A 72089-nucleotide genomic window follows, 5' to 3' on the forward strand; every position below is an offset into this window, starting at 1 on the left:
AACTCCACTGATCTAGCCGTGTCTGAGAGAAAAACCAAACTCATATTGATAAATTTATGTACAATTAGAGTTAATATATTTGTTTAGGAGCTTCCCAGATGCAGAGCAGGAAAATTAAAGCATCTCCCAAAGACTGGCTAATGTAAAATTGTGATGTAGAAGTGTGTCCAGTTCTCTATCCATTCAAACTCATTAAGTACCAGCAACACCTGTTCACACTGGTATGCTGCTGAAATTCCCAGGAGTTTGAAGGAATCTGTGCTTCATATACTCTTTAGGTAGAATTCACCACTCTCTACGTTGAATGGTGTTTTATGTTCTTAATTTTCCATGATGGTCTTGTCTCTGACTTTTACATCATAAGGATGTAATACGAAAGTTTCAAGAAGTATCATCTCAGCAGCCCTCAAAAGCTTTAAACTCAGGCATGCAAAATAATTACCATCTGAACATAAACTGCTAAAATGGCTAACAAATACTAATCATTGACTACAAGCTATCTGTAGGAGGAACATGGGGTTTTCTACTGCTATTACTGAATATGATCACCAATATGATAGAACATCAAGTGTCTCCTTTTCAAGAGGAGCTCTCATAAGAGCATCAGTATATTTTTAATTAACAAGGCCAAATATGTTACCAGAAATTTCCTCACAAGTACTAAGCTGACTATATTGGGAGTTTAATATGCCTTTCAAAGTCACTCAAGGGCTTTTGACCACCTTAACGGCATCCAGATATAAGCAAAAACCTGAACAAAACTGTTGAGCCACTACCTGTCGGTTAATCTTATTAAGTAAAGCCAATAAAATACATATTGCTTTGATATAGTCGCACTTGTCATTCAGCTGCAGGCCTGAAATGGTTGTAACAGACTACAGATTCCCAAATAATGCCAGTGCACCTGATTTCATATTACTTTATTGCTATACAAACCACAAAATAGTCATATCTCTAAAGATATACAATAAACCCATTTCATAATCTAGATTCATAACTTCCTTCCTCATTTAGCCTTCTCTGTTAATGACATACTTGTATTTTAGAAAAGCATCTTCAAAAACCCATGCCTTATGTTTTTTCCATTTTGTTTCCTTTTGTCAGGACACCACGAGGGCTAGGAGACGAGGGGAATCTCAGAGATAGCAGCCCTGAGCCCAGGGCATCAGACACCTCCAGAGTCATGCCAAGACAAGGAAGTCAGCTTGTGTGTTGTGGGTCTGGATGAGACCCACTGAGGGCAACCAGGGTCAAACACAGCTCTATGATGGCAAGGCCAGGCTCTGACATCAGCCCACATGTCAGGGAAGTCACGATGGTCAAGACCCATGACCGGGCATAGAGACCAGACTGACAGACCCAGGCTAAGCTTAAGTAGGGTCAAGCTTAAATAGAGTTCTTGAGCTCATGGCTGTGGCTGAAGGCCCCAGGAGATGCTGATCAGAGGCATTAAGGCCTATTGGTACCCTCAGGGTTCTCACAGCTTTACACATTAATTATTCTAAATTGTCCCTAAACCATATTTTCTTCTGTATCTTGCCCATGACTTAGAGTATTTTATTCAATGTTACCTGACCAAAACCCTTTCAGACTGCCACCTAGCATCTGTTCTAATATTGAGATGGCAGTATTTATTTACAGCTGAATCTTCCATTTGCTTATCAACTTATCCAAAGGCAGAAGAGTTGCAGCAGACAACCAAACACTTCTGCTAAGCATAGTTTTGCTTTTCTACTTCCAGTTAGCTCTCAGCCATTGTAAGCTGCAGGTGAAATATCATAGGTAAAATATCTCAATAAAACTTTATCAACACACCCAGTTAAGCCTAGGTTTAGCTAAAACTTTACTACTGCTATGCTCTTAATCTATCAACCTCTTTACATGCACTTTCAGCAAAGTCGGTTGAAGTTAATAAGGCAAATTCCACAGGCATAGAAAACCTCTGAATCATGCTGTAAATTATTTATTACTGAATTATTACTGGCCTGAGTGTGGCTTAGTCTTTCTAAGGTAGTTTGGAGGAGTAAATAATATTCCTGATTAAGTTAACTATACTGTGGACCAATACCAGGAGAAATAAACAGCCAGTGCAAGAATTACTCAAGAATCCCAAGGCTTCTTCAAGTCTCTGAAACCTGATTTATCTGAATAAAATTAGATATCTATGTCTATAACCATTTTTAGTCACAATTCATCATCTGCTCCAAAGCAGATATCTTAGAAGCCAATTTGCACAGTGACAAGCACTAGGGACACGCAGAACTCAGTTTCAGGACTACAGCTGTCAGCACATTATTGGGCCATACGCTCAAAGTATAAGCCATACACAAAAGCCTTCCATGTTTTTCCACCCATTTTCATTCTTTATCTCATTCATCACAAACACTTCTGCAGAGAGAACTTGTTTTCAAGCACAGATGAGACCCTTTATATAATAAAATGCATGGGGAACAAGATGCACAGAGGAAAAAAAAATAAAAGCATAGTAATCTCTGTCAGACAGCTCTGAAAGCACCAGGGTGATTTTCTGTGTCAAAAAATAAATCAGCAGTAAGAACACTCAGCAAATAACCTGGTATCTCCAACAACTGACTCAGTGCATGGTAATCACCAGGGGAGTCAGGTCGCTCTGCCCACACACATTCCTGCAACTGGACAGCACTCTTCCAGTATAGTGCACTACACTCTCACAGCATCTTGCTGCAGTGTCTACTGCCACTTTCATCTCATGGGGGATGACATAGAATGGCATAGGAGCCAAGGGAAGAAAATAGAGGGAAAGGCTGCCACAGAAGCAAATGCAGCCAGCTTTCCACACACTCTTAGATCCATTTTACATGGACTATAGAGAGTAGGGGTACAGGACTAGGAAATTGCCTGAAGAATTCCTGAAAAAGATTCATAAACATATCAAGAATTACCTGTTCTGCTCTCCATTATGCTATGATTTATTTACTTCTGTCCAGCAATAATTTTTCTCCTCAAAATTTAGGTAACTTTTACACTTCCCCTCTCCCCCCCCCCACCCCCTTGCTCTTTGGCCCTTTGACTCTTTTACCCTTCTAAAAGTATCTTACTCTTCTCTGAGTGTTTTACATTAGGAACTAACCACACCCCTTAAATGCAGAGAATGGGCAAATTAAAAATCTGATATGGTAAATAATTGATACCTTCCAAAATATGCATGCAATATACCGTATATCTAAATATTTATTAATATAAACTACATGAAACCATATTTTATCATATTATTTTTCTGCAATCTATCAGGATTAGTAATAATAAAAATTATAAAAGCTTTTTATGCAAAAGATTAGAAGTTTCATGAGGAAGTATCATGTTTTTCTAGCCACCAAGAAGGAGTTTTTTGTGTAGCAGAAACAGGACTCACTGTGACTTCTCCTAGGTACTGTATACTCAGCTACAAAAACATAAAAACAACTAGTGAGTGATAGCAAGTATTTACACCTCTGTTCTATGAGTGGCAGATGAGATAGAGCATGAAATCTCATTTAAGCTATAGACAAAATTCCACTACAGTTTTACAGAACCAGAATTTCAGCTGTGGGTGTATAAGTGTCAGAAGCCACATACCGTATGACAACAGAAAAGAGAGCTAAATTCAGAGCCCCTGTCCTGGTTGAGGCTGGGATAGAGTTAATTTTCTTATTAGTAGCTGGTACAGTGCTGTGTTTTGGATTTTATATTAAAATAATATTGATAACATACTGGTGGTTTAATTGTTGCTAAGTAGGGCTTACTCTAAATCAAGCACTTTTCAGTTTCCCATGCTCTGCCAATGAGCAGGTGCACAAGAAGCCGGGAGGGAGCAGAGCCAGGACAGCTGACCTGAAGTAGCCAAAAGGATATTCCACACCTGAGGGCATCATCCTCAGTATATAAACAGGGGGTACATGGCTGGGGCCTGCCGGTCACTGCTCAGGGACTGGCTGGGCATTGTTCAGTGGGTGGTGAGCAACTGTATTGTGCATTGCTTGTTTGTTTCTTTTCCCTTGGGTTTTATTCTTTTCTCTTTCTTTCTCATTTTCATTACAAGTATTATTGTTGGGTTTATATTTCAAATATTATTTTTTTCTTACATCACCCCATTAGTTATACTTTTTCCAGTTCTCCTCCCCACCCCACTGAGGAGCATGGACCGAGCGAGTAGCTACATGGTAATTGGTTGCCAACTTGGAGTTAAACCACAACAGCACCTAAATTTTGAACTGTTTAATTAACCATAATTCTATCTGCAGAGTGCTGATATATGTGAAATAATTGTTTTGTTATATGCTTTGTTATGAGCTATATAGAACACATATTCCTGTAGGGAACAGAAGAATCAATAAATACCATCATTGCTTATCCAGATCTGGCTGGTGCTAGGTTCAAAAAAGCAGCCAAAAACTTTATATCTTAATGTCAAAAGCTGAGAGAAACAGTCCCCTAAGTTCTTTCAGAGACAATGTATTCTTTGGAATTAAACAGATATGAGATGCTGTTGTTAAGCATACTGAAACTGAACAATCGATGTTAATGCTTGTGAACTTATATGACAATTTGCAGCTTAAAGACAGTATTTTATAAAAATCCTTAAGAAAAGAGTAACATGGGTAATAGCGGTAGAAGGTTCATTGGAACTGTGCTAGTGGGTACAGATTTCTAATTTTTCTTATTATTTCTGTTTGATGTTTTGAGACCACAGAGTGATTAATTTTCTGGATAATAATTCAAGTATTTTATATTTAAGTGTCTCTGCCCATATGCAGTCACATCTGTGAAAAAGAAATAGCAGGTGTTTAATTTTTATGATTTCCTTCTGTTTATTCTTGACAAGTCCATTTGTTATTCTAAAAGAAAATGAGAGCCCATTTGATTCAGAATAGTGCCCTGTCTGTTTACTATCATTAGTATTCCCATTGCAATAGTCTGTCCATTACATAACTAGATACAGTTAGCTAGCAAGAATAAAAATGTTCCGTGCACCATTTGACCTGATCCATAAAAGAACAAACCTATTAGACTAATATTGCTCCATTTTATTAGTTTTCATATAACCAATTTTAAATCATTGTTCAAACTTGTCACATGCTAACACCTGTATGCTTACATACTGTAGCTAATACAACTTTACAGATGCAAGCAATAGACTGTTTCCTTTAAGGTTATAGTGATGTGACAAGAACAAGAAGGAAAAACTTCACTATCTACCACTGTGATCTTGAATCATCCACAGACGTGTGATTTCATTATGCTGAGTTTATTATGTAAGAAGCGTTATTGTATATAATGGAAAACAACAGTAGAAATAAAGTAAGCAACAGATGGGTCACCTCCGAAGCACCTTCTCTGTTCTGTCAAGGAAGTAACAGTTGCTTATGATTAGCATATAAATGAGAGATCTCCCAAGAAAAATCATAAAGAGAAGATCCTGCTTCAGGAAGTGATCAGTGAATCACACGACTTAGCATTGTCAATGACCCAGTGTCATTTACCTAATATTAAGAATCATGGTTTGGATGAGATATAAATGTTTGGGAAAGAGGAAATATCTTACCAGCTTTCTAAGATTTAGGTATAAGGATGTACCATTACATACAATTTTAGATAATTACCTACAGATAGATGAAACAAAAAAGTTGCAGAGGGTCATGCCCAGCCATAGCGACATCTGCCTCATCCGCAAAGGTTTAGTTATTAAAATTCCTCCTGCAGTGCCAAAAGGAGATTCAGTTATTTTCTATCTCTGTTACACAGTGGCCTAGTAAATTCTACTGTCTCACATGTGCTTATTTGCAGAGGTGGGTGAAGTTAATTTTGTATGCACTACCAGTCTTGAACACCTGACTAAACATCTAACTCAGAATAGAAAGTGGTTGTTTAAAATACAAAGCTAAGCACAGAAATGTTAGGGATAAGTTATTAAATGGGAAAGACTTGTTTTCAGACCAAAGAAGGGTGTTAGAATCTCAGCAAAGACAGGTAACAGCTGGATGTTTCTTTTCATTCCTTTAATAAAAGAAAAAGCTTGTAAACTCCACAGTGCTCTGGACAAAGCTTGAACTTCAACATTCAGCTCCACCAAAGGTCCAGACAAAGACCAGGCTTTACTGAAGGTGACAAATAACAACAGACCATAATATCCAGTCTCTTCTCTATACATGACGGGGTGTTAGAGAATGGCTGTGTGGGTGCTCGGCTGCCAGCCAAAGCCAACCCATGCCATAGACTGGTGATAGAAAGTACACACATGATTTCATCCTCTGCCACTGGAAGCCACTTAGAAACACCTAAAGACCCTGCTTTTAGAGGGAGCGTTGGTCATAGAGTTTCTCTATGCCCTTAAACATGCCTCTATGGAGGTTCTTGGCTTTAGTTATCAGTACTGTGATCTTCTGGTTGGCTCAGGGCCTTTGAAGTGGTATCATTTGCATCATCAGGTCTTGAATATGCAGCTGTCAATACAGCAAATTTGTCATTGGTTTGGACCTTACTAAGTGAAAATTCTTGTTTTATTTTTGAAGCTACAGTCTTGGTTCTTCTTTTTGGTGCCATTTCCTGTGACATCCTTTTAGATCAATCAGGGTTAAAAATAGGATGTGAAATTATGTTTCAAAATAGCTCATACTCCAATTTTATTAAAGTCTTTTGCTCTATAAATAGTCTTTTAAAACCGAAATATCTGTTAAAGTCTTTAAAATAAGTGTGTGTGTGTGTGTGTAAATGTCATCATTTACACATGAATGAACACTTCAAAGAAACAAGTTTTTTTTCTTATCAACCACTGGCGAAGTAAAGTCTGTCATCTTTTTGGTAAGATGTTGCCTTAGCATTGCCAGATAATTAGCAATTTTCCAGCTAAACTCCATATTTTTAAACTTCAATTAGTTTGTTATTTCAGAAAACAGTTAAGGATTGTCTATAAACCTGCTGCATTTTAACTGTTACATCTCAGTATTCATAATATTGGGCAATTACTGGTAATAAAGTATCCAGAAAATTTTCATATAGAAAGTTTCCAGAGGTAGAGAATGCTTTCTAAGTAAACATTTTTTGCAAATGATTCCACAAGTTACATATTCAAACGGCAAGATGTTCACCTTCAACATGGAAAACTTGGTTAGTAGTAATAAATACCTTCTGCGAAACATTTCTCAATTAAGTGATGTCCTCAGATTTTAAAGCACTGTTTCCACAAGAAATCGGTTTTATTAAAGGTTTGCCTATTGGTTTTTGTTTAGGTTTAAACTACAGGCTTTCCCTTTTACAACAGAGAAAAAGGATCTTCTTTTATGGCATATTTTACAGGTCTAATAAGACATATCGCTATTTTGCTTGTTAGGGGACAAGCTAAAATTCCTTCATACAAAATCTTAGTCCCTTCCCTTCCTTCCCCTTCTCTTTTTTCCTGATAGAGATCATGTCTTTACCAGATGAGAGCCTTATATAAGGAAGCGAACACATGGTACTGTGCTTGTTGGCTACTTTCCACAGGAATTGTGTGACACTTCATGATTTTGTGCAGAGGAAGATTGCAACATTGCAAGACAAAACCTTGGCCAGATATTCCTAGGCACTGTTCTTGTATCTATTTTGTACTGAACCAAGTAAGTCTCACTGTAAGGTATAGTGACCTCGAGAGAGACTGGGGCCTGTGGATGGGACAGACTCATTTGTGAGGTTCAAAATCACACTAACTGTAGACAGTGAGCAGCCTGACAAAGCCTCCGTCACCAAGCTTTCTCTTCAATGTTTGTTATTTTACCTGTTGATATATTAAACTACCAGTTTTACATTCAAAATCCAAGATTTCATTAATCACTAACCAGAAATATTTTAAGGGGAACAGAAGTTAACAGCTTATAAGCAGAGCAAAAGTAAGTACAGAACATGCATCTAAAACCTGCAGATAAATTTAATATTCCAGAAATCCAGCAGATCACCAGAGGAGCTCCAAAAAAGAATGTTGCCCTTCTGTCCAAGGAAATGTTGCTGCCAAATATGGACAAACCTGTACCTTGTGCTCAGCTGGGTTAGAGGCACTGAAACTATGAGTTGGTTGAGGAAGCAAAAGTCACTTACCAGTCTGCACTGAAAGATTTCAAAGAACCCTGCATGCCAAGAAAGAATGGAACTTTTTGAAAGACATCAGAACTCAAAAAAGCAGAGAAACTTCTGGGACAGCTCTGAGGATTTTCAATTCAAACATACCACTTTGAAAAGGTAGTAGAATGTATAGTGAGAAGTCAGATATCCAAAATTAAGGAAGAGTGAGTTACATACTTAAGTTTGATGTGGGTAGAAATCAGAATTAACGGCAAAACAGCCTTCAAATTAATTTCCCCAGATTTACTCTCTACTTCTGTAACACCTTTTCTACATATGAAATAATGTGATTCATAACTAATTCACAAAATACCTCCATAGCATTGCAAATCATATTTATTTTTTCTTTCAATATATAGTGATCAACAAAGAATAGAAATTTAAATAGTTAAAAACAGACCAAACATGGCTGCAGATAGTAGCATATCCTTTGCCATAAAATCACGTGTTTTCTTAATCAACCACTGGCCATCCCTGTGACAGAAAGAGAAATATCTTCACTTAGAGTATAAGTTTTCAACAGAACAACCAGGACAGAAGCATAGAAGCAACATGCATGGAAATACTGTTTATTTTCTAGTCAGTAAAGATGAAAACAAGCTTGTAATAACTTGTCAATTACTGAAATATTGTACTGTTTTATCTCAGTACATGGAAATGCATAGTTATGCAAGTAGCTACCATCAAACAGTGTTGATGACTCATTCATCACTCAAAAGACATGGTAATACAACATATCTATAATTTTGTTCTTGCCTTATATATATATGCTTATGTACAACTTTGATCCTCAAGAAGATAAACACTCTCCATAACCATTCCATCTATCTACGCATAGGGTCCAGTATAAATTTCCTGGGTGATTGGAAGGATTTCTGCTTAGTATAAAGTTAGCTTTCAGTTGGGAATGATGACTGGGAAAATATCTTTTACCTTCCTAGAGATGTCAGCCAAGGCCAGTGTACCTGACTGTTACGGGGTCAGAAAAACCACTAAATAGAACAAGCTGAGAGAAGAGATGAGATATTCAAAATAACAAGAAGGAAAACAGCCCAACTGAGAATGCAGCTTCTGAAACATGACCAGGAGTCTAACTTGACAAACACTGATGATCTGGGACCTGGAACTGCAGCTGATCAGACAACTGGGAGAAAGAGCTCCATGAAGAGTTGTATCATGGGACTGTTTGGGCAAGCATCTTCAGTTAATATTTTCCTGGTTAATATTTTCCTCTATACAGAGGCTACTGTCTGGTGCATGAAGTTTTGAGCACAACTACTAGAAAGTAATGATAAGTTTGACAATTTTCAGTTGAATTTTTGAGCACTGATGGCAACATTAAGGTTTCTTGGTTTGGGTTTGTATTTTGTTTGCCAATGCCATTTTAACAACTTATCAGTACTGAGCCAGAAATACAAAATCTTGGGTTTCTGCAGTGAACACTGAGACAGCAAAGTTTGTAATAAACTATTCAGAAAGAAACACTCAAAAAATTTAAATGTGATTTTTTCCCCCACACATTAGTTTGCTTTGCAGACAATCTTTTTGTGTGGGACATTTTTATGTGTCTGAACACATTTCTTAGATACAGAACACTAGTGCACTACAACTTTCTGAACAAGCCAGACACTTTTCCTTTTATCCATAAAAACTTGGTATAAGTTCTACAGATAATACAACTGACCCTAGTTAACAGTTTGTCCAGTTAAGATGTTACCATAGCAGGCATATAATGCAATGAAGCCAATGTCGCTAATTTCTACAGAAACATGTGTGGTAATGGCACTGAAAATTTGCCTCAGGCTCATGCTGTATTAGGCAGAATACATTGAAAAGGAAAAAAACAATACCCTTTATGACCCACACACTAATGAAAACTTAAAAAAAGAGGTAAAAGGTTTTGATCAAGCTTTAACAGTTTGTCACAATCCCTTGGAAAAACAACCACACTTGTTAATTTTATTACCATTCATACTCTTGTCCAATATTTTGAGACAGCATGAACAGTTTTTCATAAAACATACTTGCTCTTTTAAAAAATTTGCTCATGTCCTATTAATAGCAGACTGCGGACAATGGAATATAATATACACTTTGACTTACCGCTTTATATTACATATTTATAGAATGAAATTATTAAATTAGCTTAAAGTTTACATTAAGTAGTATGTTTTCCAATATTCTTATCTCTTTAATGCACGTGTACATGTTTCTGTATTTCCATCAGAAATACAGATATTGATATTTTTTATTTTTTTTAAATTCAGTAACCTTTAAAATGTACCATGGTTTACTTTATGTGAATAGACATTTCTATCTTACAAATGCTGTGGCTTTCCTTACGTAGCCTTATAACCATTACAGGGAATGGCTTGTGTGCTTCAAAACCCAAACTTTTGAAGCAGTTAGAAAGGGTCTGTGGGCACAAAGAGATTAGTTTTTAAAGATTTTAGAGTATGCATGTGAGCCCAGTTGTATTTAAGAAAATCGGATCATAATCCCAAGAACAAAAAGGAATGTTGCTCTGTTCATTGGTCCTGCAGAAGACTACCATCACATTCGCTTATCTTAGCTGTTTTATAGTGGTGGGTTTGAGATAGATGCAGCTATAGATTTAAGCCATTCAGCAGCTTCTTTACAGAATCCTGCAAAATGAGTCAAATGCAGCAAGTATTTGGAAGAGTTAAAAAACCTGAAATGTCTCTGGGCTTGTAGAACTTGCCCTAATTTAGCAGATGGAACTTCATGCAAACTTGCTGCAGTGTATTTATAACCAGGCTCCTCAATATTGCCATTCTCCTCTGTAGATATTGTGTTTAAATTAAATAGGGACCATGTCCCACATTAACATCCACTGCACACCTGACTTCTTTTATGCTCCACTTCACCAGCCTGTTTCTCAGTAGTGCTGGCCTCCACAAAGTTTCATGCTGACTTGCTGTCTTTCTTCTTCTTGATTTTGTGATCTGCTGTTCCAAGCTTGTCAGTCACTCCTTCAGCAGCAGCCCAGATCAATGTGAATGTAGACTGGAGGGAAATTTTCAATAATGGTAACTCAGGCAAAACAGGGAGCTGCAAAAGCTAGCCAGGAGGATTCTTTGAAGTCTTAAAAGTTTTGTTCTGCTATGACTTTCAGCAGGGAAGGTAGAGTTGGGAGCAGTGTAAGGTTTGTTATAATTGCCCAGCAAAAATGTTCCCTTAAAATGCCTGACACAGTGCATTAGGCATTGAATCCAAGTCCAATAATGTCAATGAGAAATCTTTAGTTGACTTCCAGTGGTGCTTGGATTGTTCTTTTTTCAAACACTATGTTTACTTGCTTGGTTTGCAGAGACCCACTTAAACAACCAAAGTCTGAAAAGTGTCTGGACATGGCAAATAAATACATTTTACTGCCCTTCTTACGCTAAAGAATATTCACTGATGATAGCAGCTTCTGTTCAGTTGTGTTTAATGAAGCTGGTAAGTATAAGTTGATTTTGAAGTACTACTACATGTCATTCATCGGCACACAGTGTATAAAAGAGTGAGAAGCTGGGACATTTTACTTATCTTACTACATACCATTGAAGTATCATTGACAGAACTGGAAACTCTTTTTTAGTATAGAATGTCCTTAGCGATACAAACCAAATGGTTTAGCAGATGTGTGCAGAATTCACAATTTTTGTGATCATCTCGTCTTTCTTTTTTTTCCCTTGGATTTATTGTATGCAGGAGGAATAAGTAACCAGAAATAGACCACACCCTTTGAGGCATTTTGTTAATTCAGTTTTCAAGCACAGACCATCAGTCTGTGTTGTCGTTATTTTGGTATGGAGTTTATTTCACCAATACTTATCTCAGACTGTCCTGAGCTATTTCTAACTGACCACACAATACTCTGCAAAAGAAGGCACTCCTACAAAATGAGAACTGCAGAAAATGTATGAAAATTGCATAATTGAACATTTTCTAACACTGTTTCTCACCCACTGCTTGTAGTAATTAGACTACACTTTTGCCTAAGGGAAGAAGAAAAGATATGTTGAGAAAAAGATACTCAGCTAACAATATTCTCTCTACAGCCTTCCCTTTACCAAGGATTAAAAAGATTGCAAGGATTTGAGGTTTTCCTCCTCTAAAATAGATGACAGTTGAATTCCTGTTATAAGAACTCTGTACTCTTATTAACTAAGGGTGCCATTGGCAAACAGATAGTAAATCTATGCTGCATCATCATCTTTTTCTGTAATATAATTGCTCCACTGAAACCACCTCATCATAGACGTCTAGGTGTACTAAAGATCATATTTAGAAAAACCAAAACATGCCACTAATGAGGATCCTTGACAGGTGAATGCAGTTGTGACTTTTTGATAGGATAACCATAAAGTTATGCAACTTAGAGAAAAGAGTAATAAGGCACCTGTAGAATGCCATCCAACTGAGTTATTGGCAGAGTTGCACAGATGCAAGAGTTCAAAAATTCATTTACTTTTCAGCAGGGTGCTTTGCTTACAACAGGTTTTTCCACAAAGCATACCATATCCAAAGCTTAGTAAGACTGAGCAGAACAGAAATATCTGTAAACTATGGCAAAATTAGGCATAAGAAAAGGCAACACTGAGAACACTCACACGGTGTCATGCAGTGTAAGAGCTCATTGCTGATTCTGGGCCCGATTACTCACTACATTACTGCAGGTTTATATTTCAAACCATGTCGATAGAAAACAAAAACAACGCAGTGGAGAATCAGGCTGGCAGTGTTTATGCAGGCTGGAAAAAGAGAGGACGCTGCAAGGCTGACCAGAAAGCAGCCATCCTACAGTTCTAGAGCTAGAGTTCCCACTATTTTGCTGTGTTGCATCTTGTCAATGTCTTTTGGTCATATCAAGAGCTGAGATGAATTTTGCCTGTTCCAGATCTCTTGTTTTTCCACTACATTTAACACAAGCACAGCAATTTTCCATTTTGCTGACAAACAAAAAGACAGAGCAAATTGACCAGTTTATTCTTTGAGTAGTGGATGACATTCAATACAACGTTTGACTGACATCACTGGCCAGTCCATCAACAACTAAGCCATAGCTTTCAGCAAGAAAATCATCATCAATAACTATTCTCTTTAAAGCACTAGGCACATGTTTGTATATTGTCAGTGTTTCCATACTTCCTTAGCCATGAGAAAAGTATTAACTGTTAACAGGAGTTGTAGGGCTTAAGCCCTGCGCAAGTCAGTGGAAATTTAACTTCTTTAGACCCCTTGAATGCTACTGGAATTTCAGACTGTTGGTAAGGGAACGAACCTCAGATGGTTTAAAAACAGCAGGGCTCCACTCACCCCAAGAGAGTTTCACTTACACAGGCTGAAATTCTTGCTCATAAGGTTTTGATAAACTCTCTAAACTACTCCGTTCTCTTTCCAGCTACTCACAAGCCCTTCCCCAGAAAAAAATAAAGATATTGATATTTTCTGTGCTTACATGACCACTACTAGACTGAGTGTGTCACCAGTAATGAATTTAGTCTGGTTTACAAAGTGAAGTTCTTACTTTATATTAATCCTGAATTGAAAGAAAAACAGTCGGCCTAAGAAGGTTAAAACAGTTGCAGTCTCAATTTCATCTAGCTAGAATCGCTTCCTTGAAAACCCAACTTTACTTTTGTGATTTGTGAAGTCTATGGATAACTTCTCTCATAAAAAATGCCATTGTTTTCCTCCTAAAGTATAAAATTTCAATCAGCATCAAGTGCTCATATAATTTCCTTCTTGTGTTCTTTAAGTGAAAAGTCATGTACATTCTCTTGTGTTTTGGAACAGAGAGGTAAGACAAGCACAACTAAGATGTAGTCCAGCATTACTCCTGTAAATTTCAGGTAATTTCCCAAATAAGCCTTAAGGGCAAAGCCACCTTTTAAGTGCTCTATACAGTAGTATTGTTTGCAAGTCACATCTCTATAGATACTGAATTCTGTGGGCTAGTAGTTCTCAAGTACGCATACGTAAACCAATGTCAGGATATCTTCTAGGGAATGGATTTTACACTTCTGTGAGAAAATCAATACTTTTTCTTTTTTAACCATAGAAGGATCAATTTACAAAAAGGCAGAAATGTCAGAGTATGTTTCTTAAAGTAATTTTAATTAGATTCAGGCAAGAAAGCAGGAAATTTCTCCTGAAAATTTTAATAAAGCTAAAAAAATTCCTTCAGAAACTGTTCTTGCAAGAAATATTTCTTTTGGCAACTGAAGTTTGTGTCTTTCATTCTGACATTCTAGGTACATTCTTTTTTCATCCAGCATTCTCTCAAGATACATTCTGCCCCTCATTTCCAGTAAATTGCAAAATGAGGGCTTTGCAATTGTACACTTCCATTTTGCCGAATAGTTCAAATGATCAAACAGCAATAAGTGGACAAAAGAATAGGGCACAGCAGGGGATAAAACCAAAAATATTATTGAGCTGTCACTTTAAATCCTAAGAGTATTTACAGGCTTCAATCTGGATGAATATGATTCTTACAATGAATACCTCAGAATTTATGTTAGACTACACACACTGATGTTACTAAATAATACAATCATGACCAAATCCTCTGTGATCAAAGACTGTTATGAAAATGAAAAATTTAACAGTTGAAGGAGAAGACATAACCATTAGCAGTCTGCGGTGATTCTGAAATTGCCAATAGATAAATAAAAGCCTCTTTTATATTTATTCTGTTATGGAAAGTTGTATTTGCAAGATGTTAGCGAGGTCTAGAAACTCAGAAGCAATGGTTAAAACTTGCATAGAAATCACTTGACTCCATAAGCTGGAACCTGAATAAAAGTAACTGTTCAAACCTTTATTACAAAACTTATGATAGCTGGCAACAATGAATGCAGCGAAACAAGCAACACAGCAAATTGGAAGCAAGTGGTAGGTTTGAGGTTACAAAGATACTTGCATCAAGAGAACTGGTCAGAGCTACTGTTAAGACTACTGTAGTCAAAACGAGAGGGGTGAATTTTAGAGAGAAATGTCCTGAGTATTGCTTTCTATCCCAATATGACTTCAGACATTTCTCTGGATTTTTATAACATACATAGAAACAAAAATAGTGTTTTGAATATTATCTGCTAGAGATTGTCAGAAGATTTTTATGCAGGTATTCTGATATTTTTGAAAGTTTTTTTGGTATATCTTTACAATTTTAAAAAAAATATATACACATTCAAGCACAAATTTATTTAAATTTATTGTTTGTTTGCTTTTAAGTTGGGAAAAATACTTGATTCTGTTTTTCAAGTTTGGATATCTAATAGAAACCTCAATTGGGATTTTATGAAGCTGTTGTGGTTTAACCCCAGCTGGCAACCAAGTACCACACACCTGCTCACTCAGTCCCCCCACAGGGGGATGGGGGAGAGGATCAGAAGAATAAAAATGAGAAAACTCAGGAGTTGAGATAAAGACAGTTTAACAGGTAAAGCAAAAGCCACGTGTGCAAACAACGCAAAATAATGAATTCTTTCAGCTATCCCCAGGAAAGCAGGGCTCCATCATGCATAAGAGTTACTTGGGAAGAGAAATGCCATAATGCCAGATGTCCTCCCTTCCTCCTTCTTCCCCCAGCTTATATATACTGAGCATGATGTCGTATGGTATGGAATACCCTTTTGGCTAGTTCAGGTCAGCCGTCCTGCTCTGTCCCCTCCCAATTTCCCGTGCCCCTCCAGCCCTCTCGCTGGCAGGGCCTGACAAACTGGGAGGTCCTTGACTTAGTATAACACTTACCCAGCAACAACTAAAACCATCAGTGAGCTTTCAACACTGTTCTCACACCAAATCCAACACACAGCACTGCACCAGCTACTAAGAAGAAAATTAACTCTGTCCCAGCTGAAACCAGGACAACAGCTTTCCAAAAAAGGATATCACCTCTGGGTAAAAAATAAGTGCGAGAAACCTGAGCCCAGAGGGCAACTAATTTACAGTTTTAAGTGCCTGAAACTGGGTCTTGTTTCAACTATAACAATTGTGAGGTTGCCACAATCAGGAGGAAAGCAATGTGTGTTCATAATGAAGATGGCTTTTATCATGGAGACTGAAAGTGATTCCTCAATAGCTAAGAATAAAAACTAATTTGATTGGCTCAGAACAGGACTGGATTTATTCTAAAACAAAAAGCAGGACCAATAAAAAAAAGGATAAAAACAGGGGGAAATTTTTGATGTGCAATACAGATTATTCGCTATTCTTCTGGTCTTCCTGTCCACTTTTTCTTTTAACACCACAACAGCTAAATAATTTTTGGTCCCAGATGATCACGAAAACTCCTTCACTGTAGCAATGAATTCGCTATAGATTCCTTAAAGCTAGGTTGTTAGTTTTCAGTGGAGGTTTTCTTTATTTTAGGAGTTGAAACTGCTTTAATTTTTTTTAATGTGATAGATACTTTAATTTCCTCTCTCTTTTTAATTTAAATTTAATTAAAATCTGGCCTCACTGACTTTCACTTTCAGGTCCTGAGCTGTCTCTGTGTTTACCCTCCAAGTGTTTCCAGTACCTTGAGCACATTAGGAATATTAAGCAGTTAATCAAGTGTAAAAAACATTAATTTGTTCTCTAGTGTCTTTCATCAATCTTTTTTTTTTTTTTAATCAGAAGAATATCCAACAACTAAGCCCACAGATTCCACAGCAAGCATTTCATCAACAGGCACTGATACTTTGCTTCACCCAGGATTGTGAAATAAATCTCTGCTGACGTGACTGAACGGTCTTCTGTACAGGAACCATCCCAGCCCCAGTGTAATCACTAAGATTCTCCCCCACAGGTTTTAAGATAATCTAAATAAACCCAGTCAGGGAGAAAGAGAGAGAATACACAGAACAAGCTGATTTCTTGAAGCCACAATAAATTCTCTATCCCGCTCCTAAAAGCTGAACGCAATTCAGCATGCCATAAACCCTATCACTCCCTGTGTAATCTTCTCTAGCTTCTGAAGTCTGTGTCAGAACCACCATCCATCTTGTTTGTGCCAGCAAACCAAGGCTCACCCTTTTGTGGCCTAGGTTTCTAGAATTTGTTCAACTAAACGGCAGGTGTGAAATCCATTTTACATAGAGGATCTGATCTAATATACTGGCACAAAAAAAGTCACTAAAAGAGGCAGAGACCTTTCAAAGATTGAACTGTGCTAATACCTTTATTTTTATTGTAGTCGTCGATGCCTCTGGACCAAAATACACAGCACCTGGTTCAGAAACAGAACAACTTTGAATTTGGAAGATCTGTTCATGTCAGTGCAGGTATACTAATTCCTGGCATAAGGATGGTTTGCCCTCAGGTATCAGCAATACTAACCAGCTCTGGGTAATATCAGTTTATGTATCTTTGCATTAGACTTCATTTTGACTCCAGTATAATACAAATCCTCATTTGGGAAGAAAAATCTTTTTTATGAGCTACAGTGGAGCTATGCTTTTTGAAATCCCCAATCTAAGCATATATAATTTTGTGCAAAATTTATAAAACTAATACAATAATTATTTAGATTATAAATATGAGGCTTCAGTCATTATGCAGTGATTGTTTTCCATACAATCAAAAAACCCTAAGAAATATTTTTTTTTACATTTCCAGATACCCAACTGAATGGAATACAAATGTTTTAAGCTCTTCTTTTGATCACAAATCTTCAGTCTGGGGCAAGGTGGAAATGCAATTGCCACGCAAACTATACAAGCTTCTGAGGTGCCTTAAACAAAACCTCAGGTCCTGAATTAACAAAGACATAAAGCAAGGTACTGGAACTAAAAAAGTGTATCAAACTATTTGTGCTGAAGTCTTTTAACACTTTGTAAACAACGACTACAAGCTTCTTCCAGTTCACAGATACAAACAAAATACTTTTAGAACTGATTGGAAATGTTTGTTGCTGTTGTTTCCAAGTGTAAATAGTTTTTGTCTTTTTTGGAAAACTTGTAACTCTTAGTTTGTGATTCTGATGAAAGTATGAAAAACTAGTTGTCATTTTTGTTTTTCTCCCCTATCTTGGATACCTGGGATAAAACCCACGTAGAAAATTCCCATCAGGAAGCTTACACTTACTAGTAGATCTGAGGATAGAATTTATTGAGAAATTCAATCTATGTCAAGTTTTATACTTGGAAGTAGCACCCCACTATGTAATTCTGATGAGCAGATGGTTTTGTAAAGATTCATTGGGTAGTTATTTACAGGTGAATTCAGAGTGATTGCAGTGATAACACAGCTAATTTTTTTTTTCTTTGTGTAACTAATAATGCAGCATCCCATATGAGCAAACACTAATGTATACTCATAGCTTTAAATTTTGCTTTTGAAAGTAGGAACTATTAGCCTTGATCCCCATAGAAAAATTATGATGTAGTAAATGAGCCTTGCAGTGCACAAAGTCATTCTGAAAATCTATGGAGCTTATTAATTCAAGGTAAAGTAATCCTACTCCAGTCCCACCTCAAAGACGAGCACCATGCAAACCAGTTCATGAATCACATAACTACCCAGTCTGTTGGTCCAAGGCATGCTGGTTGGTCTTAAAGCACTGGGCTGTAAACTGCAGGAGAGCAGGAATTTCTTCCTGAGCAGCTTACCTGACTGCAGAAGCAGTAGGTCAAACAGTTAAGTGGAACAATCTCATCAGATCTGCCAATATAAATTGCCCTTCTTCATGAATCAGAGCCTGAGGTATGTGTATGGAGGAAGATAGAACAAAAGACTAACACACTATAAATTCCTGCCTATGCATACTGCACAATGACATCTATATGCAGACAAGCCCTTAAGGATAAGGAAAAAACCAATAGCAAAGAAATATAGAAAATCTGAAATAAGTCTGTACCTTTGTGAAAAACAGAATTTCATCTTTCATTTGTCAATTTACTTAGTATATTTTCTTATGCATACTGCATTTTTTATGTAGTGTTATATGCACTATGTTATAAGAAGTGCACACAGATCAAATATCTTCAGACTTCCCTGTTTGTGGTCATAGAATAACGTAAGCTGAAAGAGCACTCTGGAACTTGTCTGATCCAATCCCCTGTTCAAAGCAGAGTTAACCAAAGAGTAAGACTGGGTCGTGTAGGCTTTCCCAGACAAGTTTCAGATTCTCCGAGGATGAAAATTCCACATTTCTCTGGATCTTTGTTACATGCATGACTGTCTTTGTGGTTATTATTTTTTCCTGTTAATTAATCAGGATTTCCCTTCCATTGCCTCTTGTACTTTCATTTTATACCTCCAAAAGTCTGGCTCTGTCTCCTCTGCTACTCACTTCAGGACTCCAACTCTTAGCTTCCTCTTCTCCAGCTTAACATCCAGCTCCTCCTCCCTGTACGTATTAAGGCCCTTAGAGCATCTTAGTGGTGCTATGATCTCACTCTACTCAAAATCATGTTTTTTAAAGGTAGTGAGGTAGCATTGTGAAATGTTTCTGAGGTGCTGAGACTGCGCAACATTCCAAAAGAAGTGCTTTGTCATGGTACACAGCTGAAAGTAGAAAAAAGATTTAAATTTGAAAAGTTCATAGTTTATGCCATCTATCCAAAACTTTTCCTTAACTGGAATACTTTTCAGTGTCTTCGCTTTAGCTAAAAAAATATACTGTGCTAGGAAACATTCTCACTGCAGTATACCTGAAACCCCAAAGAAACACTGAAAAGAACGTTTGCATTACTTTGTATTCATGATAGTAAAACTATAGAAAATAAAATTTGGTGACTTAACTCAGGTCACACACACAAAACCCTGACACAGGAAAGTGGGATTTTAGCAATATACCTTACTATCTGGTGTACTACTAAATTTCTGGATTAGATAAATGTCTTCTCTGTATTCACTCCTGTTCTCCAGCAACATAATGGAAAATAATTCCTTACACATGAGTTATGAAAAAGAATTACGTTCCGTGGCTTTTAAACACAGTGTTGCTGTATTATTTTTTTTTTAAATAATATGGTACTTTACCGTCAAAACAGGACACATCAGTTCATCTCTGCCTATAGGGATACAGTCTGATTAAGAGCTTCTAATGGAGGCTAACGCTGCCTTGATTTACTGTGAAACAAACACTTATTTGTTGTACTCTTTCAAGTGTTTATATGATGACGAGGAAATGAAAATACTTGTGAAGCTGCCAGGTTAATTTCATGATGGATCAGTCAGGAATGGCACACAAGAACCTGATTTTGGGCATAGCTATTAATGTCTAACAACTCATTTGGGGGGGGAAAAATTAGCATTGAAAAGAAGTAATCAAAAGATCCTCCAACAGTGAAGATATCAGTGCCAGGTATTTATCACTAGGAGTATAACAAGTTTACTAATCTTAGTAAATTGGAACAAGAGATACATTAATTCCGTTCATTAGGTACCTCCTGCTGTTATGGTTTGATTATTATTCATAGTACTTGGACATTTCACATAAGATTGGATTATTAAGACTTCTAAGTACTGCACACAAGTATAATAAAAGTCCAGCCCCAGCTCTGCTTTACAGTCTTACAGAAAAAAGGACTTGATTTGCAGTTTGGAAATGGGTACAGAGTAAGGTTATGCAACCTGTGCTCTTGCTAAGAACTGCATAAAGACATTATTCATCACATACTTGTATCTTAATGCCCTCGTATCAGGTCTTGCCTGTGGACTTCTCCCACAGCCATGATATATTCTTTTGCTTTTACTTGTCTATAACCATCCAGATAATACACCTCAGCAGCAACAGCCATCAGACACAGTGGTATGTCAACAGAGAAAAACACTGACAGATTTGCATTGCTGTCAGTACCAAAATATTCCAAACGACTCCAGAAATCTCCACATCTCAAAGTAGGTCTCTCATAATCACAGTCTTTAATAAAGCAGATCTCTTTAACCAACAGAGCTTTAAATTAGATTCAAAGTGGGAAGAGAATAAAACAAAGTTGTTAGAGATGAGGCTGTGGGCAGTAGCACACCAGTGTTTGAGGTGAGACTGATAGCGCAGAAGAAGTGCATCTATGCTAACGCCTGAAGCATGGGACATGAACAGGAGGAGCTAGAAACCATCCTGCAGCAGGAAGACTGTGACGTTGTTACCATCACAAAAGCACGGTGAGATGACTCACATGACTGAACTGCTGCAATGAATGGCTACAAACACTTCAGAAAGGATAGGCTAGGAAGGAGAGGCAGTGGGGTAGCCCTGTATGTTAGGGAGTGTTTTGACTGCCTAGAGCTTAATGAGGTTAACAACAAGGTTGAATGTTTATGGGTAAGGATCATGGGAAGGCCAACAAGGCAGATATCCTGGTGGGAGTCTGTTATAGACCACCCAACCAGGATGAAGAGACAGATGAAACATTCTACAAGCAGCTGGGAGAAGTCTTACAATCGCTAGCCATTGTGCTTGTGGGGGATATCAACTTACCAGGTGTCTGCTGGCAATACAACACAGCAGAGAAGAAAAAAAATATCTAAGAGGTTCCTGAAGTCCTGATGCAGCTGGTGCGTGAACCAGCCAGGGCAGATGCCCCGCTGGACCTGCTGTTTACAAACAAGGAAGACTGGTGGGTAATGTGGTGGCTGGAGGACATCTTGGGCATAGTAATCACAAGATAAGAATTTTCAATTATTGGAGAAGAAAGGAGGGGCAAAAAATATTAACTTGGACCTCCAGAGGGCTGAGTTTGGCCTGTTTAAGAGCCTGGTTAACAGAGTGCCCTTGGGAGGCAACCCTGAAGGCCCAAGCGGTCCAGGGAGGCTGACATTGTTCAAGAAGGCAGTTTTAAAGTTGCGGGGCCAGGCTGTCCCAGTGTGCTGAAAGATGAGCTAGTGGGAGAGAAGACCAGTCTGACTGAACAGGGAGCTTTGGCTGGAACTCAGGGAGAGAAGTGGTTTACCACCTTTGGAAGAAGGGGCAAGCAACTCTGGAAGACTGTAAGGAATCTGTAAGGTTAGGCAGGGAGAAGAAGATTAGAGATGCAAAATCCCAGCTAAAACTCAAGCTGGCCATAGCCGTAAAAGATAAAAAATGTTTTTCACAAATACTTTAGAAACCAAAGGAGGGCCAAGGATAATCTTCATCCTTTATCGGGTGTGGCGGAGAACACGGCCACAAAGGATGAGGAAAAAGACTGAGGTACTTAATGCTTTCTTTGCCTCAGTCTTTAATAGCAAGACCAGCTTCGCTTTGGGTACTCAGCTCCTAAGCTGGAAGCCAGGGAGAAGGAGCAGAATGAAGTCCCTACAGTACAGGAGGAAATTGTCAGTGACCTGCTGCTCCACTTAGGCACACACAAGACTATGGGGCTGGATGGATCCACTTGAGGGAACTGATGGAAGAGCTCACCAAGCTGTTCTCCATTATTTATCAGGAGTCCTGACTCACTGGAGAGGTCCCAGCAGACTGGAGGTTAGCCAACATGACACCCACCTACAAGAACGGCAGGAAGGTAGATCCAGGGAACTACAAGGCCTGTCAGTCTGACCTTGGTCCCAGGGAAGATTATGGAGCAGATCATCCTGTGCACCACCAACGCAGCATGTGCAGGACAACCAGGGGAGCAGGCCCAGCCAGCGTGGGTTTATGAAAGGCAGGTCCTGCTTGACAGACCTGATCTCCTTTTATGACAAGGCGACCTGCCTAGTGGATGAAGGAAAGGCTGTGGATGTTGCCTACCTGGACCTTAGTAAAGCCTGTGACACCATCTCCCACAGCATTCACCTGGGGAAACTGGCTGCTCCTGGCTTGGGCGGGGGTGCTCTGTGCTGGGTTAAAGCTGGCCGGGCGGCCGAGCCCAGGGTGGTGGGGAATGGAGTCACATCCCGCTGGTGGCCGGGCACACGTGGTGCTGCCCAGGGCTCAGTGGTGGGGCCGGTCCTGGTTAATACTTGTATTGATGATCTGGAGAGCATACTCAGTCAGTTTGGAGATGACACAAAGTTGAGGGGGAGCGTTGATCTGCTTGAGAATAGGAAGGCTCTGCAGAGGGGTTGGGACAAGATGGACCAATAGGCCAAGCCAATCTTTCTTACAGTTCTTGCTGCTAGAAAAGTGATTCTCATAGAGGGCAGAAATTAAAAAAAAACAAATAAAACACCCCCCCCCCTCCATGACTATTAAAGTGAAATGTGAGTACAAAAAACAAAACAGTGAATAAAAATGCCTTATGAGTCTCCTAAAGGGAAATTTAATGTTATTTAACTAGGGTAGTACTGTGGAGGAGTGCTGGCTCATTATCTTACTGAGCACTGAGATTTTCCTTATGCTTTCGACACAGAAGACCTGAGCCTAGACAACAGCATCTGAGTCTGTCCTGCCCTTGGCACCTGCCCATAGGACTCTGCTGCTGTACGGTTTAATTGTGTAAATCCAAAGCAGCTAATGTGAGAGATGATTCACAAGAATATTTAGGTTGTGAAAATTATTCCTTTCACTTACTGTGTTTCTTGGACTTTGTTTTTTGAGAAGATATACTTACCCACTAGAATCCCTGAATACTTTTATCTGAACTGATAAAAATATTTTTCATGAGGTTTCAAACACAAGTCCAGAGGTGCAGCAAATTTTCAAGGATATTCTGACAATATACATGGCACGAGGAACTGTGACCGGTTACCCCAGCTATGAATCAGCTCCAACCAGAGTGGAGCACCAGACATAGCTGGTCAGCACAGTGCCACTCAGACCTTGTTTTTTATTGTTACAGGAGCATCAGATACAAGAAAACAAACAAACAAAAAAAATCATTTTGTGCTTCTCTCATTAAAAATAAAAAAAATTTGAAAATAAAAGAAAGCAGAGGACGAAAGAGACTATTTAATGAGCATAAACCTAATAAGCATTTCTGCTGGGAAGGGTACACTGATGTCTTTAGAGGCACTACTCATGTGGAAGAAGTTAAAAGGCATGTTCTAATTTCATGTAAGTCTTTACGTAGGAGGGGGAGAAAAACCTAATACTTCAATTTAGATTAAATTTTACAGCTATTGCTAGTATAGATAAAAATTTATAGTTTCGCAGTTGTAAAGGTTTTAGATTTAATTAGGTGAACTTCTTTCCCTCTACATGGCAACTTTTGCAATGAGGTATGGTCTGACAATTTGCATTAATGTGCTTTATATAATATTTACTGAGTTTCCTGCTGTGAGTTGCTATGCAGTATCATATTTTAGAATACAAATGAGAAAGGAAGTCTTCATTCTTTCTTTCTTGCATTTGGAATTTGGGTGTTTTTATTTATTTTAAGAATGATGGCAATAGACAAGGTATTTCCAAGAGCAAATCTACTCATTAGGTCTTAGTACGTTTGCAATAGAAAGTTTGGTATTAATGAAGTTCATGAAAAATTGTCAGAAAGTCTTCCTAAAGGGTTCATTAGCATGTTCACATGATAGAAAGATCTTACTCTGACACACTTCTTGTTCACTTTTTGGTATATACAAAGTGAGGATTTAAGATTTTTTTTTTTTTTTTGAGGATGTATGAGTTTATAAGCCTTCAAGGCTGCCATGGTTTAACCCCAACTGGCACCTAAACACCACACAAGCTGCTCACTCACTCCCCCTTGGTGGGATGGGAGAGAATCAGAAAGGTAAAAGAAAATTTATGGGTTGATATAAAAACAGTTTAATAATTGAAAAAAAAGTAATGAAAACAACAAAACCAGAGATAAATAAAACCCAAGAAAAACAAGTGATGCAAATGAAAACCAATTGCTCACCACCACCAGACTGATGCCCAGCCTGTTCCCAAGCAGTGCACCCTGGCCAGCTTTTCCCCTAGTTTACATGCTGAGGATGATGCCATATAGTATGGAACATTGCTTTGGCCAGTTTGGGTCAACTGTCCTGGCTGTGTTCTCCTCCAGCTTCTTGTGCCCACCAGCCTCCTCGCTGGCAGGGCAGCATTAGAAGCTCAAAAGTCCTTGATTTAGTGTAAGCACTGCTGAGCCATAACAAAAACATCAGTGTGTTATCAACGTTATTGTCATCCTAAATCCAACAGTACTATACCAGCTACTAGGAAGAAAATTGACTCTATCGCAGCAGAAACCATGACAAAAGGCAGACAAGAGTTTTTTTAAACTTATTTTGACAAGACATGCTTTCCACAAAATCCTGTGGACAGGCTCTAGTAACTGATCTACCATTTTCACTACAGTTGATGTTAATTCATTTTCCAGTGCTTATTTGGGTCTATGTACCTGTCACTTTTAGAAGTGTCCTAACATTGGCCTACCACATTCACTTTTCATACATCGTATAACACAAAACAAATTTCAGATCTGAGCAGAACATGCCTGTTTAATAATTTGGATTCTAAAGTGTTAAGGATTATTGATTTTAAATTGAGAATCCTTAGCAACTGCTGTTGCTAACATCATACTTAGTTAAAAATAGCCCAGAAAAGATTAAACCACTGCCATATTATATCATGCTGGTTTGTAGATATACATATGCTATGTAAGTATGGGTAACTACAAAACATACCTGCATTTTTCTGCATTGCTAACAAACTGCAAAGCTCCACAAAGAATTTGTTATCCCCAATATATTTTTCTGCTTGTTATCAACTCTGCTAGATACCAATGTTTCTGTGACACATTTTAGCTTCCCTTATCAATTCTCTTTTTAAGTTAAAAATTATATTAACACATTCTTCCTCTCTTTTCATTTACTGTTGCATTTTGTTTATAGTTTCTGCCTTTAACATTGAACAGTGGTGGGCTTGCAGTCAGTTGTCTTCTTCCCAGACTGCAGAATCATTTTTTTTTGCCCATCAAGACTTCTATTGTGCGTCCTGTTTTCATTCACTTTCTTCCTCCTAATTCCTCCCCACTCTCTTTCAGAAATCAACCCTCCTGAAACACACTGTGTGTAAAAATAATACTGGTTGGTACTGTCTTTTTTGTCTTTTTTTTTTTTTTTTTTTTTTTTACTAGATTTCATGTATCAACAGCACTCCCAAAGCAACCATAAACTTCCACTGTGGTGATTAAATCATCTTTGTCAAAATGACTTCATTATTTTACTTTTCTTTCTTTTATTAAGTACAAAAAATCTATAGTTTGTAGAAACTAATGGTGTTTTATTTGGGCTGCATAAAGCTTCCAAACTGAATTTTCTATTGATAATATTTTTTCCTGTCCACACACTACTATCAGTTAGGAGTCCCTTCATTGGAATTTGGTGGCCCATGTCAAACCTCTTCATGGGCACCACAGCAAATACATGTACCCAAATGTATTTGTTAAGCAGAAGTTAGAACTTATCAGGAACATGTGAACAACTGGACAAGAAAAAAAAGAAGCACCAAGAAGGCAGAGAGAGAGACAAGACACTGCGCTTGGCAGTGCCTCCTGGAAAATTCTAGTTTGAAAATATGCTCACATCAGTATCACCTTCCTGGCAGAAGACACTTTTCTGCTACCTGGGGATAATAATTTTAATCTTCCCAAAGGCATTTATGAGGATTTTTGCTCTTAGAAAACTGGAAGTTGTCAATTTATCTCCTCTAAAGTTCCATCTTTTTCTCCAGAAACTTCAACATTTTCCATGAAACATAACTTCTTTCTTTTGACAACTTCACCCCAGCAGCGTTCACAATTATGTAAATGAGGGAAAGAAAAATTCATCTCCAAAACCAGAAATGTTCAGAAAGGAAAAGGGCCCAAAGAAAAGCAATGAAACCATAACACTAGCTTAACAGTAGACTGTGAGGGTAACTACTGGCACCACAAGAACGGGCAACTCTTGTCCATGTTCCATACTCTTATGGACTTGATTTGCCCTTTTTTTTTTTTTTTTTTAAGATAAAGGGAAACATTAATAATTCAGTTTCCTGTATTTGGCAGTATTTCTATCTAGTGGCAGGAGGAAAAAATCCTGATATTCTATATGCATAACTGGAAAAAGTTTTTACAATGCAGATACTGAAGCTGGGTTTGCTTTTTTCTTGTTCCTTAAGAAACTAAACAGAACAAGAAGTTATCATCTGTCACCTGAATCACTGTAGGCTCTATTCAGGCTAGTTTAAGAATAGGAAATAGTTCACACAAATTGTATTTCAGCTGGTCAACTTCTTCCTTGATAAGACTTACATATATTGTTTAACTTCCTAAACTATAAAAGTATGCAACTTCACATTACAGTAATACTGAAGAAGCATCTAGACATTGCTGGAAGAAGCCTTTAGATATGTACTTCAAATACCACAAACAGTTGCTGAAGATCATGATCAGGTTGAGCCACTGCTTATTTTAGTGTTTCAGTGGTACCTCTGGCTTATAACTGAGAGGGTACCACATACCTTAGGATTTAAACTCTAAATCTGAGGTAATGTAGCTAAATTCAAGGTCCTTGATACTCTGTTCAATCTCCATACTGGCTGTCATTTTGGCTTCAGCCTTGAGTGACTGATGTTTCAGGCAAGGAAACCCATGCACTGGGGTGGAAGGAGACAAACAAGGAAGTGCTAGCTTACACTAAGGCTTCCTTGCAGGGACTTTGTCCTGAACTTCATTGACAAGTGGCAGAACCCCCCCCCCATGTTCAACCAGAGCCAGTCTGGCAATAGCTTCACTAGAGCTCCTCTTTGTAAGGTTGTATTGCACCTCCTCAGCAAACCTTCAGGCTATTGTAGCTTGAACATACGGTTTCCACATTTTCTTTCTCAGTTCTATTGCAAGCTGCACATACTATACATTTTATTATATTTAGCCAAGGGTGATCTAGTTCTTGAACAGGGTTTTTTTTTGCCTCTATAAGATATATAAGTAGGATTTATGGGAACAATGCAAATAAGTGCTATTAGTTATCCTGTCAGCATTCCAATTGCCACACTGGAAAGGCACTGGTGTCTTTGCAAACAAACAGGCTTACAACATCCTGTTGCTTACAATCAAATCAGAGCTAGTGTCAAGCTACACACTTGCCCTAAATCTTCGGGCCACGATGAGACTGATCAGCTGATTCCCACACAGTGCATGGCTGCATCTGCTTTGCATTGCAGAAACCTTCATGTTAATACTCCCCAGAATGTACTGTACAGTCCCATAACACTATACCCTTAGTTAAAAGGCTTTATTGATTTTATTAAGCACCTCTTGCAAGACTGTTACTCCCTTTTCTCTTTCCCAACGCATTTACCTAACTCTGGACCTCTGGGCCTCCACCCATCCTTCATGAATTCTCTAACATTTCACAGATTGCTTTGAATTCCTCAAGTACTTCAGGGTAAATTTTACCAGCTTCCACCAACTTAAACAAATCCAACTACTTCTTTGTCCATAAAAGTGTTAGAAGTTACAGATGTTGTTCACTCTTAGCCAACGCAGACACTATAAAAGCAGAACTAAGCTGACTCTGTGGATGTTTGGATATGCTGAGATGGATAACACTGCAAGATGGGGGGGTTGTTCAGATTTTGTTATTGTGTTATGAAAGGATAGATAAGTCTGTCATATGGATATTTAAACTCTGTCTCCAGAAGTTTCTCTAGAATATTGTGGTGTTCTTTTATAAATCAATAAAAAGCCAGACTGTGTTTAATGAGTTCTAAAAGTCTTCACGATAACCAAGCGATGTCTTCCCAGCAGTATTCCAGTAAGAATGAAGTCATACATTCATTATACATGAACGCTTGCATTTCATAAAACAATTTTTGGCAGTATCCCAGCCACTTTCACAGAATTAATCTTGTCCCTTTTATATCAGTGATCACTCCTTTAAGATCAGCTTCCCAGCATTCTCTGTAATCCCTTGTTCTCACATTCTGTTGCTGAAAGTTGAAAGCTTTTTTCCTCCTCTTCTCACCTCACTTGACTACTCCACCTCAATGTTTACTCTAGTTTAAAACTCAAATGATGGAATGAATGATCCACAGGATTGCATAAAAACCCCTAGCTGAATTATAACTAAATACAGTATGTCTTTTGACAGAGTTTAATCTGGAACTCTTGTAATTACTCCAAGGAAATATAGTCCTTAGTCAATTCTTTCTCTGTCATGTCTTCTCAGTCATCAAATTCTGTTCATATTTCCTCAGGCACAGGGAAGGATTACAAATCAGTCTCCTTTTGTGCAAAGTCTGGCACAATAGGTCCTTTAGGTTCTACTGGAGTGCAAATAATCACCACGTTCCTTGGGTGTTTCAATGTCAGAGATGTACTTAATCTAACCAGGTGCACAGACAGATGAAAGGAAGACTTAATTGGAGAACATCAGCTTCCAAATAACTGATGAGATTTTTCACCTCAGTTAGAATTATTAGCAAGATCTAATGCGCTTCTCACTTTGATCAGAGAATATATACTGACACACTAGTGTACCTACTCTTATCTAGATAAAATAGGACTTCTCTTAACTGCTTACAAATGACTAAAGGTTGGATTTACTGCACAAAGAGTGGGTTCCTCTGACAGGAATTCCAGGGATCTGCCTAGAGCTCAGAGAGTAATAGGATTCAGCAACCCAATGCAGTACTTCCAGTCCAGCAAACTACATAATCCACTTTACAGTTCAGGTGACTCCAGCCCAATGAACAAAATAATCCACTCCAGACTTTGTGATTTCAGACCAATGAACAACATAATCCCAATTTTAATCAGAAACTATGGGCAAAGAGAAAAGGTTTTATGAGTAATCAGCATGTAAATGTGCTCTATATAGCCAGAAAGAGAATTTGTACTAGAAGACTATTAATAAACTAGTGTTTTAACACTCAGAACCTCTATGGAATTCCATTAGCTCCAAAATAAGAATGTAATGGTTTCATTAACCATAGCATGTAAATTTGTCTGTTCCATCTGACCATGGGCGATTACCAGGCAGGGATGATATGTTTGTCACTTCAGAGTATGCTCATTCTACATTTTTCCTATCACCCAAACACTCCAGATTGGATTAGAAGCGTCTATTATTTTTGCAAAAAAAAGCCCCAACACAGATAAAGACATTTTCAGTTCAGTCTGATTTCTTTCTTACTTTGTCTCTCTACATTTTTATTTTAAATGTTTTCATGCATTCTGTAGTTGTCTTCTGCTTTCTTCTTTAGTATTAACTTACCAAAACCACCCAAGAGATGTGGAATTAAAGAACACAAAAGCAGTTCTCTGAAACCTCCACTTTTAAATACCCGGGTCAAGTGATAAGAAGGCTTACTTATGAAAAAAAGAATGCTACAGAGGTCGTGTCTGGAGAAAGGAACAATGAACACTATGAATTTGACAATAAGGATTATCTCTTTCAGAATGGATGGAACTTCTAAAAGGTCACCCACCACAGAAATAATAACTGGAGAATCATGGACATGTCAGGGTTTTTAAGGGTTGGTAAAACAAACTTGCATAAAATAATTGCAGTTTTAATCTCTAAAATTAAGGTGGTTCTTATTGGCTATGATCACTGTCTATAACTGTTCACTACTGCCTTGCTTTCACCTATTGCCCTTCTATATGTCTGACCATGATGTGCTACCTATAGCTTCCATCAGGTCTATCTGAATGGAGGGAAATTAAGACCCCTGCCAAAAAGGATTAATATCCTACAGCATGCTGTATCTGTACAAGTTCACTATGGATCTCGTTCATTACTTAATATCTTTGATCCTTCCACAACAGTAACCACAGGAAAAGAGAACACTGATGTAAATTCTAATTTGTCCCTGTGTTAGCAGGAGATTGACACAGATTACCTCCAGAGATCTCACACTTACATTAAGCTAAAAGAATAATTTTCCATAAATGTTCACTCGTGTTTAAGTGAAAGATGCACTGAACAATTGAAGAGTTAACATTTGCAAGCAGATTTCTCCTGCAGTCACTGAAGCTAAAAATAAACTCAGTGTGGAAGGTCTGTGTTTCTACTATTACTTTTCTGTATTTCATTTTACCATTTCCAGTGCCTGACTTTGTTAAGGATGAGTCTTCCATTTCTTCTAAATATACCACTGGAATCTCTCTGACATTTTCCTAATTACATCATTATCATTTACATCAGTGGTTAAGTCTTAAATATGCTTATATTGAAATCAGGATTTTTCAAAACAATATTTAAAACTTAAAAAATACATTTCCAAATGAAACTGTTCATTAATAAGGAAAATAAATAATTAAATATGTTAAAATAAAATATTTGATCACTAATTGACACTTATGTTGGAAAAAAATGGCACACTTTGTCCAAACTTCCACTTCAATATTGAAACATTTCACTTTGGCTTAGGCAGCTTCCAAAGGAATGGGTGCCATCATGTGTTTCAGTTTTCTGCTTATTCCTCAAAACTTTGATAATTAACAATTTCCTATGTTAAAAAAACCCACAACAAAATTTGCATGAAAACTATATCAAGATACCAGGTTTTCTCCTAAGGTGCAAATTATTTTCTGATCAGTTTGATTTGAGAGTTATTACTTAAAGCGTGCTTTTATCCTAAAAAGAAGTGTTTGTCTTTATCAAATATATTAATTGTTAGCACACTTGGACTATGAGGTTTTTTCATGTTTTGCAGAGCTCCAGCTGTGACAGGGACCATTTTCAATGTGGATGTTAGTATAATGTGAATAAGAATGTATTCCTGCCTGTTCAACTGTACTAACAGTATACTCTTGGAAATGACCTCTGGATTACCTCTCGATTATTTTAAGATTCTGAAATGAAAAATGCCAAGGAAGTACAAAATCTGCCATAGTGCCGTCCAGATTACTTTATGCAGTTCTAGCTATGTGACTTCCAGTCACTTTAACTGGCACCGAGACATGTACTTGACAGTTAGTAAATGGAGAGTGAAAACAGCTACCCAGCATCTTCAAAACAAGGGTGTTTGGTGGACAGATTGTCTGGCCACTGCAGTATGATCCCCATCCAACTCTGAAAAGGTTTGCAAGGAACAACATGAATGCCAAAGGTGTTCAAGAGCAGTCAGCTAGTTTAAAATGCTATAGAATTCAGTTTCCTGGCAAATGCTCTAACAAGCTTTGCTAAAAAATGTCAACATTTGGATTCATAGCATCCCAAGATACCTGTTAGTTGCAGCTCTACTGAAGCTCTGAAGGTTTAACTATCTGAACAATGAAAAATTAGTTAAAGCTGGAAATATAACAGCACTGAAGTCTAACTTCTCCTGAAAACAATGTGCCAAGAATAAGCAAAAATTCTTCTGAGCTGAAACAAACATGCTAGAACTAAACTGATTTTGGTTCTTTGGTAATGTTCTCTTCTCCCAAAACATGTATTATTGGATGAGTTATAAAATGTAAACTTTATCCCATGAACTGCTCATCATTTCATGGTGTTCAAATAATAAACCTCCAGCTTCTTCTGCTTTGGTTATAAGAGAATGCAATGTAGAGGTATGTTAGAAGTAAAGGGATACAGGTGGTCAGGCCCTTATAAATTTGCTAAATGATAGGCTAGTGATACTTTCCAAAGTCTCTACTTCATGTGGAAGCTTGCAAACCATTTTCATACATTGCAAATGAATAGAATTTCCAAAATTCTGTTGATGCCTTTATAAACTTAGCCTTTGGCCTAAGCCATAGCACTAGACCTATTTTAATAAGCAATTGTGAAATTTTCCACTTGCAGTGACAAAGCTTAAATTACATTCTTAAGTTCTTGATTTCTAAGTCACCTGATCTTCAAAGATATTTAGGTGTGTCAGTATCCTGACTGTCTTATGTTTAAAGATCAATACTCTTTAAAATAGAAATTCTGCAAAAAATTATGGGTACTACGGTGTTAGGATAACCTGAACCAGGCATATATTCCTATTGTGTTACGCATTGCGCAGACAAAGCAATTAGACCATTCAGCTGTGGTGGAATATTCCACCAGACAGATGTTTATGGACACTACAGTAGGAAACCAAAAATGGCCTAGGCCATTACTAGCACACAATATTGGGAAATTCAGGTCTTGGGCTTGTCATGGTCTGATCTGCCCACCTAAAGTGCAGTGTAGGGTGGCAGATCTTGCTTAAAGACGTATTATAAAATGGGGTTTCATAACATGACAGAACACACAAACATTAGATAGAAAATATTTGGTTGGTTGGGGTTTTTCTTGCCTTGGCATTCCTTCCCTGCCTCCCCCGGGCCTTGCTGCAAGCCATTTGCTCTCAGTGCACAGAGCCTCTGGCTGAGCCACAAAATGCAACAGCACAGTTAGGGATTTGATGGCAGCATGCAGACAAGTTGGGAAAATACAGAAGATGAGTATCTCAGAAACCTTCTGATCTAATTTACTGAAACTGTAAAGTTTTATCTTCAGTACTGAAGCATACTGTAACTACAAATTGGTAGAAGTTTCCTCCTTTTCCTTTTTTTTTTTCTTTTGACTATGATGATTAAAGCTTGTCTGTGTCATTTGGCACCTAAACACCTTCCATTTTTGAAAATCTCAATCTGGACATGAATTAGCATTGCTTAAACTACCCATTTATTCTTATGTTCCTGGCTTCAAAATTATTTCATGTGATTTTTTAAGAGCTACATATATAGTTTAAAATTAAATTGAAAAATGTCTCAGTCAAGTTTCTTATTTTGTCTGATTTCAATATAACTCAACTATGGCAGAAGTTTCTTTTCAGTAAGCCTTCCCAGCTAAGAAATATTTTTTAAAAGTCAGGACTAAATAGAATTCCAAGGAACATAAAAAAGAATTTCTACTACATATTGAAATTAATAGCTACATATATAAAAAAATATGCATTGGCTCCATCAATATAATAATAATAATAATTTAATAAATAAAAAGTCTCTGAACTGGCCAAATATCTTATTGTCCTGAAGTGCAATGAAAAGTACATTCTCAGTACTTATGCAATAAAAAAAGGCATAATCTAAAATCATAATGTCTTTTGTTCCCAAGGATCATTTTCAAAATTGATGCTGGTACTTCTCCTTCTGCAGTGTATGCCAAGTACTAGAAGTCCATCATCACAGTATTTGCAAAGTATTTTTAAGTACTTTTAAGCATTTTGATTTCCCATCACTAAGTCAAGACATAGCTGCCGAAGGTGTTTCCTGAAACTGTGTAGCTATGTTATTACAATCTTCCATACCTGTACTAAGGAGTTTAAGCCTACTCAGCAAACACCTAGACTCTCTTCTGGAGCTTTAATACCATTCATTGCCCCACAATCAGCAACAGATACTTAATAAGGAGAAAGTATAAAGGAACCACACAAGGACACTACAACCTTGTGGTGTTATGTGCACCTATATATAAAACCTCATATATATATTAGGCCAAGTCATTCAAGCACAGAAAAAAGTTTTCAGTGGACAGGATGCTGCTGATAATATTTTAATTATTTGGATCCCCTGAAACTTCAGCAGTCTTCAGTGTATTTTTGGACCTCTTTGGGAAACGGTTTTCATATAATATGCCCTTCATGCAATATATTTAATTGTGTACTTTATGAACATGTCATTAAGTCATGCAGTAGAAAATAAGATAGCTTTGGCTTGAATTATTAATAGGATAGTATATAAGACTACTCATGCAACATAAAAACAAAAAACCCACCAACATTCCTAAGGGCCCCACATAACATTAGTTTAGAAATAGTATTTTTATCCTAGTCTATGGCTTTAGAATGTTTGATCCTGCCTACAAGCTTAGTTGCAAAGCATATGTAATAATAACCAACTTGTAAAAAATAATGAGAAAAAGCAGCAAGATCTTTTTCATATAGATAGATTACAGCCTGTATAATTACTTTGACTGTCAAATATCTATGATATTTGAACTACTCAATTCCGAAAGAAAAGTGAAACAAAATAGTAGAAGTACTTGGACATTTTCTAATGGAGCAGTGTTCCATTGGTATATGTTAATAAGATAATAGCTTTTTCTACAGTGTTTTAATATACATTTATAGAAAATTTCTAGGGAATTTGAGCAACACATTTAAAGTGGTAGAGCCAGGGGTATAAAGAGTAATAGTATGTATTTTTTAATTTTCATAACAAGATACTTTGAAAATGACAATGCAACTTTTCTCAGGTGGTGTTCATTTTTCTAATGAAAAATCAGATTCATTTTTCATTTATTCTCCATTAGTTTTGGTGCTAAGGCACAACAAAATTAAAATTTCAAGAACCAGAGGATCTCTTGCAGATCAGGAATTCTGATGGCTACTTTAATAAAAACTGATGGATGTGATATTTTCTATCTGCTTCTAATAGAGTCAACTTAAAGTGTTGTGGACTGACCGGCTCCAAGCCTGAAAGTATCTGCAATGTGTTAGAGCTCAGGATTGACTTTATTCATTTATCTGTAGAAACAGACTAAAGCAAGAAAGTACAGTATTACAAGTAAAGATTTTTTCTTGCTTTCTATTTTGTATGGTAACACCAGCTGGCTGGTAACAGGCAACAGAAAAAAAGAAATTGTTTCAACTGTTCAGGTAATTATTTCCTCTCAACCTAAAACAGGACTATTATTTTGGTGGGACTGCAGAGTGCTACTATTAGCCATAAATCTTTTAAAGTAGTTATAATCAGTCCTCTTACCCAACACTATGTCTCTAAAAGGTTAGTATAGAGCTATTATTTTTGTTAGGTAGAGCCACCAAATATTTTGGATATGAGCAGCATTTTGAGAATCTGAGGATGTAAAGCTCTGTTTCTAGATGACTCAATTAACTACCCCATAAAGATGTGTGAGATTACCAACATTGACAGACAAGTCTTAAATGAGGGCAAACCCCCCATTTTCCAATTTCATTTTCTAAAACAGTTCCAACAAAAAAAGAGAATTTTCTAAATTGTTTGGCATATTTAGATCAGAAAAACCTTTATATTTTTCTAAATATAGATTTTACTCACAGGAATGACATTCCCAAATCTCATCATTTTATCAAGATGTCTTTTATTCACTGCATTCATTTGTATCTACAAACCAGCGTAATCCACATGTGACCTCTTCTGTCACGCTGAAAAGCTTGCTGCTCTTAGCATCTCTAAACCACCACACTAACCTCTGAACAATGTCAAAAAGGTTGACAAGTGGACCTTGTCAGGATAACAGAGATGATGTACTACAAAGCAGATTAGTAGAACTAGAGCCTAGACTGACAAAACCACAATGATCCATTTCCTACTGGTCCAAGAGCAGATTTATTATTTAAGATCTAGATCTTCATATGCTCAGTATATTTTATGAGTAGGAACATTGCCTGTAGAGTCCACAGAGTGTACACCATGTGCTAGACAACCAGGTACTGTAAATGGGTCTAATTCCATTGATTTCCTCAGAAGTATGATGATTTGCATGAGTGGAGCCCTGGCCACCTGTCTCAGCTGAAGTGCATAAGCATCCTTTTTTCTAGAGTACTTTTGTCATTTCTGCAAAGGGAGCCCACTTGAGCATAAAAGATCCCCATGGCAGCACTGAATTACACCTTAGTTTTTTATAAATCATCTTGGAAGATGGCTATAGGTATACTGAAAAAATGGTTCATAAAGAATTAGTTTTGCATAGTGTTTATTTTGTGCTGCTCTCTAAATTAATAAATCTACCTCCTTGTTATTAAAAATAATGCTTATCTACATCTTGCATTCTTTTTCTCAGCTCATCCATTTCTAGAAAACATACCATCATTAGTCTAGTTTTCTGTGTATATAGTTCATTTATAGTTTCCTTATATTACCTGCTGTAATGCTACAGACTCAGGGATTACTACACATTCCTCAAGAAATCAGACCAGCAGGAAAACAGCCTTATTTTTCCAACCTATTTCATACACACAACAACACTCTTCAAGGAAAAAAACAGATAAATAAGAGTAAGGAGACTTGAGGTCTGCTCTCAGCCATCCTATACATTTCCCTTCTCACATTAGGCAAGTCACTTGACCTCTTTGTAAATCCCTTACTGGTTTGAAGATGTAAGCTATAATGCTAAGCTGCTGAATTGGTCAAACATTGTGAAAAGGAGTAATCTATAAATACAGCTCAAATACCACAAATTTATGTTGATTGCATAAAAAATATTTTAAAGCAGTCAAAATCATCTGTATTAGCAAGTGCTTCACAAAATATTTAAAGGACTCACAGTAGGTTTTTTTCTTTATGATCTTACTTAGAAATGCAGAGTTATATTGCTGACTCACTTGGCAGGCAGAACAAATGGGCCCTGTTAGCTCCAACTCAGGAATATAAAAGGAATATATAAAAATTCTTGTCACAAGAAAACAAAACAAAAAAAAAGGAATAACAACAGCAGATGTTCCAGGCTTTTTTTTCTGCTAGGCACTGTATTTGAGAGTGAGTAGGGAGGGAAACAGAAAGAGATATCCAGCTACCCTAACCCAATTACAACTAAAATCACTAAAAGACTGAAGAAAGACCTGATCAAATCAGTTTTTGCTGCATATTCTGCTGCATATTTCACCAACAAGTTGTCTTCTATTTTGTGCAAGAATACAACAAGAAAACAATTAAAATCCACTACGTGTAGTAGCTGAGACATACATATACACGCACTGAGGTCTCAAGTAAAAAAAAAAGTTCTACCTCTTAACTCAAGGAAGTTGAAAAAAAATCTGAAAAATGATCACTTACATTTTTCAAGACCAAACTGATAAGGTTTAGTATTAGCAAATGGTGATGCTCTTTCATTCCCATCAGGGACAGATTTTGCTTAGAGGCTCAGTTAACACTGTTTACCATTCTACAATTATATTCATTGTCATTCATAAAACCACATCTGCAAACCAGTTGACACCTCCATATTAACTTTGATAACCAGTTTTTAAATGAATGTTCACATTGGCTTAATCTGGTAAACTTCAGAATTAATAGGTAGGGAAGCTGTGATAAGAAAAGACAAAAGAGAATTCACTGATGAATGTGTTAAGATCTATCAGGGCAAAATGAAATATTCTTTCAGATGTGTGCCATTTTTATCTATGATCTACAAAGTAAATATTAACCAGGTGTTTTAAACTAAGCACTTCATTTACATTTCACCTGTTATATTCCAATTGTTCTATTCTCTTAGTGTGATTCAACCATGGTACACATCAGCTTTAGCAAACCATAAAAAAGTAATTTTTGGCTTCAGATTCTGTGATAAATTTATCATCAGAAAATTACATGTCAGTCTAATTTCATGGCTGTATTATCCTTCTGTCTAAAAAGTAACAAACTAATTAAATTCTGAATTAACTGAAATCAGAATAAGCCCTAGACACTAGCTTCTAATCTGGACAAACAACTCTTGACAGAAAATAGAATTAATGTGTCTCTCATGCTTCAGAGAAGTGTGCCAAAAGCAGACCCCTTACTGTTTTAGACACGTGGCCTGGTCTCTACCACAGGTGCTATTTGCTATTACAGTGTCTTGCCTTCAAAGATCTTAATGCACCTTCTTAATGTATACTAGCCTTGATACACCACAGGGATGTAAATTGTCAGCCTAGAAATTTAACTATACCATCAAGTCAAGAGGATCTAGTCACTCATGTTTTTCTTAAACTAATTTGTGTAATAATGAATGCTTCATGTTATGGAATGTTCTGATGTCTTGTAACTATTAGAATGTTGTAGAGTAGGAATGTGGAAGGCATGACCTTTTTCTAGCTGTAAGTGAGGAGGATATGACTAAAGGATGCCTGGAGAAGAAAAAACAAGGAGATGAAAACACATAATGTGAAGGCATGTATGTATTTATTGTTTCCCTGTGTAATTTCTAAAGGGAGTGTTCACCAACTACACACCATCTAGGTGACACCAACAGCCCAAATGGCAGCATGCAACAGTCTATACAAAAGCTTAGCAATACAGCTAAAGCAGATCTCATATTACTGCAAAAGATTGTCTGGTAGATCTGTGTGTGAACATCAGCTGGGGATGATTTTCACCTCCCAGTCCACTTAATTAACAGCTTTCACTCTTGAGGATTATATATGTCCTGTGGCTCTTGCCAGCAGGACATCTTCTTATTGCTGCCTCCTGGCTAGGTTTAAATGTTAATGACTCATTCTATAGCTAATACATGCAGTTGATTTTACCTTAATGTCTACCAGTTTTAAATGTCACTGCTTAGACTAGTCTGAAATGAATTTTGCTAAACCATCTCTTGTTAATTATCTTTTACCATTTATAGTTCTGTCTGGTGGCCTGTGTTGTCTACCGGGCTTCTAACAGGCAGTTCAGCTATCTGCCTTTGAGATGGGGAGGTGGAACAGCCAAGTTCTCAAAACAAAGCAGAGCCTGGTCTTCCCTGATGTGGAAAAAACTATTTGGGAAGATGCAACAAATAGAAACCCCACAAATTCTAGTTTCCAATGCCATGAAGTTTATGTACCTCTTTAGTTGTGAAACCTTTGCATAAGGGGTCTGTTCTTTGTTCCTGAAGCCCAGTAGCAGCCCTTTTCTCTTTTTCCTCAAAAAACCCCAGATGACCCACAATCATCAGTTTCATGTAAAGAGAATAAACAGTAAATCCAACATCAAGTCACCTATCATAATAGCCACAACCATAATTTTCAGGAAAATTAAAACACTTCCATATTCATATTTTTAGACTAGTGATTATAGATTCTTTGTGTAAGGATAGTTCCGTGCACTGAACTACAAGCAGCTTTGAGAAGGGGCTTGTTGAAAGGAAGAAGGAATTTGGAGAATATCTGTTCCTGTTGCTTTCTTTTTAGCTTTTATTATTGACTCAGTACCCAAAAATATCTTCAATTATCTAGTAGATGAAAAGTCTAGTTCTCAAGTGGAAAGGTATTTCAATGGACAGAGTCCTAGCTTGATGACATGAAAACCTACAGCAGGTTAAAATCCCTGAAACACATACTTCTTGCATATGAAGAAATTCACAAGCAGTTTTTCCCACTTTAACCGGTCCACAGACGTAGCAAACAGAAAAACACAGAGGTCATTTAAATTCTATCTTATATTTTGCAACCCAACACTTCCCCTCCATTTCCAAACTTGAAATGAAAATTTAGATCCCTCCCCCAGGTCAGTGGGAATGTTTGATCATTAATAACAATGCACACCAAGCACCTGAAACCAAGATGAGTACAACAAGATGATTCCATGGCTTTCATACCTTTTAGTGTTAAATCAATCCCTAAGATTGAAAAAAACTAAAGCAGGACTAGTGATTGTTTGATTCCTGCAAACAGTGACACTAAAACTCCAGGATTATAAGACTGCAGATGTTTGAAACTTCAAAAGTAACTAATTTGTGTCTTGAAGGCAGTGGTGGTGCTTTGGAAGTGGCAGCTAGTCAATTTTCTCTTTTCAGCACCAGTTGAGCAAATATACAGCACCATTTTATCTTTAAAAAAAAAAAAGATCAAGGATAGTACTTTTAGGTGGTATGAACAAAGACTACAGAATCTCCAAGTATTTCTCCTCCAGCTGTAAATCAGGTTTTTCAAGGATAATAGTTATAGGTTCTGGTGAACAGCATAATCTACTGTAAGTAGAAAAGGTTTCCATGATGCCAGTAAGTGAGAAGATAATAAACCATAGTAAAATACCAGGCATAATTTTCTGACTATTGTAAACTGAGAACAAATATCCTGGTATGTGGCTCCTGGGGCACAGAAAGAAAGAGGTAAGAATGAACTATCAATACTATTGATTAGATTTGGTCCCTCATCTAGGAGGATAGTTGTCAACCAGGATTTCAATGATCAACATAATAAAAGGAATGTAATTCACATCTGATATAGTAAGGAAATTAAGATGGACAGGATACAATAAGATTCCTCTGACAGCAGCAGCAAACTAAATAAATGTGACCTTATCTTTGATAACAAAGACAACTCTTACAAACATAACAAGTACAACTATAATGTTTAGAGAGGAAGCCAATGAGAAAGCAAAGAAATACCAAAGGCTCTGGAGATCAGGCAACTGACATCTGCCCATGACATTATCTCTTTAGGATTTCCTTATTAAAGAAAACTGAAAATGGCCTGGTAGCAGTTATATTACTAACTGATGCCTACACTTGGTGTCATTTAGTTAAAGGATTAAGTTGACAACTCTTGGTGTATTCAAAGGATGTTACAGACATATCTTCAAGTATGTATAAAAAAATATGTGCACTGACTCTGTGAGGTGTTCCCTGCAACGTGACTCATGTGACAGTGTTCACTATAACTTGAGTTTACACCTGGCTGAGTAACTTTTGCAACCTGGGTTATTTTTCAGATCTTTTTTGTTGTTCTTTATTTTTATATTTGCTTGTAAAGAAACACAACTCTTCCCTATTTTTTCATTCTTTTTCTAGGAATTTCATAGGGATCAGGCGCATTCATAACAGGCCAATGGATTAAAGTAGCCATAGAATCATTTGGGTTTGAAAAGACCTTTGAGATCACCAAGTCCAATATTAACCCAGGACTGCCAAGTCCATCACTAAACTATGTCCCTAAGCACCACATCTACATATTTTTTCAACACTTCCAGGGGTGGTGATTCCACCACCTCCCTGGGCAGCCTGTTCCAATGATTGATCACCCTTTCAGGGAAGAAATTTTTCCTCATATCCAACCTAAAATCTCCCCTGATGCAACTTGAGGTTGTTTCCTCTTGTCCTGTCACTAGCTGTCTGGGACAAGAGACCTAACGCCACCTGCCTACAGCCTCCTTTCAGGGAGTTGTAGAGAGCAATAAAGTCCCCCCATGAATCTCCTCCTCTCCAGATTAAAAAGACCCACCTCAGCCACTCCTCATAAGACGTGCTCCAGACCCTTCACCAGCTTTGTTGCCTTTCTCTGGACATCTCTACATCCCTCCTGAAGTGATGGGCCCAAAACTGAACCGAGCATTAAAGGTGTGGCCTTACCATGGCCTTGCCTTATATACATACATAATACTCCTTTTTTAATAATTGTCATCATTAATTATTCAAATCCAAATGACAAAGTGGTCTTAAATCTGGAAGAGAAGGACTTAAACGCCTAACACCTTGACATCAGTATAATTTCAGGTTCCAGCCTCCTATCAGGTCACTCACAAAATTTAGAAGTCTAGAGCAATTTACACTGAACAAGTGTCTTCTTTTCCATTAAATGTGGATGCGAGACCATTTTTGTCTTTGCTGACAGAGACTATGCCAGGGATAACTGAAAACTTCATATCTAATGGGAGAAACTAGAGATGCATACACCTGTACAAGCTATCTCACATTTTCAATAAATCAGCTACAGAGCATATTGAATACAAGTCACTCAGGAGCGACTCAGTTCAGAGAACAACTTGGAGCCGGAACTTTGTTGTATGCCTTGAACAAATTTCAGTTTTTCTCCAACACCCGTAGGGTGAGCTTGGCCTCCTAAATTGACTCAGCTGACTAAGTTGAGTTCTGTGTTAGGTGGACTACAGAACCTCCAAATGATTAGCCAGTTACGAAACCTCTCCTTAGACCAAGATAGTCACAGCAAAAATAATATGTTCCAGTGGGTAGAAAGGCAATGCCTTGCTAGTCCCGTGAGGCACATGGATTTTGGAGGGAAGAATAAGACACATTTAATTACTGAAGACAAATTCAGTGCCATTCAACACAAGAAAGTGATCATGGTGGTTTTGGGGGTTGTTTTGTTCCTTTTTCTTTCCCAGCCAAATACCAAGATAGCATCGATAAAAGAAGCATTATGTGAAAGCTGGTTCTTTTCAACAAACGCATGCAAATGTGAACACATGGAAATTTTTTTCCCCAATAAATATGTCTTTTTGATATATTTTTATTTAGGATATAAATTTGTGTGATCTGTCCACACTGTGGATCCATACATGTACACATCTCTGTTAATTTCCTAGGGATAGGTGTGAGAGGAGGACACATTAATCCTGGGAATCATTCATTCCTTGCACTTCTTAGAAGTACAAACTGGAAACAAATGCAGAAGGGTCAATGCCAGATTCTGCTGCCACTTAGAAAAACTTCATAGAAGTTTGAGACTGGTAAGGACAAGAGATTCAAGTCAAGCAATTGGACATAACTTGGGTAACAGAAAGACTTGATATGTACCAAGTGTTACTTGGCTGGCTCATCTAAAATTGCCAACGTATTTTTCACAGACCTTGGTACAATTTGGTAAAGTACTACACTTCCAAGAGACAGTAAAGGACTTTCCCATTGGAAGAATAGTCTTCCTCCTACTTGCTGGAAATATCTTTTTCATGCGGTCATGAATGGCTGAGACAGCAAGGAGATCTGACACTTTCTTTTCCTTAGCTAGTGTTGCAGATGAACTGTATTTAATCATTCATAAGCAGGTTCTGCTCCTTATTTACGTGGAACAATTTGATTCTATAAGGTTTGACAGTTTTCTGGCATCCCCCAAATTGTTCCAATAATAGCAGAGACAATGACAATATCATTTAGAAATCTCTCACATGCCCTATGTGAATGGAGTTGCATATCTGCTGTAAGTAACAGCATAATGGAACAGCAAATTGTTTTGTAGAGGGAGCCGAAATTAGATTGTACCATGCTGCCAGAAGAGACAAAAAGAGACTGATGAATTCTGGAAGGAGAATAAACTGTTATACCCATGAGAACTACTGGCTACTGTTCCATACCTTAAGGATGTACAAGCTTTTCCCATCCTGGCAAGAGGCAAAACACCCTGACCAATGCATAAAAGAACAAATTCCACGTGTTCTATAAACAGAAAGGAAAGATGCAGTTCTTTCCACTTAGTAACTAAAGGAACTAAGTTGTAATTTTCAGCCTGTATATTTTCTACTTAAATAAGCAAATGCCCCTGAAAATTCAAACTCTCAGAAGTATTCCTAGGTACTTCTGCTGACACTAGTAACCCCTCCTCCCTGTGTATTTCATCAGATTTCACCTAAAGGCATACAAATGCTTTCTTTCCCAGCAGTGCAAGGAAATCCTGCAATTTGAATGGTCTTGCAAAATATGCAAAGGTATAGGCAATACCAGATGGAAAATGGGATTCATGGGATAGCTTACTTCACTCAGCATCCTGTTCCTAGCTGCAGCCAAATCAGACTTGTTTAAAAACACACCCAAAAGACCAGGTACAGGAATGTATTTCCCAGGTATGAGGTAGAAATTCTGTGAAAAATCAGATTACTTACACTTGTTTAAAGAATAGTAACATAGGGCCCGTTACTTCTGAAAAGCACATGAAGTATACAGAGGTACAAAGAAATTAATGAAAATCATCATAAATCACAAGAGAATGCAAGCCAACAAATAATATTCTTGATTATTTTGAATGTGTTTCACACAATTCTTTGCAGAAAACTCCTTTCTATCAGTTTAGCCAGTCATGACTGCAGCATTACATACCACTGACCATTACGGCTCATACGGCAGTAGAGTCAGAGCAAGAAGTAAGGGGGTGGAACACTTCACTTAGGCTGTTTACTGTTCAGTATGTTTACATTATGCTGTATAATATATAGTAATCCCTGTTCTATTAACTTATTGTCAGGCTTCCATACATAATGTATACATTTTTAAAAAATCATGTAATGCAGAACTTCAGGTTCTTGAAAAAAATCTGTGGAGGCTACACTGTAGGATCTGCAAGAACCTCTTTCATATTTCTTATGAAGTATACTGCTTAGTATATTTTTGTTTATGCTGTTAAAATACATGTACTATAATTATTCAACATTGTCTTCTTGTTGTAAATCAGAAAGTAACTGAATTGCTGTTTTTTCAATTCAGTACCTTCAGGATTATCAATTAAGTAAAAAAGTATAAGTTAATCTTCCACTAACACAGAGCTATCTTTTTTCATTTCTTTTTTAATTAAAAAGGGAATTTTTCATTGCATGTTATTGTGAAAATAAAAATAGGTCAGAATGAGAAAAGCTTTGAGATTTTAAAGTATAATATATCATTTAGAGACAATAAGAGGTAAGCAGTAGGGGTTTGGGAACTGGGGACAATACTCAGCTCTGATCTGGACATCCTTCTGTAAGCAGGGGGTTGAAACAGTAGATACATCTTTTGTCTTTTAAAATTAATTTTAAAGACTATTAAGGTGTTACATGAAGACATTTTTTGAGAAGTAGCAAATGCTAGGCCTCTACTGCATAGATCTTCTCCATTTGGATACGACTCCTCAGAAAAGGAAGAAAAATAACCTATGGATATTTTCATCTGTCATCCCTTTACACTGCCAGATTCATACCCTCTAAAAAAGTGTGAATTTCAAAACTGGACTAGATTACATGAACAGAAACTCAGATCTAAGGAATGATATCTCAAAGGGAAAATCCCAGCAAAACTCATCAAGAAGAGAGCGAAGAGCTGAAGTATCTTGTGGAGCATAGGCAACACACCACTTTTTGTCAGATATACATGATTCCTCATTGCATGTGGCATTGGGAACCTAAAACCACATATCTAACCATGTAAAGACAGAAAATTTTGTCAATAAGGCATTACATAATAGCCGGGATCAAATTATACCATTTCAGCCAAGGCCCCCCCAGTCATCTCCACTGATTTCACTAGACCACCCTATGTTACTCCTCTGTATGAAGGATGTACAGTCAAGGCCTACTTCTTACAGTGAAACCTCAATGTCCACTTCAACAGAGCTATCCCAATTTATATCAGAGGCAGTCAGCTCAGTATTTTGTACAATAAAATAATCCCAAATGGTTAACAGTTGATAAATATCCTGAATTTCATTGCATTATCTTCACTTAAGGCTTAAATCCCATATGAAAATGAGTTTTGTCTGAGGCATTATCCTTGCAAGGAAAAATTATCCACCTGTGATCATTAGATCCTATCCAGCTCATATTAGAGGTCGCTCTTTCCTAGCAGTGACTCTCCAAAGCCCACCTTATGAGATAAGGACTGAAGCACAGAAGGGTAATGTAGGACAATTTTGCTGTTATAAAAAATATAACCTGTCTCTCAATCATTACTACAGGAGTGAAAATGACTAATGAATCATCTGATACTGCAAAAGGAATTAGAACAGAAATCATTGCAGTTACTGAAACTGGAATTTGGCCAGAATATTACAGCTAGTTTTCCCAACTGTGGTGAAAAATGGAGGATTTTTAATGATCATGGGATATCTGTGGCCATAGTTCACCTCTTCTACTTCCTGTCACACTGAGCCCTTACCAAATAACAAAGAACCCAGCCTCCCAGTACCACTTTCCTACTGTGCCACATGATTTCACTATACCCTGAAAGATTAATATCCTTGGGGCATTACACCTTTCTTTTACACACAAATCTTCCAGACTGTAACTAGATGGATAATGAGTTGTTATCAAAGAGACATACCAACCTAGAGGATTGCAACTGTCAGTAATAAAGCATACACCCCTGCTGGTCTATAGCTGCTTCATCCTATACATCAGACCCAGAAATCTGCCGAGACACTTCCTACATGAAAAGCAATAGTTTTGTCAAATATTACAAGCTAGATTTGTAATCTTCTTTGGGCACAGCCTCAGGAGGTCAGATAATCCAAGCTGTTTTGGTTCAGCAGGAAGCTGTGTTAGAAAGTTTCAAGGCTTCATGAAGACTGTTTTTCTTTTTACATAGCTTCCTGTGTCTTTCAGATTGTAGAGAAGACTGTCAGATGGAGAGGGGAGTCTGCTAATAAGGCAAAGTCTCGAAGGTGGGGACTGAGTAAAAGCAAAATCCTTGTCCTCACAGAAATACCAACGCTTGCATGTTTCTCTGCTTCCTGTACAAGCATACCTTGTGTACGTTCCTATGCTCCTCAGCCTCTTCTTGGATTGACAAGTTAGGGGTCATCTAAGTGGTTTAAAGAGAACTTGAGAGAAGAAGTCCAAGCTATAGGAGGTATAAAGATCTAGATGGAGACCTGGAGATTCATTTAGCGTGTATCTGACTGGAATGTATATATTTCGTCAATTAGTTCTTCAGACAAAATGCAGGGCTGCTTACAAGCATGAACTATTCATATTATTACAGTCTGTGAAAAAGGATGTGTAAGCCAGTTAAAATATGGAATATTCAAGTCTCTTGGAGCATCCTTTAGCATCTTTGAGATTTTAGAAGGACTTGATCTGCAGGAAATATGGCTGGGTATCTCTAATTGAGCTAAGGTGGTAGGTTAACTGACCTTTACATTGATTTGGGGCTTTAGGTGAAGGGAAGGATGATAGATGGGATGATCTTTAGTACTAAAAGTAACAATGAGTATTCTTTATTAATCTATAAGCAAATATTTTAATATACCTCTTTATTTTTATCTTAGCAGAAAACACAACTGTCCACAGTTTGGAATATATTTTTTATTATCTAGAGCTTTTTAAATATAATTTATTTGGATCTAGAACATCTCTTGCTGTATTTGTAAGGCAGTTAAGGCCACAAAGACTTCATTTGAGTTGGAGTCTCAGAGAATGCCTGAAATCCAAACAAAAGACAATAACATGTCTCAGGAGAAGCACAATAAAACAGTATGAAAATTTTGGCCAAATAGGTTGCCTTATAAGAGAGAAATGAAAAAACCCAGAATTTATTTTTAATATGACTTCTGATGCAGCAGAAGTACTTAATTATAAAAAAAAATAATCTTTTTTGCTATTTGTCTGCTTTGAATACAGATTTTAAGTTATTCTAGTATTGACACACTGTAAATTATAATTTTGCTATATTTGTCGGGGGGCAGGGGGAAGCATGGCTAACTATCATATAAACTACTCTTTTTCCATCACTTTTCTCAGCTGTTTTGGTTTTCCAGTTTCTTAACTTGTGTTTCAAGGAGGGCATGAATCCCTTTATTATCTCTGTGGAAATATTGCTAAGAACATAATCCAGCTCTCATCCTGCCCTATTTTAATTGCTGTAAGCTTTTTGTCTTGTCTTCCCCTTTGCCCGCCTCATCCTTCTGCATAACTGTTGCATGCAAATCATGAGACAGAATACAGATAAACCCATCTTTCAGCACATTAAACATGCTTGTTAAAAAGCAGCAGTTTTCTTCCCTTTAGTTTAAAACATGACAAAATCAAGTTTTGAAACTTCACATCTTAAAGTGATTTTGAAGCTCTGAACCCTTTAAGTGATGTGCAAATGGCAGAATGATATCACATTGCCAATCCGTTGCAGTTACAAACTCCATTTTCCATGCTGCTTCAAAAGCATGGTATAGTCAACAAGCAAGCCTTTAAAATGCAAATTAAACAGAGTGCACCTTTAGACTGAAACAAGAAATGACCAGAAAAGATTATTTCACCATAGCCTCTTAGAAAGTAGCACTAAGGATTGGGGGATTTCAGAGGTCATTTTACCCCGATGCCCTAGTACTGAACCCCCTAGCTTTAATTTCTAAGACTTGTGATTATTTAATGTAACTAAAATTCATGTACCGTCTACACAAAACAGATTCATTTCAAAAATAGCATGGAAATATTCCTATCTGACACATGCTCCTTGCTTTAAGGAATGTGGAAATCAAAAATCAACACTAACAACCTTTCTTATTATGAAAAAGATGTGAGGGAAAAAACTTTCTTGTCCTTTCTGGAAGCGAAAGGAGAAAGGCTAGCCAAAACAATCTTCAAATACTCATAATACTGATGATTGTGCTGAGAGAGAAGCAGGCAATTCTGGACTTCTTCAAGCCACTCCTCAGCCACCAGTCGCCATTATGGCCTGTCAAGGGGGAAATGAAGTACATTCACAGTCTCTAAGGCCGGAAAGGATTACCATGCCCATACAAGACAGTACTTTTCCTCACCACAATTATGTGTTCAAACAGGTAGCAAAACATTTCCCTCATTACCTGACATGAACAATATATAAAAGATCTCTTCTTGTTTTAAAGGCATGAGTGAGTGCAAATCTGAAACCTTGTCAAATAAAATTTTAATCTACACTTACCCCCAGAAAACTGCTTCTTCTTTTCTGTTGCAGTTGGAGCCCAAACCAGTTTGCCTCATAATGGGCCACCAATTGCCAAAGCACAGGCAAAACCAGCAAGCTGCAACAAGGCTTCACCATAGGTCACATTCTAGTATCCATGAGGATAGTACTACTACTTCCTCCAGAGGCCAAACCACTTTACTCCTCCTCCATCCAACCCGCTCCCCTACTCCTCAGGGCTATTTAACCACTTTGCAGGAACGAGCTACAGCTGCACATCATCCATGTCAATCAACCCACTGCCGCGAAGCAAGGCCACAGCTGTATGTTATCAATGTTAATCAACCCACTGCCTTCTTTCCTCTACAGTTTCAAGGTTGACTTTGTGTAGCTTCAGCCTTTCATTGCTAGGTCTGGTTACTTGTGATTAAGACTGAAATTCCTTCTTTATAATCTGTTATCAGAGGTCTTCCTATAGTTTGAATACCTAGCCCAGGTAATCAAAACTGCCCTCAGCTATCTCTCTGCCAACCTGAATATATTCTCCAGACTAATTTCCCTCTCTTTCCTTGAAATCTTTTCAATGATGCTTTCCATGGGTCTGCTGCATGTGCAAGTACCAGAACTGGATACTGTACTGAGAGAACATTCAGAAATAAAGCTTCTATTTTGGGGACTGGTGTTTTGTATCTCAGCACAAGTAACACTGTTGGAAAGCATCAAAAATAGGGGTGGAAATGATTTTTTTTCCAAGCTGTGTATGAACATTCAGGATATCTTTACATTACATATTAACAGATTGCAGCGTAAGTTGTCTTTCCACTCAAAGCTGGAAGCTTAAGACTGGACTACAGGCCTACAGTAGAAATCTTTTGTCGTGGGTTACCTAACCCTTAAATTCTTCATTTCCAATATCCTCTGCTGGTAGCAGTGCTACAGCCCTGTGACTACAGGAGCTGAAGGCCAGCAAACTTATGCTAAAAGCAAGTGCAAGCACAGATTTAATGGAGCATATAGACAAATTCAGTTGAATTAGGGTCTGGTATTTTGACTGGGTGAAAATTAGGGTGGAAATATAAGTAAGTTTGAATGTTTGGTACCACAAATGCTCAACAGTGAATTCACAGAGCTGGGAAGGCAGCAGCCATGAGTAATTATGGAAGTTACAGAAAGTTTACTGTAGTCTCAAAATGCAAATTATTTCAGTGGTCTGAGATGACTGAAGTAGAGAAGCAAGCTGACACTTCCACAGAGCAAAGGTATGCTAAATGCTTACAAATTTAGCTCTACTAAAGCAAAGGTGGGAAGTTTGACTTTCCAGTACTGCCCCATAAACTATGAGTTTTGACATTTCCCTGCTTATAAAGCCAAACCCAAAAACTTGCCACAGCCTTGTATACCATTGAGATGACAGCTTGTTGACCTTGAAAATAAGCTACAGCCTATTACGACACCAGTCTCTTGTCTAAAAACACCTATTTTTTGGAGCATAAAGACAAATGAAAGTCTGCAAAGACAGGACTGCCTGGAAGAGATAACCCTTAGTAAAAAAAAAAAAGCTACTTTTTTACCAAATCACTAGGACACTCATTAGGTTGAAGTTTCATTTTCAAAAACAAAAATCTGAATAGCAGAGCCTGTCATGGTGCTTTTTCTCCTCACACCTGTTAAATGCTTTCTGCACATCAGTGACTACCCAGGAGAATGACTGCCACCTCTCAATCTGTCCCATGTGTGACAAGCTAGCAAGCAGGGTATTTCCTAGCAAAATACTGTTGCAGCACAATCAAACTAGTAGGCTGTAACAAGACTTCACCATAGATCAGATTCTACTGTCCATGCTGTACCTCCTTCCTCCAGAGGCCAAACCACACTACTCCTCCTCCATCCAACCCCTTCTCCTACAGTCCTCAGGGCTATTTAACCACTTAGCAGGAACAGCTACAGCTGCACATCATCCATGTCAATGAACCCACTGCCTCTGAGGCAAGGCCACAGCTGCATGTTATCAATGCTAATCAACCCACTGCCTGCATTCCTCTACCGAAGGGGTCCCTCAAACTACCGCCCACGGGGCTGGATACGGCCCCCAGGGTCCTCAGTCCAGCCCCCGGTATTTACAGAACCCCCCCCAACACACACACCCCTGCCGGGGGCTGGTGGGGAAACCAAGCAGGTGCAGATGACTGCCTGCCACTTCATCTGCGTGCCGGCCCCTGGTTAAAAAGTTTGAGGACACATGCTCTACAGTATACCAGTGTTTACAGGAAGGAAAATTCCAGTTTAAATCCATCCTAGCAGTGGTATTCATAATTTGTCAACTGCATGTTGCCATTACTACGAACTCATGTTACAGGTCATGGACTAAAACATATACCCCAAAAATATCCCTTGTTTGATAGCACAAATTATAGGCTCTGAGCATATCAATACATCAAACAGTCAAAGTAATGAGAGGGTGAGACAAATCCTGGTATGCATAGCAAACAAACCTTTCCATTGGATAAATTAGCCTTCGTTATTGCACAGCACTGTCTCCATCCCTGTATACACTATAGTAATCAAAGAACAGCAAAGTCTGACCACAGGGCTTTCAAATCTCCACTTCAGCCTACCCCTGTGAGCTACATTTCATTCACTGACAGAAAAGGGAAATGGGCCTTCTCTGATTCAGGAGAGGTGGAGTGTGAAGAATGCTTTCCCTGACATACAATAGTTCTGGATTTGTATTATCCAACAAGAGAGCCTTCTTTTGGATTACTTACCTGAGCCTGAGCCTGTCACCATGGGCCTGCCCAGCCTTCCTGTGGTTTTATCTGACATGGTCACCCTAATTGTGTCAGATCCTGACCCTGACCTGTGGACTTACTTCCCAGCCCACCTTCACTTAGCCCCACACAGGAGCCTGATGCCCTGGGCTCAAGACTGTCTCTGGCTGCACCCCTCTCTCCCCCCTCCCCAGCTTACCCTGTTCCTTCACTGGGGGTGGTGGGACCAGGCACTGGCTGGTGAGGGCCCTTGTCCTGCAAACCCAAAGAACCCCCTCAGCTCACAGCCCTCATTGCTTATTGGTAGTGTGGCCCTTGCCAACCTCAGAAAAAAGCTGGCATTCATTTTCTTAAGCAAGTTAAGATTTCTGAATGGGTTGTGATTAGCTACGCTCAGATTATTAAAATACATGAGCTTGATGATGGCCTTCTCCTTTCAGCTTTGGAACTCCATTAGTTTTAGACCATGAATGGTTCACAACTGCAAGTTTTTTAGAGCTTGTAATCTGAACACAAGTAAATTGCAAAATAATTTCCTTTAAAGTAGATATAATTACAAAACTCCTTGCATAGGTTCCTTTGGGAGCTAAATCACTCCATCTGTTTCAAAACTTTGCACTTCTCTAGCTGTTCTTAGTCACTGAATAAACTGTACATTCTAGAGAATCCACACTTGTGAGGAAATGATAAAATTATTAGAGGAACGTCCTTAGGGTGTTTCTATTTGCTACCAGTATAAAATGTAAGCTGCGAAATACTGAATGATTAGTTTTGTGATTTCCTAATCAGTCACTTTTACAGATTTCTTTTACTGAAGTGTCAGCAATGCTGTCCTGGTAGGGCAAATGGAAAGCATGTTCAGAGACATAAATTCATTTAAAGTATGATTCTTTGAGTCTGGTTTCATTACTTCTTCCTAAGACTGTTTGATAGTTCTACTTATATGTGGTTTTCAAGCATGGGATATCATTAATCATTGACAGGGTTACCTCAGCCAATGCACAAGCTTCACAGTACAATTCCAAAAAAAAGAATATCAACTTCTGCATTTCTCCTTGCAGCAGAAGCAGGGAACCTAGGTCTTCAGCAAACTTTTACCCTTCCTACAGTAGGACCTACAGAGGCCCAGCCAGGTTTTCCTCCCTCCTTGGAACAGCTGCACAAACTTTGTATCAGGAGGTTCATTATGACAGTATTATTTTCATTTCACATTTGGAAAAAATGATATATGTATTTTATATACTATCTAGTATGAGTAGTAAGAAAATAAGTTGTTCAGTGTAAAATAATTTCCAAAGTCAGAAATAACAAGTGCATCACACTGTTTGACCTCTTCTCTAACACACAATTTCATTTCATAACCCTTACTTGAAGTCTAACAACTTTTGATTAAAATGTTTCTTTGAGAAATGTCCATGGATGCAATAATTTCTGAAGTTTCTGACACTGATGTACTTTCTGTTTGCTTCTATGATGTTGACTTATTTTATGATTCAAAAACTTCAAGTCCCTGATCACGTAACTAACCTAAAACTAGTCTAGTCATGTAGAGGGGAATGAAATAGTTACATATGACCTATGCATCACAAGAAACCAAACCAAACAGTTTGAATTTTATGTAACAAATACTCAAAACAAGATATGTCTGTAGATTGAAGACCAGATCAAGAATCAGAATGAGTGGCAGTTCCAGGGGGAATAGCCATGACGTTCCTTAGTTATACCACTGTTAATATTGACACAGAGAGAGGGAGAAGAGAAACTAAGATGGAAATATACATGTAGTTGGATAAAAAGACAAAAAGTGGAAATATATTTTCGAACATCTGACTATAGTTGCAGAGGACTTAGTATTTAGGCAAGGTTGTTGCTCCTTAAAATGTTGCCTTCTGATTATGGAATATTAATAAACATCATCACTATGTTTATCTTTGTGACAGGGGAAATCAGTGAAGTGGCTTACCCAAAGTCCATGACATACAAACACTCCACAACTTAATCTCTGTTTAGTGACTACTCAGGAGAGCCTGTCTTCCTACTTACACAACATAAGTATATGGTTATCATAAAAATATGCTGTATGTTTGTTTGATAGATAAAGCATACAGGTAACTAAGCATGAGTCCATGGAAACCACAATTTTATTCTTTTGTAAAAAAGAGACAATCATGCCTCTATTCCATGAGGAACACTAACATAAATTAAATTATGATTTCTTCCAATTGGTTTGCTTGCAGTTCCAACAGCTAAACATGCAAGGTAATTTATCTTATGAATTTAAGGCCTCAGATTTTAACTTGAATGGGAACATCTCAGCACATTGTCTTTTGGCTTACAGGATGCTTACCAAGATAAACATTTGACATGGTTTAACCCCAGCCAGCAACTAACTACCATGCAGCTGCTCTCTCACTTCCCCTTAGCCCACCCTGGTGAGATGGAATTGGAAGAACTGGAGAATCAGAAAAAGGTAAAACGCATGGGTTGAGATAAGAAAAGACTAATAATTGAAATAAAGTAATGATAATAATAATAACAACATAACAGCAGCAACAATAACAACTGTAATGAAAAGGAGAAGGAGAGAGAGGAATGAAATCTGAAGGAAAAGTAAAAAAAATAGAGTTGCTCACCACCCACTGAACAATGCCCAGCCAGTCTCTGAGCAGTGACCGGCAGGCCCCAGCCATGTACCCCCTGTTTATATACTGAGGATGATGCTCTATGATATGGAGTAACCCTTGGGCTGGTTCAGGTCAGCTGTCCTGGCTCTGCTCCCTCCCAGCTCCATGTGTACCTGCTCACTGGCAGAGCATGGGAAACTGAGAAGTCCTTGATTTAGGGTAAGCGCTACTTAGCAACAATTAAACATCAGTGTGTTATCAACATTATTTTCATATTAAATCCAAAACATAGAACTGTACCAGCTACTAAGAAGAAAATTAACTCTATCCCAGCTGAAACCAGGGCAGCTCCTTTGCATTTCTTTTCTTAAAAAGTGGAAAAAAAATAAATGTCTGCTAGATCCTACCAGAAGTGTCTCATCTCTTTCCATCTAGCACTGCTGATTTAAGATGAAACAGTGGTGAAGCTCAACATAAAATGTCGATTCTTATGACTAATAAATAGTCACAATTCATGATACTGAAGCTGTTTTGGAAATGTTGGAGAAGCAGACCCCTGAAGAGGGATTTAATTAATTAGCAGAATGAACTGTAAGTGAAAAAAACTTTACATACTATTTTAAGAGACACCTAATAAACATTTTCAACATTAAGAAAGTACCGTAGTTTAGTCTTAAAATAAGCTGGGAAAGGCCTAATATAAACTGGGAAAGCACCTCAGGACTAACAGCAGGGTCTCTTCTGGCCTCCTTTAGCAATGTGGCTTGGACAGGTACAGCTCCTTAGAGATAACACTTTTGCAGAAGTACTAAAAGGAGGCTACTGCTGTTAATAAAGTGTCCTACTTGATACTGTTTGCCTATTTGAAGCAATTGCACAGGAGTTAATAGCTCTCTGGAAACACCACCACTTGGGAGGTTAGAAAGTTGCCATCTTATTTGTAGGCTATTCTTCACACAGTATCCCAGTGAAAAAGGAACCCAGGGTATTACAGACATGAAGTATAAAAGCATGTGTTTCATTTTATGATCAATACAGCTAGTGATCCTATTTCTTCATTCTAGATTGCACCACACAGACTATGGTGAATAAATAAAACAGTGAAGTGAATTGAATATTTCAGCTTGCTGAACAAGAGAGTACATGCATGCACATGTGTTTTGCACACACATCTGAGAGTTCTGCAGTCTTATACCATCTTTGGTAATTACTGGAAAACATGCAGAATCAAAAATGTGTATTTTCAGTACTAACCTGAAACAATTCAAAACTTGATGCTTAAACAGTGTGAAATTATCCTTTCCATGAAGTGGATTATTTTTTTCTGTCCATACTGCTGAACAGCTCTACATATTTCATGCAACAGAAACCAAGTCTCAGCTGTTTATTGCTGTTAACAATTCCGGAACACCTCTGATACTCCTAAGGTCTTTCTCATTGAGTTTGGGTTTGAAATCCAAAGCCAGACTTTCTGCTTATCCCAGAATGCTGATTTTCAACAGCCTTTTCATTTTGAAGCTAGCGACAGAATATTGGGTTTCTGCTGTCTAGCAGTTTTAGGTGCAAACTACTTTTGTCTAAGTACTTGGATGAAGCTTTTTCCTACAGTCTGGATTCTCTAACAGAAAAACAGTTTGACACATACTGGAGAAGTACCAGTCTTCTCCAGAAGATCCATATCACTGTGATGTAACTGATTTTTTTTCCAAAATATCCTTTACTATATTGTGATATATTAAATACTTCACCTCATTGGAAGGAAAAAAAGAAAGCAAATTGTACAAAAGTCATCATGAAATTATTAAAATAAATATAGGTTTTATCCTGTCAGATACAAATCTGAACTCAGAACTGTGCAAGGAAGAGGATGACACACCTTAAGAAGCAAGGTGTTTGTGAGAGTATTTCTGTTTGTAGGAGGCATGTGGAAAAAAAGTCCGTTGCAAAAGAAGTGAAAGAGATAACCCTCTAGATTTTAATAGCTGGGTTACTGGAAAGCATGAGTTAATCTCCTCAACTGCAGCAACCATGGGACTTTGATGGGCTGCCTTATGCAGAGACATACCCTGTTTCATTTGATGACAAATTATTCAAGCTGGAATAAAGTGGGAATCGGCACTGTTCACCACCTGCAGGAATGCCTCCAGATTTGTTGAGGCTCAAGGACAGCACACATTTCTGAATTCGCTGCTGATCACCTTGCTTCACAAGAAAGGAAAAGATCATAAGCCAGTAGTGTTCAGTCTTACAAAGTGCTAGGTGCTTGCAATACATGTATTAACATTGCCAGTAATTCTGTAGGGCAAATGATAGAAAATTAGCAGCAGTCATACAATGCCTTGTTTAAAAGAACAAGAACCCCAGGCTTCATGCTTGAAACAAAACACTGGAATCTCTCAACAACAGAACAGGTCTAATGATCTGCAGACTAGAAACTTTGGTATATTAAGTATTTCTTTTCCTGTACTTGAGGGAGAAAAACAACACATTAAAAAGCTCTACTAACTTTAACACATCACAGAAATACCCACATTCCTTTGCCAACCACAGCTGCAAATTACAGTCATTTGAGGGCTGTATTAATTCTTCACCGGAGCTCTGGAAAGCAGGAAACAGTTGTAGTACAGTGAAGTTTGACGACAAGCCTGATTTATCCTCAACGGGCTCAGATTTGTGGCCGGAGTTATGACACAACTTCTCCTGCTGGGTAATCCTCTAACTACAGCGTCCTGCGAGTGCCTCTTTATTGCAATATACCAATGGTAGGAAGAGTTGCAGACCTCAGGCAGAGAACCTTGAGAATATGAGAAGAAACATTAGCAATGATTCTAACTAGTCATCTCTGGAACTGTTAAGTGTCATAAACTCTTATCATGCAAATACTTCACTGAACAATTATACCACTTCAAGGACATAGTTGTGCATAGTAATCTCATATGAGTATCTGCAAACTAGGTCTGGATAAGCTGGGATCACTGCTTGGCTTTGCACTGAACTATGTAGGTGGTGATTCTCTATTCAGGTACGATAACTGCATATTTTTGTTCTCCAAATTCAATTCCCTGAATGTTGGCCAAGAGGGTTTCTGCTGCAGGAGCACAGCAGTAACATGCAATCAATCAACTTGCTTTAGAAATCTTTAATTTTTTTCTTCAGCTGTTTTGATCAGCTTCACTGTGATTTCTTATTGATCAATAAAAGATAGATCAATATTAATTGAAAACAGCAGAGGAAGAATATTCAGCACAGAGCCAGATGGATTATTACTTTTCTCTCTTCAAATATGGTGAGATGCCAAACATCGCCACTGTGTTGTCCTCTCATTTGAACAGAAATCTAGAGGAAAATAAGGTATTTCTCAGACCTTACTTTGACGTGGTAATGAAAACACTGTTAAGACAAAGCAGAAATGGTACAGAAGCCTTTGAACAAGACGAAAAATGAGGGGTTATGAAAAGCAGTTCTCAGCTCCTTAGCTCTTCAGTCAGGGAGAAAAAAAAGATAATAAAAAAAGAGTAGCAAAAGCCCCAGGTTAAATCAATTCCCTTTCAGGGTAAAGTTTCTAATTTTTTACATATTCACAGGGAAAATTTGCTACAGATGATAGTACAAGATTTACAGTTAAGGAGAAGCATTTGTGTCATAGGGCATAAGCTTGGAAACACAGCTATTTTTTCATTCAAAAGGCATAATTATCAACACCAAATAGAATAAAACTTTGTTCATTTTCACTAACTAATCTTTTAAGAACTTGGAGATTGTATATGCCAACAAATACAGTAGGATTATGGAGGGAAACAGAAGCTGTGAATATGTATATGAATATAAATTCTTGTAATGTATCAATCTGCATCTCATATGGCATAGCTATTGAATTCTTGGGGCTAGTCTTGTAACTTTGAGGTTTAGGACCTCTGTCACACTAACTGATGTCCCTCACCTTATTCATGGACATATTCCTGTATTACAGTCTTCAGACAGCACGAAGTTTCTCTGGAGCCAGAGGGCTCCAGACAGAAAAAAGTCCATGCAATTCTGCCAAATGGCTTTAGCAACTTCCCAGGACTACAGAATAAGGCCATATATTTTAAAGTGTTCAGAGACTAGTGATGTAATTTTTTTTATGTGAGCACCATACATAGCACAGTAATTTTTTTATTAGATCTCTAGGTAATACTGAAATACTCATATTTATATTATGCATGATAATGTTTCATACTATGCTATGAATACTTAGCATGCATAATGAACTTCTAAAGGACTTGATTTAACCTTAACATCTTCCTATAAAACAAAGCAAAATAATAAAAAAATAATACACACAAGAACAAATTTTGACCAACTGTGTGCTCCAGCCAGGAAAACACTTTAGCATCTGCTTTATACCTTCTCTGGGGAGTCCTTCTATGCTTAAAATTAAGCAGTTTCTTAAATGCTTTGCTGGATTAGCTCCCTAGAGCAAAACCACAAGATTCTACAGTTTGTCACAATATTTCTGATTTAATGAGTCCCTGTGCTTTTGTCAATTGGCATCTGAACATTAACGTTTTCCAAATATAGTTGTTGTTTGAGTGAATATGGGTAATAAAAATCTGTAGTACTGCACAAAAATATTTCATTCTTTCATTTGCCATGAAGATATATTTTCTGAACCCAATTAATAGTGCAAGTTAATTGTTAAGTAGCAGCTGCTGTAGTATTCTTGAAGAGTTTCTGAACACAGTGTTAGAAGGAATTATAATTCCAAGGCCTTGAAATACTACGCACATCTTTACATTCTCTCTCTCTCTCTCTCTCTTCTTTTCTGGTCATTATTTTAATGAACAGGTTTAGCTACATCTCTCAGGAAAGGCAGGTATTAACAGACCCAATTACTGTAATATCCATAACTAATCAAGAGCTATGAAGTGGCTCAGCAGGGAGTCTAACTCATAGCCTAGGATTGATCTATACAGAATTTGTACGTGGGAATGAAATGATCTAATTCCTACCAAATACAGTTGAAGGCACTGTGAGTACTTGGAGCGTATGCCATGCTTTCTTTAATGTCTCCCAATATGCTAATCCTCTAAATTAAGACTTTGATCCTACACAGGACAAAAAAATCCCAAACAACAAAACACTGAGCCCATGGATACTGATCCAAAAAAAGGGAAGAATGACTTTGTCATTGTTTCCACTACTTCAGTTACTGCAAGCTCCAGTAACGGGAGCATTAAGTGGCTACTATCTTTTGGTCGTATTGCTGTGTTCTTTAAACAGCAGCTGGTAATAGACATAGGTTACAGGGTTAGGTAAACTTTTGGCATGGATATTTTTATGTTCTTACTCTGGTAGATGCTGTATAAAAAAAATAATTCATCTAGAAATTTTGCAGTCTGAGCCAGAATAAAGAGATGGGAAAAGAAGGTTATTTTAAATATAAACTCTTATTAATTAACTAAATGTAATTTGCTTAAACCAAGTCCCAGCGAGTTCAATATTTGCTTAAAGAAAGATTTGGCTAAGAACTTCGGAATTTAACCTTCCTTCTTTCTCCTACCCACCACCCACCCCGACTCCACTCCACCCCGCAAGTGCCAACACCACTGTGTAAGCTTATCGATATGAGGGGGGGGGGGGGGGGGGGGGGAAGAATTTCCCACATCTAAGTTGTGTAAATATAGTACAGATCACAGGCAAAAAAATATGTTTCTTTTTCATTTTATATCTGAACTACAAGTTTAGGATAAAAATTGAAAATAACATTAGTTGTAGGAAAAGCTTTCTGAACAACCAAAGAAATGAGATAATATTACAAGACACTTAATTTTTTTTTTAAAAAAAGAGGATTTTTTTCAAGGTTGAGTTTTCCCCTAAGCTAAAGGCAGCACATTTGTTTTGAGGACTGCAATGCTGGCTGTGCCATGTTTCTTAAGAAGTAAGAAGAAAGAAAAAGTTTTTCTTGTTGTTAGCAGAAAACAAGGAATCAAATTAAATAATGGGACAAATCCATATTTGGGGTAAATCAATGTTGGCTTGAATTAAAGTGCCGTTTTAGACAAACTAAGAGTCCATACCATTGCATTTAATTGAAGATAAGAAGTAAAAAATGCTTCTGTCAACTCCAGCTTGGGCAGCACATTGAGCAGTGAGACATTCTGGTGAAAATACCACAGCACACTCAAGATTATGGTACTTAGGGCACAATGAAGTACTGCTCTTCTCCAGCAAATAGCACCTTTGCCATTTACAGCCATAGGCATACGCCTCCCACTGACAGCAGATAGGACCTGTCTGAGGCTTTATAGAATGCAGCAGGTATAAAAGAGACAGCTTAAAGCTTCAGTTGTTAAATACAAAAAGAACCTTCCTGATTTTCCTTTCTGCTGTTGACACTTAAAATAGAAAAAAATATTGTTTTGGAGATGCTATGTTTTGGATTTCTGATGAAAACAGTGTTGATAACTCACCAAGGATTTTGTTATCGCTGAGCAGTGCTTACACAGGGTCAAGGCCTTTCCTGCTCCTCACCCAACCCCACCAGCAAGGAGGCTGGGGGTGCCCGGGAGCTGGGAGGGGACACAGCCGGGACAGCTGACCCCAACGGACTAAAGGGATATTTCATAGCATATGACATCAACCTCAGCAATAAAGCTGTGTGGAAGAAGAAGGAAGACGGGACATTTGGAATTACAGCATTTGTCTTTCCAAGTAAACACCATGGGTGATGGAGCCCTACTTTCCTGGAGATGGCTGAACATCTGCCTGCCAATTTCTTGCAGATGGAGTGACGCACTACATTTGAAGACAGAAGCAGCAATATGTTCATTGGTGTAAAATAGCAATTTAACACAGTTTGATAGTAAATATGACAGTGGTTTAACAACATACAATGGCAAGGTACACTGGATTCTTTACTGCGCAGAGGACAAGGTCAGACACAACGGTCAGGGAGACCCTCCTGCTGAGCCATGAGGTTCAGAAAGGACCCCCTTGCATTCTAAACTCCTGCTCAGAGGGGAGATTAGGTGCAGCTAGGTCCCGACTTAGGCTCAGACTTGGTCAGTGCTTTACATCTAAAGGATTATGTGTACACAATCAATCCTTTATACCGCTCTAGCTACGATTTTCAGTGTTAGCATGCTATTGATCACTTACCCATAATCTGCTGTGGCAAGGGATCTCTCAGACTTGTGGAGTAACCTTGGAAGGTGTCCCTGCTTAAGGGGTTACCATGGCATGCAGCCTACTGCCATGCAAGAGAGCTCAACAGGCACTGGTTTGTCCACTATTTATGGAGTAAGACAATTGACTCATAGTCATATTTGCATACTGACTACAAAAGTTAGTTTCTTTCAGACTTAGCCTAAGAGACCTTGACCAGCCCTGTCAGGTGAACACATTGTTCAGATTAGCCCTCGGTTATCATGTTGTTATCTGTCTCCCCCATATCCATTTTGAGTCTGATACAGCCATCAGGATCAGATGTATCCACCAGGACTGCAACAGATGGTTATCACTTGAGCATTGTAACAGAAATAAACATCAGGATTAGGAGAGGGGAAGAGCACACTACCACACTCCACCTTGTTGACTATAGTAAATTCATCTTCCCTTCACAGAGTGGCGGTATGGTCACCTCTTGCCTCTGTGCCCTAAATATTCTCAAAAATTCTCAAAGTAACAAAGCAGTTCTCAGTTTTAACCGTTAGTTGTCTACTGGACACATCAAGAAAAATCTGTAAATTTACACTGATTTACCATACAAACCATCCAAGTACACAAGCCTCTATGAAGACCTATTTATTCCACAAATGATCTTTCCAAGGTAATGAAACCACAAAGAGGTATCATTAGGATGCTGGTCTTTTCATTTTGATAGGAAAAAGTGGAAAACTTAGAAATGAAACCAGCAATTCTTAACCAGCTTGTAAAGTAGCCAATTGTTTCATCTCAGTTTCAGCTACTACAGTACTAATTTTCTAGGGAATAAATAACCCTGTGTTTAGGAATTGTACCTTACAAAGAAATGCATATTAGTACAGGAATTGCACATATTACTGCTGGGTTTTGAATTAATATTTCACAATGTAACTGTGTGTATATATATATATTTAGAGGAGGAAGCTGGTGTTTATTTTATGTCTTTTAGGCACATCATTGAAGAATTAGGTCATAGGAAATTATTACTAAATAAATCATTCCTTTCTTTCCCCAGGTCAAAATACATTTGACATACTATATATTCATGGTTTTCACAGAACTTGTCCATCGAGTTCTACATTCTGTCTTCTCTAATAATTTCAGAGGATAGTGCATGATACCAAATAACAGAGAAGCAGAAACTCCCTCCAAGCAAGTAGGTTTCCTACTTCCTTCTAAACTTATAAACACATCATAAACAGCCCCTTTCTACTGACCAGCTTTATTTATTTAGTAATACTGCACAAATTTTAGGCCCAGTCTCTTCCATCAGTTTGCTTCCGAGCATACAACAGTTTTCAATGACTCATCTCTCTTTCTTAAGGAAAATAAGAACACCATCCAGCAATGTAGAATGAATACAGATCTATTTAGTGTTTAACTGCTTCTTATTAAAGCAAATCACTCAGTCTCTCTGTTATCTTCAAGAATTGCATAAAATGCAGTATAATCAATGAGTTAATTGCACAGGTCATCACAGTGCAGATTGAAATGACTAGGTCTCTCTGTCCTCTCATGAATATCTCCTTTTATCCTCTGAGGAGGAAGATGCATCAGGCTTTTTGTGACTAGTCACATGGCACCATCATAAAGCGCATGACTAAGTCAAGATCTAGAATAATATAATCCAGCATAAATTCACAAAAATACATCACAATATAAATGCAGTTTATATTCAGCAATCAGATCTCAGTCAGGTTTGAACCAGCACATTTGAAACTGTGGAGCCGTCAAGTGAATGCCTGAATAAATACACACAGATATAGGCATATAATATATATGCTAAAAGAAAAAGATCTGGCTATGGAAGGGTTGTTTCTTTTTCTAACACAGCATCTAAAACAGCAAGTACAGATGCACAAGAAATAAACAAGAACAGATACATAAGAAAGTTAAAATAGGTTTATTTCTAGTTATTTATTATTAGTTAGTCAAATGTGATCAACTGTTAAGTGCTTCAACTGACAGGATTTATTAATTTTTATTAAAATTGCCTCTTTTCTCAGCCACTTTTAAGGATTACTATCTCTTTCTACAATAATCTGACGAGATGTCACTAAAGATGATAGAAAATTTATCCTGTCTTCAAAGTTCTTAAACATAAACAAGGAATAAAAGAAGGGCAGGAAATAATTTATGCCTATGAAATTAACTACAGTTACTTACCAGGTCTGCACTTCTATAAATATTTCATTAATGCAATTTCTACTGAAGTCTGCCAAATTTCACTAAGTTTACTGTTTCATTCAGTAGAAAGCCTAGGTTTTAGTATTTTGGTTTATTAGTTTTGTGTGTCATTGGTTAGATTTTATCCGCTGTTTGGAAATTTTTAAAGGAACCAATAGAAAATAAAATAAAAAAAAAATATTAAAAGCACAAGTAGTGTGAAACACTGAGTATCAAAAGGAGATTCAGAATCCAGATTCTTAACAAGGCATGGGCTCTGAACTCCTGAATTCCTTTGGAAAATTCAAAACACTGAGTATCAAAAGGAAATTCAGAATCCAGATTCTTAACAAGGCATGGGCTCTGAACTCCTGAATTCCTTTGGAAAATTCAACCACAAAAGTCAGAATAAAAACAGAAAAACTCTTTTTGTGTTTTGAGTTCAGTCTGATTCCATTATTGATAAAATACACGTGGTTACTCTTGATAACACAAAAAAGATAAAGTATTGATGAAAAGAGTGGATTACCTTCTGATATGCACACGAGCAGCAAAATGTTCTGAAACTATATTGGGAACTGAAGAACATGCCACACAGTCTGATGCTAAGATACACGCCTTGACTGCAGGTTTATCAGGTGGCTAAAGGAAAGGAGGAATTCTTGAGGGAAATGAGTAGTTATAAATTTCAAACCATTGATTTGCGTTAGGATAAAACAGTAACAGCAGCTATTGCAGGTTGGACATGGATAGAAATCATTAACAATAAACTGAATTTTGTCACAGGAGTTTCAGCATAATTTTAATATTAATAGCAAAACACTAAATATGTTTATGAAAAGTTAATAGATAATTAATATATTGCAATTATCATAACAAATATTCCAAGTAGCTTTCATATGACACTATCTTTGAAGATAATGCATTTAATTGTCTATATTTTCAGCACAAACAGATTCTTGAACTGTATGAAGTCTAACAACTAATGAAACACATACCAAAGCTGGGCTGCTGATATTTTTATAACAACTTTTTGATAGAAAATGCAATTTTAGCCTTAACAAAATTCTCACAAACACATTTCAGACAGTTGGATTTTCCGATTGGTAAAAGGAATAAAAAGAGATGATAAAGGAAGTTAGAACAACTTTTTGTACTACTTCTTTTTCTGTGTTCCCAATGATGAAAAGTATGATGAGAAAAAGTTCTATTTTTATATAAAACTACAGTGGTATTCATGCAATTTCACACAGAAAGAAATTCTACTGCAATGTTCAAAGACACTAAAAAATCTTTTAGAATTATTGAAATCTCCCTGATTTTTTTCTTACAACTCCCTTTTTTCTCCCAGCCAATCAAATATGGAGATACACACCCTAACTATAAAAAAGGAGACCAGGTGGTGTTTCAAGTGAAACTGGAGATCAGTTTGCAAATGCCTCTAATTGCACATTAGTGCTTATAGAACTTCACAGCAGGGAACTAAGCACAAACTTCATGGAAAAACTATTTTTTTCCCCTCAGAAAACCCTACTGTGCTATGCCCTGTGGGGGACACAGTCACCCTAATTAATTCAGTTTCTTGTCATGTTCCACGTAAGAAAAACCTCCAGAAGTCTGCTCTTGTTTTAAGGTAGGACTAACTGGGCTTAAATATACTTAAGCAACTCCCAGGAGGTTGTGTTTTCCTTGAACTACATCTTCAACAGCTCCTAGAAATTAACCCCAAAAAACTCAAGAGCTATGCCTGACTTTTCAGGGCATAGTCCCAACCACACGTTTGGAGGTATTCATCTAGAGAACAAGTAATAGCCTCACTGTACACCAGTGACCAAGGAAGCCTCAAGGGGACATTTGTGATTAATACATTTTCAAATAAGGTCATTTTTGAATGGGTACAGCTGGAAGCATAGTCTGTTTAGACTTGCAGCGTAAATGAGGTGTTGCTGGAAAGCCAGCTCATGGATATATCTGACTGATTGGACTTTTTCCTCATAGCCTGGGGCATGGTCATTTTGATTGGGAGTGTTTTCTGACTGAAATGAAAAAGATTTAAAACATATTTGAAGCTGACAGATAAGAAGCAGCAGAGACTACATACATACATGGACATAACTCTCTAAATATAAAGGATAAAGTAAGAATACATAAGCAGTCCACCAACTGTGGGAGAAAGAACAGTACTTTTCAAGGTTAGTCAGAGCAACAGTTTGACAAAGAAAACCTCTGTCACCACAATGAGGGGAAAGTCTGCTTGTTGCCAGCCTGTGGCTGGTATTTTAAAGGGTAAAGCAATAAACTGCACACAAAGTGACAGGCTTGGAGGACCGTGAAGTCACATTTATGTGTTTGGGTTTATTAGCCTTGAAGACTCAGCAGCAAGGTAATTCTGCTTCAGCTTTCTTGTAATGAGGAACACCAGTCTAGCTTGCTTCTCAGAATTTCCCCAGAGAAAATGTACGTACATACACTGTTTAGTGAGCATACACAAATCCAAAATTTGGGATAAAACTAAGTACAACATGTCATGCAGACAGTCCCCTTCCCAAAAATATCAGCCTTCATTTGATAGACATAATTTTTCTGCTTTTTCCTTATAACAAGACACTTTTACATCTTTCCTTCTGTCATGACTGGCCCAGTTGTGATGGCTGGTGTAGTGGGACTAAACCCAAAACTCCAGCTGCAGTCTGTCAACCTGATTGTTGAATGGCTACCAGTCATACAAGGTCATATAAGCCTGTATGTTAAATAAAAAAAATCCAGAAAGCCACACAAAATCATTAGGACAGGAAGGTCTTAGTGGTCTTTTTTGCCCAACAACAGATACAAAGCCCATGAGATCTCCAAACTTCATTGTATAAGGGCTTAAAAAGCTTTAAATAGATACCTAAAAGCTGTAAGCCACACTTGGGAAGCAAGTTTTGCTGCTGCTCCACATGATTTTTTTTTAATTTTTTTTTTTTTTGCCTTGGACCTAAATCTAAATTACAATTTAGATTCAAAAACTAGACCAGAAGCAGTCGTCTGAAGTAGAAACTCATTGCAAGGAGGAGGGTTTGTTCTATAAAATCATCACTAAAATCTTCTGGTGGCATTGAAAGGCAGATCAGCAAATGAAGCAGAGAGTTATCTGATCAGAAAGACCAAAAATAGTAACTCTTGTGAATATGGAAAACCGGTTAGGAGGGTTTGAGCAATATGAGTGTAGCAGACCCCACATACAGGACAGAGTCTCTAATCCACCTCAGCAACTTTGTGAGCAGGTACCATTGTTTCACAAAGTGGTTCAGGTTGAGACACACCATCTGTAAGCAGTATTAGAGACTGCAAGGAGATGTCATACTTGATTAAGTTGGTAATGACAATGCCCATCTGAAGTACTAGCTAATATTTCAGAGCTCTGAATAGTGGGGGCAGAAAGAACCACTACCAATGATAAGCTTAGGAAAGCACCGGGGAATACCATCAATGAAAATGAACACACTGGAAGCAGTCTGTACTGAAACTGTTTTCATCTTTTTTTTTTTTTTCTTTTCCATTTTGTTTGGTTTTATTTCCTTTCTTTTTTTAAGCTCTATTTGGGGATGATGTCCCTTTTGTGTTACAACAATTAGCAGCTTAATGCTAATTTATTTTATTATCATTTCATTGTGCTGTTCCTGCAATAAATGTGTCTTTTTTTGATTACATATATTTATTTAAGCTGTGTGTGGAATAAAGTCTGTGCATGAAATCTTTTATCACCCTCACTACTCCTCAGAAAACACACAGATATTTACAATTGACCTTCTGTTATGGTTGTAAATAGGACACCTTCCTTTCAATCACATCATTCTGTGCTTCTTGACGACATCTAAGAGGGAACACAGAACTGAATTTGATCCTGTGAAGCTGCAATAAGCACTAGTGGTATAAGGAGCAATTTAATAATTTCTTGATAATTCAGGTCTAATATTTCCTGACATCAGGGTGGATTTACATGACTACAAAGATTGCTTTGAGTTTTGCTGGTCTTTACCCAGTAAAGAATTCCCACCAGTTCTTGAATTCTCCACATTGATATCACTTTTGGCAAAGAGTCATCCTTTAAAATATTTTTGTGCTAACACAGTGATGCAAATGAACTTCATTGGGAGCCTGAATTTTAGCTCAGATTCTAATGAGGTAGGTGCAAATTAAACCAATGTAATTCCTTGTGGGTTTTTTTGACATTCAGAACAGCATTCTGGTAAGATATTTCCTACCCAGTTTTTCCAATGTTTTGGCCTTTCTCCAGTATCCAGTGCTTTTACTTTGTGTGTCATTTTTAATGTCTTTTAGTATCATCTCAATTACACAGGCAGTATTGTAGTTATTGTTAGATTAATTTCCCCTTTACTCTCACAAGGTAAACCTCACCAGACAAGAAATTATGCACCAAAAATCAACCTGGCCCATCCTAAACTGAAAAAGTTGGAAATGAACAGCCTAATTTGCAAGAGGATTAAATGTATGCTTCATGCACTATAAACCAGAACACTGCTATACGATCTGATTAACAGATTTTGATTTATCCTGTAGCTTTTTCTAACTTTCTTTCTCCTTTTTACGCACTAATAACATGCCTGTGAGTTTCTGCTAATGAATTAGACTTCAGCTGTACAGTAAGTCTTAAGCTTTTCTTCATTTTTTTCTACTGGATCCATTGTTTGCCTGAAATAAACCCCTTTACAAATGAATGAATATTAGTCCTAAGCCTGTACTTATGAATGAAAGCTTATTTGTGATACCAAATTGTAGCACAGATATACCCTTTGATGTCATTACAGAGTATTTTGCAGCTTTAAAACAAAGATGCAATGTCATCTAATACTGAATATTATGTTACAGTAGAAGAAAAAAGAAAACATTTAATTTCAATTAAGGCTCTTACGTCTTAGATCATGATGGCAAGATTTTTCCTTAAGGAAAACAGACTTCATTAAAATGTACATGTACTTTCTCTTTTCAGCTCATGTACATTTCAGATTAATCTCTTCATAAAATAACGTCATGCTACAAGTTGGCTCATTTGTGGTACAGGAGATTTGCTGTACCTTGACCATTTATCGTCCTCTGGCAAAAAAATAAAAAAAATATCTTCTATTAATTATTTTAATCTCATTGGCCTGTATTACAAATACAAAATAGCATTTTGCATTTTTACCAAGAAAGTGAGCACAGTCAGCGATATATCCTCAGTAGGTGTCAAGCACTTTACCCTAGAAAGGTTCAGTTTGGCCACAGACTGGACTGGCTCCCTCCTCTGTGATCCATATATTCCAGATGGGTTTCTCAATGAAAAACAAAAGAAAACAAAACAAAACCCAAACAAAAACAAAACCAAAATCAACCAACCAAAAAAAATCAACCAAAACCGAACAAAAACCCCCAAAGAATTCTACCACAGTGTTCAACATGAAATTTTCCAGCAAATAAAAAACTTATTCTGTTTCCACATGCACAGTCCTACCTAGAAGAGAGGTAAGAGATATGAAATTGTAACAGGTAAGCTATATTAAGGACTTAAAACAGGCAAAGAACACTTGCCTAAATGTCTAACAAATCCTTACACTGGTTTCTGCAGCAGCCAATAGTGGTTATATTGGTGAATTATGTAATTCTCAAGTGGAAGATTAGGGAGGAGGGTAATGGTGGTTTTTTATCCCACTTACCCTTGTTGGAAAGTGTGCCCTCATCACTCAGGGCAAAGTCAGCAGGCACAACTTCTTCGGATCATCAGTTGCCTACTCTTATTAGCCTGCTTTGAATCATCACATTTTTTAGGCACCATATGCAGTAGGACCATTTCTGGTAGAATCTGTTCTGCCAAGCTCAGAATAGGCCTGTATTCACCTCGTTTCTTGGAAGTATGAGACATTTTGCAGGTAAGCACTGTCAGGTCTGTTCTTTTATTTAGGGGGAAGACTTGTCATTCATCTTTTGGTCTGTCACTGGGAAGTCTCATCTTTATTATACAGTGTCCTTTGAATCTCAGTTTGATTTCAGTCCTTTTTTCTTCTGTTAAGGAAGAAAATCTTTATCATCTTTTTTTTTTTTTCAGTTTTACCTTACCAAACCCATCATACTGAAGTTTCCTTGTGGCTAAAGTCCTGCAAAATCTGCAACACAAACTGGAGTCTAACATCTGGAATAGGACAACCCTTTTTAAAGAGTAGTGTTCATTACCACACAGAAATTAGAATTCAAAAAAATCACACTTCTAAGCGTTTAGCGAGCAGCAGTGAAATCAGTACGACAGCACAGGTATGTAATATACATATATAAACCTCTCTTCAGCTATTGCTGTTCTCAGGTAAAACAAATAACAGCCAATGTCCACATAAAGGTCTGCTCTGCACCTAGCAGATTTTTAGATGCATCTCCTGTAATATTCATCCAATTATTTTAGCTATAGCTGCAACTCCATATCTGTTCTTTGCAGCATGTCATTAGACAATGTATACGGAACAGTGAGGCAATAAAACGATTCCTGCAGTACTCAAGAATTTGAATCCATTCTACACTCAACAGCCAAAGAAACCGGATTGACATATTACTAGAAGAGATCTTTTAATCTGTTACTCTTTGTCCTCAGTGACCTCTTTACAATAAAAAATGGATGGCACTTTTTAACAGTCAATATAAAAGGAGTTTATTGTGCTTCATAGAAATGTCCCCCAGAGAACAAATCTTTTATTTTATTATTTACTATTTCTATATATACTGAAACAATTTAAAGTTACAAAGATTTCTAATGTGGCAGAGGCTGGAATTCAGAGGTGAAAGCCTCTCCATCACTTGGAAACAGTTCTGAGATATCAGCCAACCAGCACCTACTTGCTCAAATGCACTGCAGTCCTGATGGATGGATATCTTAATGCTGCTATGGCACCCTGCTGATCCATTTATCACACCAACTATTTCTCCACCATGATCCCCTTAAGGAAAAGGAGGAAATAGGGAGAATAGATCCAGGGACATAAAAAGAAGTAAAACAAAAATAATCTCCATCAAGCTAGTAGCAATTTCCCAGTGGCATCAGCAACTTGACTGGGTCTTTGTACCATAAGATGATGAAACTTGCAGTAAGTGGTGTGTAATCTGCTAGCTCCTCTAGTTAAAACTGCAGGGCAGTGGGTGTCAGAATGACAGCAAGAACAGACTTCAAAACCTCATTTCTTATATATGGAATTTTTGACTCAAAGAGGCAAAATGAGTCCCATTTCAACTAGTAGCATGCCATTATTTTCTGTTATTGTTTGAGCAATTCACTTTTTATGAGCCCAGATCTCCTGGCAAAGATAAAGACACTACTAATATGTGGGGTTTAATCTCATGCCATACTGTCTGCTTAAAACTTTCAGTACTGATCTTTAATAAAAAAATACCAGAAGATAAAGATAGTAATTCCTGCCACTAAAGAAGAAAGTTTTTGCTGCCCTGTTAGTTCTTACTGAAATTACCAAAAATGAAATTTGGAGTCAAAAAGCCCTTGGAACTTGTTCAATGCATTAGAACATTTAGAAAAATCCTAGCATAACACCATGATTTAACTTTGTACAGTGACATACTTAAATCATTGGTCACTTGAATTGTATTGGAATGTAAATGCCAAGAGCAAGTTTGAGCAGTTTAGTTCAATGTGACAAAGTATTCTGGAATACTTACATGAGATCTTTAATTACTGGTAATTGAACTGGTTTTGAGTCAATGCTAAATTCAACATTTGGAAGAGTCTGAAACAGAACAAGGTCTTAAAAAAAAGATTAGTCAGGATGAGTTTGGTACAATGCTCTGGGTGATGCTCTGTTTCTGTTGAGAAAGAAGTGTACTCTGAATAATTAGAAAAGATAAGGTGGGCACCTGAAGGAGGTAAGGAGACCAAGTCAGGAAATCGTTGAACAAAGAAAACTGAAAGGTCTACTCCGCCTAGATCCCACCTATTATGAATGGAATGATTGGGTGTCAAAATCAAATGATTTTTTATGTAAAGATATTGTAAAGATGTTGTAATCTCTCATGAAAAACTGTACAAAATACCTAACTTTTCACTGAAAACTTCAGAGCTAGTTTGTCTGGTGTGAATCGGCTAGCTCCCCAATGCTGCACGAAATAAATCTGCTTAAAGACAAAACTGTTCTCTGAGCAGTAACTCTGTGCCATTTTGGCATCAATTTGGCAAGCCAGGCAGGAGAACGCTCTGCAGGTGCTGGAATCCAGGGCCCTGGGGACCCTCGGGGCCCCCGACTGGATCTTCTGTCGGTGAGACTCCCCTGCCCCTTGGCTTCTCACACAGGTGGACAAGGACTTCTGCACAACATAAAAGGTATTTGTATTTATTCTTCGTTTTGAGTATTTGATTTTCTTAAGATTTGGAAAGCTGAAA

Source organism: Falco peregrinus, chromosome 8 (assembly GCF_023634155.1).
Source record: "Falco peregrinus isolate bFalPer1 chromosome 8, bFalPer1.pri, whole genome shotgun sequence".
In the NCBI taxonomy this organism is placed as follows: Eukaryota; Metazoa; Chordata; class Aves; order Falconiformes; family Falconidae; genus Falco; species Falco peregrinus.